Below are 68,687 nucleotides of genomic sequence, written 5' to 3' on the forward strand. Positions count from 1 at the left end.
GGCTATAGGTCTGTAATTTCTCTGTGAGAAAGTCTGAAGGGGGCTAGGTCTGGTGTCTACCCCCTCCATAGTGGAGCTGGGTTCCTACCTCCTGCCGCCATCTTGGTTCTCCACTGCCCCCAGTTGTCCACTTCTTGGCCACTGGCTGACACTGGAAAGGGAAGGGGAGGGAGGCATCGAGGGCTGCTGGCAGATCAGAGGTGGTGGCAGGAGCGGAGCTCATCTCTGGATGAGAGCCATCCTTGTTCTGCTCATGGACACCCGCAAGCCTATTTCTATTCTTCACTTGATTGACCGACTGGCGGGGAGTTAATCTGAGCCAGTGTCTCCCCAAGACTTGAGTGGGCCGTGTCAAAAGGCACCACGTTGAGGCCACGCTGCCAAATCTCAGCTTGGAACCAGGCGAGCAGGTTTCGCTTTTTAAGAAAAATTTCTTTTTGGACCCACTCCTGTGGGTGGGATCGCCGATTTTTTTTTTTTTTTAATTGGCCCAGGAGCTCCCCCTGGAGGTCAAAGAAGCAAAATGTGCCCCAGGACCAGAACTTCTCGCCTACTGCTCCTGTGTGGAGGCAGAGGAGGGGCTCTGGCTTTAAAACGGATTGCAGCCCCCTGTCTTTCTTCCTCAGGGTACCAGCGACCTGTTAGGGCCTTCTCTCTCTTCCGTTTCCCCCACCAGTTTTGCAGTCTTAAAACCATTGTACATAATATTCGTATAATATATATATATATATATATATATATATGGAGAGAGAGAGTGTATGTTAGTGACTGTATGTAATTTTTATTTATCAGAACTTGGTGGCCTTCATCGTGAGTTCTTTCCGTTGTTGTTGTTGTCGCTGAGGGAGCCTGCTAGTGGTCTGGCTGAGAGGCTTCCATCCCCAGCCGAACGGTCCCTGGGTAGGTACGTGGAGGGATTGATGGTTTCAGAGGAGAGACAGCCCCTTTCCCTCCTCCTCACTGACCCTTGTTCTAAAGGTTACAGGGTTCAAACATATCTGATTATTATGGTCCTTAGTGTTATTGTTGTTTTAGTTTCAGTTTCATTTTAACCAAAGGTTATCAGAGCCAGTTGGCCTTGGACCTCAGCTGCTGAAAAGATTTTCCGTTTCCGGGAGGACCCCTCGGGCCTCCTCTGTCAGGGGCTGGGGGGAGGCCTGGAAGGACGTGGTTTGGGAGGCAGAGTGGAAGCCAGCCCCGGGTTGTTCCTCAAGGTGGCGGGAGGGTGACAGACCTAGCTTTAGTGTTAAGACGTAAGGCAACAGTGTAAGCATTTGGGGGTAACTAAGGTGACCGGGGCAATCGGTGTCCGGTGGTGTTATTTATGCTTCCCATTTTGTGTACATAGGACGTTCGTCTCTGGGACTAGCGTGCTCTAAGTTTGTCCAGGGAGTATGGAAATGGCAGGAGCCAGAGATAGATGCTGGCCAGAAAGTTCCTTCTTGCTGATTTTCCATAGCTGCTCTCCTCTGGGGAGCAAGGATTTGGGGCAGGACGATGGGGGTGGGGGACAGCAAGCGGGTGGCCGACCCACCTCCTTGGCAGGGGGCCTGGGTCTTGGTCTGGCTACCTTTCTCCCCACCAAGTTCTGGGTTTTTTTGTTTTGTTTTTTTGAGTTCGTTGCCAGTGGGCCCTGCTTGTCTCCTCGCCACGAGCCCACAGCTTGCCAAGAAAGACCCCAACGCTCGCTGGGGCAGCACTAGGTCCGGTCGGGACGAACTGGTCCGTCCTTTGTAAAGCTGTAAATAGTCAAATTTCTATTTCTAAGCCCAGTGTCATATTGACATTGGTATTTTAGGGTTGTTCTCAGATGGGTTCTCCTGTGCTGCCCTCTCTCACTCTCCTATTTTTGGGGGTTTTATAAAAAGAGAGGATCGGGGAGGAGCAGGGAGAGTAGCTTTCCTTTGGGCTCCCTGGTTGTGGAATCCACACGCGCGCACGCACTCACGCACACACACACACACACACACACACTCCTCTGAGACTCCAAACAGGGGATAAAAAAAAAGATCATTGGCAAGTAAACACACTTTGTTTTCTTGTAGCAATATATCTTGAGGTCTCTGAAGGCCCAGTCTGTCACAGACTTGGCTCTGACCTACAGAGAAGCAAACCACTTTGGCTTGGAATGGGGGAGAGGGTGCGGGGTAAGGGGTAATAGAAGGTGTCACTTAAGCTAAATGTAATCTATTTATAAAGCAAGAGATTCTCATCTATTTTTATGAAAGGAAAGGGTTTTTAAATCTAGGGTAGGCAGTTATGGCAGCCCCGTGTTCTTCTGTGAACAAGATGCATGTTGCTGCTGCTGAATATAACCAGTGCCCCTCGCCCCATCTCCCCGGCCTCACCGCCTACTCACCTGCACCCATGAGCGGCTTCAGCAGAGCCTACGTCCCGCTTCACCCCATTTCCCTGTTCCTTAACCCCTCCCCCAGCTCCTCGGTCCTTGGAAGTGTTTGGGGGGGGCACTTGTGGGAGTGGGTGGGCAGTGGGGAATTCAGAATTGAGGTGGGTGGGGGGAGGCGGAAGGGGGCACCAGGTAGGGGCCCAGCTCTGCCTCGGAGGGTGGGCTCTGAGTAGTTACACTCCGATCTGCCAAGACCCATTTCCAAGTCAGCTGTGTTTGGGAGAGGCTGAGAACCAGCAGGCTGTGGGCAGCCATGGGACTGTTGGTTCAGGGAGCATTCGGCTTCCTTGGGGCCTGGGCCCTACTGGGTCCCAGGTCGTCAGGCAGCTGGAGCAGGGATGGAAATGCCAGGGGATGCCTCCCTCCCAGCCCCAGCTGTGCGGACTCCGGGCCGAGGCCTGGGCTGTGGTCCTTGATGTGCTCCTCCGGGGCCTGGGAGAGGACTAGGGTGCTGCGTGCTGGGTCCTGCTCAGACCTGAGTTCACCACCCGGAGACACCGAGCTCTGGTTCTAGAAGGGCACGCTCCTAGAGTGTGGAGTCTGGGGGCAGCCGGGTGGGTAGGGGGGGAGGGCAAACTCTCTCTGAAAGGCAATTTTCCACGCGTGGAGGATTTCTAGGCTCAAGGTGGGCCGTGTGTTGGTCTTGGGCAAATCCCCCACCGTTCCTGCCGCCAGGCCCTCAAAGAAATGAGGCGAAGGCACCATCCCCACCCCTAGCAAGACCCCTTCGGTGGACATTTTAGCATCTACCTGATTTTTAGCCCCATCCAGGGAGACTTTGTATCCCACAGCCCCATCCCACCCCACTGTTGCTGTCTGTCTGCCAGTTGGGTCTAGTGTCAAGGGGAAGGGGGCGGGGGGAGGTTTATACTCATTGAAAGACTACTGATCCTACCAGAAACCAACCTGTTTACTGTACTGTTGTAAATATCATGCCCTTTATATCCTGTATATTGGCTTCTTTTAAATAAAGTGAAATGTCTTAGAATTGATGGCGTTTTTTTGGGGGGGGGGGATAAAGTAGTGATGGGGGAGGGGCAAGAGGACTGAGGGCCACGTAAACACCAAACCAAGTAACTGGCCGATTTGTGACAAAATAGGGAAATTTCACATCACCTGCCATAGCTTCATCTCCCAGTAAAATCTTTGGAAGTCGATAAAGCAGGAAGGGGAAGAACGAGCCACAGGTATCACAGGCTGAGTAACCAGCATAGACTGCCTTGCAGTTGAGGTCCTTCCTGTTAATCATAAAGCCCGCCGTTTCTTGAACCAACCTTTTACTGAGCCCATGAGAGGCCACCTTCTGGGACTCTGAATTTGACATTGTCCAGTGTTCTAGTGTCTTCTTGTTAATGGCCAAATCTGGGGAGACATTGCCCCCCCCCACACACACACACACTAGAGTTTTCTGTATGGATTAAGAGAGACAGGAATGCCTGGGTGGCTCAGTCAGTTAAGCGTCTGACTCGAGCCCTGCTCAGGTCATGACCTTGTGGTTTGTGACTTCAATTCCTGCCTTGAGCTCTGTGCTGACAGCACAGAACCTGCTTAGGATTCTCTCTCTGCCCTCCCCCACTCGTGGTCTTTCTCTCAAAATAAATCAATAAACTTAAAATTTTTTTTTAATAGAGCCACCAATTCCAATCTATTTCTACCATCTTTAAGACTTGTGCTTAATGTAGCTTCCTTTTCTCGCTTCCTGCTCTTTAAATTCCTCCGAAGTGTCTTAAAGGGTGTGACCTGGAGAAAGAGGAGTAGCATGAAATAATGGGAACATTCTAGGGTGGGTATTATTGCCCCTCTAATATAGACCTGGAAACTGAGACCCAGGGAAGTGATGTATTTTGCTAACGTCCTAAGTTGGAACCACAATCACGCATCGGGACTGACTCCTAAGCAGGTTCTCGGTTCACGCTGGAGGAAATATAAACAGGCAAACTGGAAGAGTATTTAGGAATAGAACGAATCCCTAGGACCCCGCCATCGGAAAGGTTTCAGAATCCTAATTGTAAATAAAGCGTTCAAGCAAACAACTTCAAGAGGAAACCAAAAGTTTGGGGTGGGGTGAGCTGGCAGGGGTGGAATGGAGGTCAGGGACAACTGGTTCCGAGGTCAGAAGCTTTGAGGGAAAAGCGAAGCATGGACTGGCTGGGTTTTCTCTCTTATTGAGCGTAATCTGCCAGCAAGCAGGCGGATTTATCTCAGCGTCAGGCTCACGCAAGCTTTAGGGCCGGCACGACGCTGGGAGGTGGAAGTGGCTGGGCGCCCAGCAGGAGGAGGCTGGAGGCAGGGTTTGCAGGCTCATCCCGGGGCTGCAGTCTCCGCGTGGAGGCAAGGGGCTGGCCGCGGTGTGGACCCGCGGGGTCAAAGAACCTGATGCCATCTGACCAAGGGCAGCCCAAGCAGTCAGGCCGGGACGCTCGAGACACCTGACGCACCAAACCGCAGTCCTTCCGCTGCTCCGCGCACGTGTCCTGCTCCGGCTCTCTCATTGGCTCTTCAGCCCCCTGGCCAAGACGGCTGCAACAAGACCGTCCATCGGATTGGCCCATAAGCTTCGGTGTGTCATTCTGATTGGCCAATGAGGCTCACGCCCCTTCTCCCTCGGCCCCCTGGAGGGCTGTTGAGTCATACCATAAAAAGGAGGGGAAAACGTGTATATGTCAAGACTTCTTTTTTGGGCTGCCTTGTCCTGTGTCGCATACTGGTCTCTACAGTGCCCTCAAAGCAAGAGCTATTGTGTTGATAGAAGTCACATACGGAGACATTTCTGCTGACCTTGACTTCGGAGGAAGGTAGCGTGATCAGATCCCCCCGCCTGTCGAGGTGGTGCGCTCCGGGCGGGGCTCCACCTTCTGGCCGCGCCCGGGGCGCGCCGTGAGCGGACAGCCGCGCCGCGCGCTCGAGATGCTGCCGCTGTGCCCCGCGCTCCGCCGCGCCCTGCAGGCCCGCCCCTGGAGGGGGCCCGGGTGAGTGCTCACCTCCCTGCCGGACCCCCGCCACGGTCCCGCGGGTCCCCCGGCTGGGGGTCGCTTCCTCTGGCGCCCCGCCCCGCACCCAGGCCTTCCTCCCGCTGCGACCCCCACCGTCTCTTGCCTTCCGCGAGGGGGGACTCCCTCCTGGCTCCCACGCTCTGCTCGGAAAGTCGCCTCCTTCGCGCTCGTCTTTCTCCTAATGCTGGACCCACCGCCGAAGTGCGCCTCGATTTTTCGCACAGCGCTTCTCAGCTCCCCACCCTTGGTCTCACATTCAGGATCCACCTCTGGGATTCCCTGAGTCTCCTCTGTCCTTTCCACTGGGACGTCTACTCTCTTTCCCGGCCCTCCCCCTTTTCAAGTTAATTACCGGGAGTGAAAGGGACTCTTCCTTCTGATAGGTGGAATAGTAATACTTACGGAGTTCGTATAATGTATCAGACGCTGACTAAGGAAGACCATACATGCAAAGTGCCCGAACGGTGCCTGGCACTTAGTGCCCAGTTCTTATTAGTCATGATCGTCGTTTATTACTCTCATTTAAAACTGTGCGGTAGATATTCAAGATTACAGGTGAAGAAACCCACGTGTAGTTTCAAGGTGGATCAGCCCTGGAAACTTCCAGGCTGTGGAGTTGGATTCTTGGACCCGTGCCCACTCAACGAATGACAGATGTTCTTAGAGCCCCTTCCTCTTCTGGGCTAGACAGGGTGTGTGTATATTGGGGGTGGAGGGGTGGGGAGGGATAGGTAGGACACAGACCCTGTCCCAGAGGGGCCCAGTCTGATGGCCGGGTGTTTCTCCGGGCCTCCCTTTCAGAGCTGGGTAGCCCCCACCCCCAATTTGAGTTTTGTTTGCCTGACCCCTAGGACTGTGACCAGCCATGTCTCCTCTGCTGAGCTATGCCCTTTCTGAGTTAATCAGTGTCCCAAGGGATGGCACGGGGGTGCCCTGGACATGGGTCAGTTTCAACACAGCTGTGTGTCCTTTGTGGGTGGGGGCTCGATAGGTAAGGGCACAGGAAAGGCACATTCCTCTCCCAAGCCAAGATTGGGGGCCGCACTTGTCACACTTGCCCTTTTGTGGGCTTCTCCCTGCGCTCTGACACCCACTCCCCTCCCTGCAGACCTTACACAGAAGCTCCATACGTTCCTGTATTTACCGAGTACCCATCATGTGCGGCTGTTGTGCTAAACACTGGAAGAGAAGGGTACCCCTGAGATTTGCATGTGGACTTTTCAGTTTAACGGCGGGGTTGGGGGGTGGCGGGAGGAGGGCTTAGCCATAAAAAGCTCTAATATCTGGTAGAAAGCAATCTATATTCTTTTAAAAAAGCTTATAATGGCAGTAATATTTCTCAAGCGATTGAGTATGGTGATGTCGCTAATAAGCACTGTATTATCCCCGTTTTTATAGAAGAGAAACTTACTTTCCAGTTGAGGCGAATGGAAGACTAAATTTGCAGACTCCAGATTCATGCTCTTAATTACAGAGCTTCCAGAATGGAGGAAAAGCATTTTGCAATCAGATCTGAAGAGTTAGGTTAACCTCTCTCGGTAGAGCAGCTGGCCCGGTGCCCTAGACCCTAGGATTTCTCAACCTTGGCACCATTCACATTTCGAGCTGGGTAATCCTGGGTTGTGGGGGCTGTGCAGCGTTCCTGGCTTCTACTCACTGGACACCATTAGCACCCCGCGGTTGTGACAGTAGAAACGTGTCAGACATCGCTGATTGTCACCTAGGGCAGAAGTGCACCCAGCGGAGAGCCATTACTTTGGAAAAACAGGTTTGATGTTTGGCCACTTTGTCATTTATTCAGTGACTATTTAGCTAACACGTGTCCGTTGTAAAAAGTGCAGATAAAGCAGAAAAGGGTACACACGTCACTTGGAATGTCACCACACAGAGGTAACCACTGTCTTCATTTTAATACCCTTTAAAAAAATTTTATTTATTTATTTTGAGAGAGAAAACGGGGGAGGGGCAGAGAGAGAGCATCCCAAGCAGGCTCTGCACTGTCTGCATGGAGCCCGATGGCGGGGCTCGAACTCACGAACTGTGAGATCATGACCTGAGCTGAAAGCCAAGAGTCGGACCTCAATGTACTGAGCCACCCAGGCGCCCCTAATATCCTTTGAAGTTTCCGTGAATATATATTTTTTAAAAAAGAAAAAAACCCACAGTATACACGTGGGCTCACCTGCAAATCCATTTTTGCAGTTGACTTTTTTATTTCATGGACTTGTCTACCTTACCGTCCCCAGGGCCTCATAGTGTGTCTGGCACCTGGGAAGCCCCAAGCAAACATTTGGTGAAGAAATGATGTTCACAGCCCTTCTTGCCAGTAGGTAGTTATTACAACTGGTCTTGAGCCAGGGATGGCCCAGGGATAGCCACTAACGGCAATAGCTTCTGTGTGGATTATTTTACTGAGCTCATCGGGAGCCTATGATGTAGGCGTCACTATTCCCATTTCATGGATTAAACAACTGAGGCCCTTGGAAATTAAGGAAAATTTGTCTAAGGCCTTAAGCTAGTATACACCAGACCCCCCGGTTGACTGCCTCCTGTTCCTTTGGCCCTGACCTCCTGCTTTTTTTCTCTACTTCATTGACTCTATGGGGATGTCCTCAGTGATGTCTTTGCAAATTCTTGTTGGAAAGAGTCAAGATACATATTTATGTTTATATACAAATTTAATAAACAAAAGAACTATCTTGGGCGCATAGCAGGCTTACAACGAATGTTATTTTGTCCATTACTCTTGTACCAGACCTTGCTGGGTGCGAAGGGTGCAGAGATGACCCCCCTGCTCCCCAGCAGGGATGTGTGGGCTGGAATTGGCCACAGTCCTGTTCCCTGCCGGAGTCCTGGGTCACTTTGAACTCCTCTCAGCCCACCTGCCTGTTTAATTTTCAGAATTTCAAGCCTCCCCAATGTTTGTCCCGCCTGCCTGCCCCCCGGGATGGGCACAGGCCGGCACATCCCACCGTCCCCTGGACGTACTCTGCTCTCTCAGTCCCCTAAGCAGAGGCCAGGCAGCACCTCTTGCCTGGAATGTCCCCCCCCCCAGCCCCCATGGTGAACCCACACTCACCCAGCACTTCGCGCCCTTGGCAAGGCAGCTCTCCTTTGGCCCCTCAGTGCCCTGTCTGTAAAATGGGGATAATCCTATCAGCCGTGTAGCAGAAGGATTGGACGTGATGTGACAGGTAGATTGCTGGGGTCTGGTACCCCCGACGTAAGTGACTTAGTGAAGGAATAAATAGAGCCTGCAGTGATCCTAATACTTGCTTCAGAGGTTGTTAAAAGTCCCCACCCGGGCTGTCATCACAGGCATACCTTGAGCACTTGCTTCTGGTACCCAGCACCCGGCCTGGCATACGGTCGGTGCGGAGCACTTGCTCTTGGGATGGACCAGAGGACGGCATGGGGCAGATTCTGACTTCACCTCTCAGTAGCTCTGTGGTCCTGGGCGGGTTGTTCAGCCTCTCTGTGCCGCCTCGTGTCCCCAAGTGGTAAATAAAGGTAAATAATAGGAGCCACCTCATAGGATTGCCCTGGAGATGAAATGAATTCATACACGAAAACCACTCTGGAGAGTGTCTGCTCCTAGAGAACATTGCTTTAAGTATTATTTTTGATCGCCTGCCCCACCAGTGGGGTCGTCTGAGTGGTCGTCTTTGATCAGGGACATTCAGACAAGGGGGTCCCAGCACCACGAGGATGGTAGGGGGCGGAGTGAGCCTTCCCTTTATGCTCATTCATTATCCTGAGGCAAAACCCGTTCTGTTGGGACTGACCCTGCTCACCCCAGGGGAAGGGGCAGACACCTGCCCATCTTGGGGGGGTGTCTTACCCCCCCCCCCCCCCAGACCCTTCCTTTCCTGGTAGACATGTCATGGAGCGGACGGCCCTGGGCTGAGCTGTCCGCGTCCATGGACAGCAAGCCACCGCCTGCCTCTCTCCTCAGGTGGGAAGTGCTGGGCGGGAGGAGGACGCACCTGTCCCCTCGGCCCCACTGCTCAGGGGCCTCTGACAGGCTCAGGGTCAGGGAGTTGTGACCAGAGCCATGCACCGCACAGTAATCTCAGAAGGTCAGTCTGCTCCTCTGTGATGATAATGATGGGGATGATCATGGTGCCTTCTTCATGCTCTCGCAGCTTGGACTCGGGACATCATCACTGAGCATAGTGCCAGGCGAGCTGTAAGTGCTTAATAAATATTCCTTGATGTTCCCGGGCAATAAAGTGGAAACAGCTCAGCCTGGGCCTGATGCCGCTCCCTTCTGGACCTGCCCTGGGGCCCCCGCACTTTCTCTCTGCTTACCTCTCTGCTCCAGGCCCCTCATCTTGGCGATAAGGAGGATTGGCCTTATCAGGTCCCAGATACCAGCCGGGAAAGTCTGGAAGCTGAATGAAGCAACGCTAGTTTCCTTTCTGCTCCTCTCCTGGGCCTTGGTCACCCCTGGCCCTAGTCACTGGGGACCTGCAGCCAGCCCCCAGGCGTTAGCAGAAGAGCTAACTGGGATGGGAGTCCTGTCCTGGGAGTCTGGTGTTGTCCTGGGGGCCTGGTGTCCTTCTGACAACACCCGGCTGTTCATTGTTGTTGTTTTCCTCCCTCTTTTCTGCTTGATGAGTCTGACAAAAGGTTTACCAGTGTGTCCTTTGCGTCCCAGGCAGTGTGGCCGGTGGTGAGCCAAGTGGGTGCAGGCCGGCCTGGGAGAGCCGACACTGTCAGTGGTGCCCTGGGAAGAGCGTGGGGGCTTTGAGATGGCCCGACAGGGCCCCGTCCAGGCGCTGTGAGGGTAGCCTCCCAAGCAGAGGGGACTCCAGAGAAGACCTGGGTGGCCCGCGAAGTGGGCGGGCGGGGGGGGGGGGGGGGGGTGGTGATGGGAAGTGAGTCTGGAGGCCTCAGTAAGGATTCTGATTTTTTTGTTGTGGAAGAAACGAGAAGCCATGGAGTGGTTTTGGGCGGAGTGCTTGCTCTCTCTGTGTGTGATCAAGTTTTCATGTTAAAACTAACTCTGGCCTGTGTTGGAGAGTTGCTTGGGGACAGTGGAGCAGCTTGGCCATTGCACGCATGCAGTCCAGGTCCGAGGGTGCCCTGGGACCAGGGTGGAGGCCGAGGGTGACCTGGGAGCTTGGGCCCTACACTTCCGAACCTCAGTGTTCCCCTCTGTAAAGTTCTGGGGTTGCACTGGCTGGCCCAAAGCTCTGTCCAGTTCTGTTGCAGACCACGTGTTGGTGGTGTGACCTTTTTTTTTTTTTTAATTTTTTAAAAGAGTTTATTTGTTTTGAGAGAGAGAGAGAGTGCGCGCATGAGCAGGGGAGGGGCAGAGAGAGGGAGAGAGAGAGAGAATCCCAAACAGGCTCCGTGCTGTCAGCACGTGGGCCTGGAACCCAGGAATTGTGAGATCGTGACCTGAGCCAAAACCAAGAGTCAAATGCTTAACCGACCAAGCCACCCAGGTGCCCCAGTGTTGTGACCTTTTTAGCTCAGATCCTGGTACTTGCAGAGGGTGGAGAGGGGCAGCTTGAGCTCAGAGGCCCAGGTCATGAGCAGAACCGGCACCCAGGTTGTTAGGGGTCCCTGAGTCAAGTTCAGACTAAGTGGCAGGTCCGAGAGCTGCTCTGACAAAGGCAGGCTGGCTTCACCTTTGCATCCCAGAGCCAGGCACCTGGTAAGTGCTCAGAAAATGCATGATGAGTAAATAGGCAAGTTTTGTTGCCCTTATCTGAGTTGTCTCTTGGCCCTTGCTTGTGACTAAGGAATGCAGTCCTGCCTCCTACGGCCTCGAAGGGCCTCGAAGATCCTCACCAGAGGCTCCAGGCCCTGTGAGTGATTCTTCTTTGCCTTCCCTGGAGCCCAGGAAGGGTACTCCTGTTCATCCCAACTGGCCCAGGAGCCAAAATCAAAGGGGTGGGGTGGTTTTGTCAGGTGTCTTTGGGTTATTTCTGGCTCTCGTGGACTCAGGCTGATCTTTCAGTTCTGTTCCCCACATTCGGACTGATGGGCAGCTGGGCCACGGCCTGGAGACTTGCCAGGCATAGAGGAAGCCCTGGAGAAAGTGATCCTGTGGTCACAGTGGGCCTCTGCCCTGGGGAAGGTAGAGAGAGGCCTGGGAGGGAACAGGTGCCGGAGGGCTGGTAGCTACTGCATTCTGCATTTTAAGCTGGATGGAATGTGGTGTTAAATTTATTGCAGCAGTACTTACTGAGAACCCCCAGGGTTAGCCCCTGATTGTGGTGACCTTGGGGGTGTTTGACAACCAATTTGCCTTTGAACACCTGGCCTGGTGCAGTAACATATGTAGAATGTGCTACTATATATAACATAGTAAAATAATATACAGAGAGAGTATGTCACTATATATAACATAGTAAAAAAAATACATAGAATAAGTTACTATATATAACATAGCAAAAAATATACATAGACTATGTTACTATATAAAACATAGTAAAATACATATATACTTTTTAAACGGAACTTTAATTTATGATCAAGTGTCATGTGCCCTACCGACTGAGCCCGCCAGGCTCTCCTGGTGCAGTAACGTTCTAGAAGACAATTTTCTGGGGCGCCTGGGTGGCTCAGTCAGTTGAGCGTCTGACTTCGGCTCAGGTCATGATCTCCTGGTTCATGGGTTCGCGCCCCGCGTCGGGCTGTGTGCTGACGGCTCGGAGATCGGAGCCTGCTTTGGATTCCGTGTCTCCCTCTCTCCCCGCCCCTCCCCTGCTTGCTCTGTTGCTCTCTCTCAAAAATAGACATTAAAAACGGTTTTAGAAGGCGGTTTTCTTAGAGCTACAAAGCAGGAGGGTGAGGAGAGGCCAGCACTTTTCAACCTCACGCTGACCCTGCGGGGCACGTGGCCTTGACCCCATTTCTCAGGCAGGGAGTCCGAGGCCTGCCGAGTTTGGAATAACAGGCTGATGTCGCGAAGCGCGTCTGGGTTGCGGTCCCAGATTTGTCTGCTTCCAGAGCTGCGCTTTTTGGCACCCCCCGGGAGCTGGGGTCCAGGCTGGGGTTGGGGCGCGCACCTCCAGGCCCCCAGCCCACACTCCTCCTGGCGGCACCCTGGCTGCCAGAGGAGGTGGCGGGATCTGATTGGCTGATCGGTGGTGGTGGTTGCTGCTTCCGAGGCCCGGAGAGATGCTGCTGGAACCTTCCAGAGGGCCCCAGACGCACACGCTGCCCCCCGCTTTCCCGACTGGTGTTGAGGCTCGTGGCTGCCGCCATTTTCCAGCCTCTCCGTTCTCCACCCCCCACAGCAGGTGGAGGGGGTCTGTGTGGACTCTGACTTCTCATCCAGCACATCTGTAGTTACTGTCTCTCGAGCTCTCCATCGTAACCCCAGGGGGTGGTGGGAGGTTTCTGCCTCTGGTTAGGGGCGGGGTGGGGCCTGAGGAACGTGACACGCCTCCTTGGGTGTGGGGGGTGCTGCGGGGGGGGGGGGGGGGAGGGAGGAGGCCTGAGCTCACTTTGCCGTTAGGCAAAATCTTGGGCAACCGGGCCCTGCCCTCCTTCCTCCCGGACGGCACAGGCCCCTCTCAGCTCTTCCTGTCGTGCTTCCTGCTCCTGGCCTTTGTACTTGCTTCCCCTGGGCCTGGAATGTTCTTCCCAGCCCTTCTCAGAGCCCAGATGGCCCTCAGAAGGACACCTCCTCGGAGAGGCCCTCCCTGACCACCCTGGCTAGGGCCGCCCTGCCCTTCTCCTTGCTCGTTCTCACATCCCCTCTGTCATCACAGTGTCGCTCGTCCGTGGCCCTCACTGAAGGTCGGCTGCGTGTAGCCCGAGGCCTTGCTGTCTAGGCCACCGCTCTATCTCCAGTGTTTGGAGCAGTGTCAGGGACACAGCAGGTGCCCCGGAACCTTGTGGAGTGAAGGAAGGGCTGGCCCGCGTGGCCCCTGGCTTTGTGTCCTTCCTCTGGGTCTTCCAGACTGGTCCTTGAGCCAGACCCTTCCCAGGGAGAAAGGATGGATAAAACTGCCCCCAGCACTCACAGGCCGAGGGCCCCTGTGGCCTGGAGGAGTCCTCCAGCTGGTGCTCCAGCTCTGGAATGAATGACCTCAAGTCCTGGCTCTTCCCCATCTGTCCCCCACCCTTCCAGTCCCAGACACGTTAGGGGGGGTCGTCACTAGTGGTCACCCGTCTGTGGGGTCATAAGGTTCAAGGCTCAGTAGGGTCTCCAGGCCAAGGAAGTTTTGAAACTCGGCACCCTGGACTCAGACCCTGAGCCCCCCAACCAGCCCTCCCTGTGGCTGCGAGCTGAGCTCGGGGCGCTCCTCCAAGGGCACGACCCACATCTTGGATGTTCTCACCCACCCGGAGCTCAGCGCCTCGTGCCAAGAGAATCCCAGCTGGGTCGCGTTCTGATGAGACTGCGCTCTGGGCCGGGCTGCCTTCTCGGGCTGGGGAAAGCAGTAACCCGGGGCCGTTTGGGAAAGGGGCTGCATCGTGGGGAAGTCCAGGGAGAGTCAGCCCTCCCCGTGGGTGCAAAACGCTGAGAAGGGGTTTTGCGTCGATTACACCTCAGACAGCCGTGTGAGTTTGTATGGTTGTTCTCAGCAGATGTGGAGACCGGCCCGGAGGAGGCGGGTCACGTGCCCAGGGGCACACACTGGCAGGTCCGGGACTAGAGCTTGGATTTTGGACCCCAGGGCCAGTTCTCCCCCCCTCCCCTGGCTCTGTACTCACTCTGGATTTTGGGATTCTGGGCCAGCCCAGGATGCCCCTCCCCGCTGTTGGAGGTCGAGGGGCTGGGTCTGGCAGTGGCCACCACTGACCCGTCTGCCTCTGTCCCCTGCCCTTGCACCCCAGGCTGCGGTGGAGGCACACCCCCTCCCTGACGGTGGCCAATGAACCCGTCCTGGCATTCACGCAGGGCAGCCCTGAGAGAGATGCGCTGGAGAAGGTAAGGGGTGGGTGGGGACACCCAGTGGGGGTAGGGAGGGAGCGGGGACAGCCTTGGGCAGCCCCCCAGGATGCCTTTCCGTGCCTCCAGTCACCACCCCCTTCTGCACCTGCCCCCAGCCTGGGAAGGAGACCAGGTCTGGGACAGCCGTGCGACTGGAGGACCGGAGAGGCTGGGAGCAGCAGGGTGTGGCCCGGGGCCACCTGGGGGCTCAGTCCAGGTCGGGGGTTGTAAGCCCACAGGTGTTGTATGCTTAAAGACATTCTCCCACTAATTGCCAGGATTTTAAAAATGGTGAGATTTCCCATACATTTCAGATACGGTTTTCTGATCTTTTTATAACGGGAAGACCGTCAACACTGGCCTCCCCTTCCCTCAGGACAGCAGGGGACAGTGGCCAGGGGCTGAGTCCTGCTGTCCCCCGAGGGGAGCAGACGCTCTCTGCCCTCAGACCCGGGCCCCTTCTCATACCCGTTCCGGCCGGGCAGCTGTGTCTGCGGACTCTGTGCCGGGCTCGTGGGTGGGGCAGGGAGGGGAGGTGGGTGCCCATCCGCTGTGTCGTCCTCTCCCCAGGCCTTGAAGGACCTGAAGGGCCGGACGGAAGCCATCCCGTGTGTGGTGGGGGACGAAGAGGTGTGGACCTCGGACGTACGGTACCAGGTGTCGGTGAGTCTGGCGCGCGGGTGGGGCGTCTCCCCGAGTCTGGGGTCTGGCTCTCAGACAATACACCAGCTCGACACAGGGTCGCTGCCTGCAAAGGGCTGTCTGGTCCACTCCCAGATTTTGAATTCCGTGCACCGATAGCTCACTGCCCAAAGCCGCCTTGGAAGTATAGTCATAAAAGGTGCCAACTTCATGCCCACCGAGATGGAGTGAAACCCGTGACTGCCAGCCGCTTCGCCGTCTTCTTTAGAAAAGTCGACCACCTAGAGAGTAGGAAGGAAGGACAGAACGTCAGAACTGAGGTGATCCCTCCAAAGAAGGGACAGTCACCCAGGCCCTGGCCTCTGTTTTGGAACCTGCTGCTCTAGCAGAAGACGAGCTCATCTGAGGTGAGCACCCGGGGCCTGGCCACGTGTCGCCGCCTCCTAGAAGCCCTCCTGCTGGAGCCAGGCTCCCTCTAGAGGCGCATCTGAGAGGCCCTGTCGTGTCTCCACATGATAGATTCATTCACACCCTATTTCTTTCTTTCCTTTTCTGTTTTTTTTTTTTTTTTTTTTTTCTGTCTATTTGTTTTTGAGAGAGAGAGCGCACAAGCGGGGGAGGAGGAGAGATTGAGAGAGAGAGAGAGAGAGGGACAGAGGATCCGAACCGGGCTCTGTGCCGACAGCAGCGAGCCTGATGCGGGGCTTGAACTCACGAGGCTTGAGATCATGACCTGAGCCGAAGTCGGACGCTCAGCCGGCAGCCACCAAGGCACCCTCACACCCTATTTCTAGGGAAGAGTTGGAGGCAGTGTATTGACTCACATACAGTGCGGTAGGATAATCTCGCTGTGACCTCCTGGCCGCAAAGTGAGAACTGTGGCGCCCTAGGTGTGGCAGACGGCCCAGGCTTGCCTTGAGGCCTTCCAGTGACCCCAGGAAGAGAACATCACTCACGCTAGTCAGGGTGTTCTTGAAATCCACCTGCACGATGGGAGAAGCCATTCCCGATACGGGGCCGGAGAGAATTTCTCCCGAGGGTGGCGGGAGGACATGGTGATGTGAGAAGCAGGGTCCCCACGGGAGTCTCCCATCGCATGCGCGGTGTTTCACGGGGCCGCCGTCTTGCGCCCTGTCCCTTGGTGCCGGCTGAGGACATCCTCACGGCCCAGTGCCTGGGGGTGCCAAGGGGCCACCCTGCAGGCCCGTGTCTGCTGCTGGGGGAGCTTTTCCATCTGGGGCTCAGGGTGCAAACTGGCACCTGTGGCTTTTTTCCCCATCTCCTCACGATGGGGAGATTTTGGGTACAGACTCCCATGTCCGGCTTCTTTGGGGGGTGGGAAGATGTGGCCGCAGAAGGCTGGCATTCCTGCTGGGCACCACAGTGCTAGAACGCGGCAGTGGGCGGCTCTCTGGGGGCCCTGTTCCCCCCCCCCCAACCCCCCACCCCCCAGTCTCCACTCCCACGCACGATGCCAGCCCTCTCCACTCACCGCTTTTGTGTCTCTGGCCCCAGTGGGAGGCCGGCCGGCCGGCCTGCTAGTCCCTCAGGCACCTGCCTGAGTGCTTCCCTCAGCGGAGCTTTTGCGAGACGCGGGATAGCCGTAAGGCAGCCTGCTCTTCCTAAGAAGTGCCAGAGGCCTGTGGTCTGTGCTGAGGGCTGAGAAGTGTCCCCTGCGCCTGTGCCCCACCTGTCTGTCGGGTCAAAGGTAGGAGTGACCTGCTTTTGTGACCGTTGGGGGTCTTGGCCAGGATTGGGAGTTTGCAGCGCATCCCCATGAGGGAGCCTGAGGGCGAGCCCCTGGCAGAGGACCCGCCCCATCCCTTCTTATGCCTTGTGTGGCCATGACCCTTTGTAGCTCAGAAAGGCTTAAAGCAAATACCCACCTCAGCTATGGAAAAAAAAAAAAAAAAGTGTGTGTGTGCATGTGTGTGTATACACAGATACGTGTTTTGAAACTCTGCGCAAACAGGCATACGTGGGGCTTCTAGCTTCGTGCAGTCCAACCAGTTGCAACATGAGGGCCTTGGAATGCAGACGAGGCGGCTTTCTCTGTGTCCGAATTAGCCAGAAATCTGCCTCAGCCCTTCTTTCTAGCAGAGCACTTGTAAGTCGTGGTAATAAAATCCCGCCAGCCACCCACGCCTCCTCGGGCCCAGGCCCTGGGCAGATGGCTCCGCCCTCTCGGAGCCACCCTGGGGGACAGCAGGATGGCACACGGGTCAACGAGGAAAGAGACGCGAGTTCCAGCTGGTGAGGGACTGTGGGAGGCACAGGTGCCACGCCGGTGACGCGGGGGCCACGTGGGGCTGGGCGGTCGGAGGCCTCTTTGGACAGGTGGCCGCTGAGTCAAACCCCAAGGATGAGGTTGGGTAGGGGTTCACTGCCGGGCAGAGGGGTCCTCGGGCAGAGTCCCGCAGGTGGGGACAGGCCCAGTGCGCCACAGAGAGGAAGCCAGGGGGGCGGGGGACGCAGGGCCCCACTGAGAGAAGGAGAGGTCGCGTTGGCAGTGACTTTGAGGTTCTTGTCGGCTGTGGTGAAGGAACCTATTCCGGGAGTGCTGGGGAGTCCCTGGAGGGGGGTTAAGGAGGGCGAGACTTTCCAGAAGAGCCCTGTCGCTTGTCACAAGAGTATGCTTTCTAGTTTCGGGGCAGCAGAGTGAAAAAGCGAGGGCTTGGCAGAAGGTGTGAGGCTGGACGTAGGCCCACGCGTGTCCAGGGCTCACGGGCGGCTGGGGAGTTTGTGGTGGGAAGGCGAGTAGACAGCTGGGGTTGAGCCAGGATGGAGGAAGCTGTCAGAGAGCCGGGAACCAAGCCCCGGGGACGCCAGCCCCAGGTGGACCAGTGTGGTGCCTGCCTCCGTGGAGGGTCTGTGCCCAGACCCGGGAGCTCCTCGCCTGCCCCCACGGTGCTGGCTGGTGGCCACCTTTGAAACCGTGTGGCCCCACTCCTTGAGGCTGCTGAAGGGGGCACCTGACCCCAGCTGGGCCAGTCGGGTCTTGACCTCCCCGCGCCTCAGTCTTCTTGTGTGTAAAATGGGGGTTCCATGTAGGGTCATTGTCAAGTGCCCGGCACCCGCGTGCAGGAGGCCACGTCAGCTGTAACGGCGCCTCTCCCTGTCCCTTAAGCGGAACCTGTAGCTAGTTTGTCAAAAAAGAGAGAAAAAAAAAAAGGGCCCCAGGGGCAGGCTTGGGAATCCTTCACCTGATGTGCAGAGGCTTCCCCCTGACCAGCCCTGGTCCTCACGCAGGTGTAGTGTGGGCTTTGTGTCATGTCACATGTGCCCGGATGGCCACGCTGTGCCCAGCCCGCGACTGAGTCCTGGCCACAGGCAAGAAAGATCCCGAGGCGTCCACACAGCATCTTCCGTTATCCCTGGTGGATTTCTCCAGAGCGAGGCTTAGGGGCTAACTGTGGGCTAAGCCCCGTGATGACACCTGCTTGGGGTTTATAAAGCCAGGAACTGGCGTATACTTTGGACGGACCAGGAAACTCCTAGATCTGTAATTTGGGGGAGAGTAAAGGGCTGTACCCTTTCGCAGATGGGGGAGGGAGGCATGTTGTGGCTCTGTCCAGATGGAATCCTGAGCAGGCTGTGCAGGGGTGAGGGTGGAGACCCTAGGCCCCCGCTTTGAGGGTTCTGAGGATGGCTCGGGGCGGGAGTCGCCCACAGGAGGCGTCCGGAGCCCCCACTGCTGGATCAGCGGCCAGAGGGCGTGATACCTGGAGCCCTGGGAGCACAACTTGGGATCGGTCAGTTTGCCCGGCCTCTCAGGGCTGTGCCAGGTGCCAGCCGAGAGTGGCTGAGTTGAAACGTCAGCATGCACATGCGGCTGGTGGCTGCCACATTAGACAGGAAAGCCCCAAAGGGCCCATCGGGCGACAGGTGGGTGGCAGAAGTGTTGATAATTGTGGCGTAAAGAAGTGAAACGTCTCCCTGCTGCATTGCTTACGCTCGCACGCGGCCCTGCCGGGTTCCGTGTGTAAATATTTGTTGAGGGTCTTCCCTTCGAGATGAGTGTCTCTGGGTCCCGTGCAAGGGGCTGGAGAAGCGGTTGCTCTGTCCCCTGGGAACTTGGGGCACAGCAGAAATCCTGAGCGATTCTCAACTCCCGTGTCTCGTTTGGGGGCCTCCCATGGTGGCATCACCCCTTCCTGAGCCGCAGCCGCGTGCCATGCCTGCTCCGGAAGCGTTTTCGCCTGTGAGCTCATTTGGCCCCCCCTCCCCATGCCATGAGGCGGGGGGGTCCCCCTTTCCCACATGGGGAGACCTGGAAAGGGGGACTCAGCTTACATATGGCCCCCAGCTAGCGGGTGGCAGAGCTGGGATGCGATCCCGTGTCTGTCTGACCACGAAGTCCACGCTTTCCCTGAGGCTGTGCAGTCCCTGCCTTTCTCGGGACCGTGAACCTTCTGGAGTGGGAACCATCTCCCTCACCGAACAGCAGGTGCTCCGTAACCCCCAAGTGAGAGAGATCAGTGTGGGGATTGGAGGGGATTGGAGGGGATTGGAGGGGAGAGAGTGAGTGTGCTGACGGCTGTTGCCTAGAAAGCGAGCTCTGAGCCCGGCCATGTCCCCACCCGTCCTGGCACCTCCCTCCTGGGCAGGGACCTCACTCTTCTCTCATCTTTCAGCCCTTCAACCATGGACACAAGGTGGCCAAGTTCTGCTATGCAGACAAGGTGAGTCTGGGTGGGGGACTGTCCCCGTGTTGCCCTGCTGGCTGCTGACATGCTGTCCGTCGCTGCTTCCCTCTCTGGCCATGGGGGGCGGAGTCTTTCACAAGGCCAGGCCCGCTGTGGTTAACTTGAGCCAGAGGAGAGCTGTGTGGGCCAAGGCTGATGTCCCCTCACATGCCTGTGGCCGTGAGGCAGCCTGGCTTTTGAGGGAGAGTAGAGTCTTCAAGGCTGAGTCGGAGAAATTGGAGACGCCCTGGATGGAAAGCCAGACAGAGGCTCGGCATCATGGAGGGCCGGCGAGAAGGGCTGGGGTGCCCTGTGGCAGGGGGTCTAGGAGCCAGCGTTCAGGCGGCAATGGGGACAATTGCCATCAGGGATGCCGGTAGCAAGTGAATATCTCAGGCTGGGGTTCTGGCCGAGCAAGGGCAAGGCCAGGCGCCTGACCTTGAGGGCTGGAGGCTCTAGCTGGTGGGTTTGGGGGCCCCTGGAATAAGGGGAGGCCCTGATGAGACCACAAGAGAAAGTGGAACAGGTTTGACCATGGAGGGACTTGGTGCTGACCTACCTGGGAGGTCCCTCAGACCTGCAGATGGTGGCAGGACTGGCTCTGAGCCTTGGCTGGGCCAGCAGGTGATGGGACACCACGTCTGGAGCTGTTGGGGGTGGGGGGGAGTTGTGGTGGGCAGCACTGAGGGCCAAGGAAGCCACAGGTTCTTGGAGAATGAATGATCCCCAATCTCCTCTCTCGCCCATTCCCCTGGGGCCCTTCCTGTTCTAGGAGGCAGCTCCCAACCTTTTCCATTTCGTTAGGCCCTACTCAACAGAGCCATCGAGGCCGCTTTGGCTGCCAGGAAAGAGTGGGACCTGAAGCCTGTTGCAGACCGGGCCCAGATCTTCCTGAAGGCCGCAGATATGCTGAGCGGGCCTCGCAGGGCTGAGGTCCTGGCCAAGACCATGGTGGGACAGGTGAGGTGCCCATGGGCACAGCCGGGGTGGGGTGTGGGAGGCGGTCATACTCCCTCCGATGCAGCACACGTCAGCCAAGCAGCTTCTGGGTACCAGGACGTGCTGTGCCTGCTGGAGCCAGAAGATGTCCTTGAGGTCCCGTCCAGCCCTCCAGCCTCAGTCAGACCTCCGCGGCCCTTGGAGTGGTCTCTGTGACACCTCCAGGCGGTCCCTCCAGCCTTCCACACCACGAGGGTCTCTCCGTCACCAACCGTCACGTCCCAAGTCCTGCGCACGGCACTCAGGGCCCCTTGTTTCCGGCCTCTGTCCAGCTCCCTGGCCGCTCTGCCCTTCCCTGCCAGGCCATCCTGCCCAGGAGGCCGCCAGCCTGGACTTAGCGAGATCCCTGGGCCCTGCAGGCATCCCGTCTCCCTGCCTCTGCCCGGTGTCCTGCCTGGAATGTCCACTCTTCTGTGCCCTGTGGACTCTTCCTGTTGAGATCCAGCCCAGAAACCACCTCCTCCGTGGGGCTTCAAGACTCTTCTCTGTCCAGAAAGATGAGCCCCACCTCTGTGGTCCTGTAGCACGCTGTGTGTGCATCAGTACGGCTCAGATCGCACTGGGTGTAATGAGTTCCTGTGTGTTTGTCACCCCTTTACAAGCCTTTTGGAGACAGCGGTCCCGGTTAACTGTTCTCTGTCTTCCTGGGCTACACACAGCATCTCTCTGGAGTCACAGAAGCTCCTGATAGGCTTTTTTCGGTTGAGTGCACGTTGAGCCAGAGTAGCATCAGCAGCTCAAAGTTGGGAAGGGAGCCGAAGGAGAAGGGTTAATGTCACCCTCCCCAGCAGCGAGCCTTAGGCATTTGGGGCGGCCACCCCACTGCCCCCATGCCTGCCCACTGTCCTGTGGCAAGAGCACCCTCTGCTGCACGGAGGTGGTATGACCACTCCTCACCAGCGAAGTGTCTCCGGATTCTCAGCAGCCCCTGGGGGGGGGTGGCATCGTGGGCTCCCCAGCGTCCCGGATGAGCCACGCTTGGGCAGGGAGAGGCGCACACAGTCTGCCACCAGATGAAGGTGCTTTATTTGACTAACGACTCTGGCGCTTGTAGGAAGCGTGGCCGCCTCGTAGAGCCAGGGCCAGCGCACCGTGGCTTCTGTAGCTCCAGGTCCCAAGCAGGATGACAGCTGCCAGTGACCGTGTGTGCCAAGGAGGGGCTGCCCTGATCCGGAAGAGCCCCATGTTGCAGCCCATGAGGCCCTCCTCCACCCCTGGGACGTTTGCCATCAGGAGGAACGGGCAGCATAAGCAGACGTTTGCCTCCCGCTTCTTGGTCCAGATGCCCCTGACGGGGGCACATCCTCACCCCGGGGGGAAGGAGCCGCCAGCACTGTGGGCATGACGTCACCGTGGGCACACGGTCGGTCTTGGAAAGGGGCCGTCGGGAGGCACGTCTGCGGCCGCTGACCCCCCGGCCGTCCTGCACGCAGGGTAAGACGGTGATTCAGGCGGAGATCGACGCAGCGGCTGAGCTCATCGACTTCTTCCGGTTCAATGCCAAGTTTGCCGTGGAGCTGGAGGGTCAGCAGCCCCTCAGCGTGCCGCCCAGCACCAACAGCGTCGTGTACCGGGGGCTGGAGGTACCCTCGGGTGGCGGGGCGGGCGGGAGCCTGCTGGAAGCCTTGAGCCTGGCCTCACCGCACCCCCCCCCCCCCCCACCCCAGGGCTTCGTGGCAGCCATCTCTCCCTTTAACTTCACGGCGATCGGCGGCAACCTGGCGGGGGCGCCAGCCTTGATGGTGAGTGAGATGTGGGCAGCGGGCGGGCACGGGGCTGCTGGCTCTCCGTCCCATCTCAGCCAACGAAAGGGGCCCAGCCCTGGTCGTGGGAGATGCCCAGAAGGCAGAGGCAGTGTGGGCCCGTGGAAAGACTTTGGGGCCAGAGACTGGTTTGGACCCCAGCTTTGCCCTGCTCCGGGGGACCCCAGGCCAGGCCCCTGAACTTCTCTGAGGCAGTTTCCTCCTCCTCCAAGTGGAGATCTAGGAAAGCCCACGTATAATAGGGTTGTGATGAGCGAGCAAAGCCGCACGCGGGTCACGTCTGGCCTGGTGCGGGCTCCGTATGTGGAGAACGTTGATGGTGAGGACACATCGCTTTTGAGCGCCTGCTGTGTACTCTCTGATTTATCCGTCAGATCTAGGAAACGGTGACGCAGATGAGGATTCAAAGTCCCTGGCTTCCCTGCCCTTGCCAGGGTGGAGGCAGCCGTCACCCTCATGAGCTCCTGCTGAATGGGGCTGATGCCCCCCTGCCTTTGGAGGTGGCTCGAGGGAGGGCTGACACTGGCGGGGCCTGGGCCCCACGTGGGGCGGCTGGCTGATCTTGAGGATGGTCCTGCCCCAGGCTGTCCTCGTGCATCCGCACCCAGACAGACACGCACACGCCCAGGCGCCCATGTGTCTTCACCCAGGACACGTGTAGAGACAGCCCTGTGAGCGCTTGCCCGGCCACACCCAGTGAGTGCCCAGTGTCATGGAAACACCCAGAACAGACCTGCCTGAGGGGTGCTGGCAGGACCAGTCTGTACAGCCTTCCAGAGGAAGAGTGGCCTTGGCCAGAGTGCGGGGGGCGGGCAGGGCGGGGTGTGGTCTCACTGACTTAGGGCTTTTAGAGCACCGTGTCCGACACCTGGAGGAGGAGTGGGGTCCTGTAGGGGACGTGCTGGCCTGCCCGGGGGCCTGGCGGTTCCAGGTGAGGGATGGCCGTGCTTCGGGATGGGATGGGAGTCGGGGCTGGTGACCCCTGGCCTTGTGACTCGTCACCGTGTCTCCCGGGCAGGGCAACGTGGTCCTGTGGAAGCCCAGTGACACGGCCATGCTGGCCAGCTCTGCTGTCTACCGCATCCTCCGGGAGGCTGGCCTGCCCCCCAATATCATCCAGTTTGTGCCGGCTGACGGGCCCACGTTTGGGGACACTGTCACCAGCTCAGAGCACCTCTGCGGCATCAACTTCACAGGCAGCGTGCCGTAAGTCCCCGGGTCGGGGCGGGCCGGGTGGCGTGGGGACGTTTGCCAAGCGGCCGCCTCACGACCTCAGTGCGGGAGCTGGCGGTCGGGCACTGACCATACCCACTCTTGCTGTGTGGCCACCGGTGGCCCACGTCACCTCTCTGAGCCTCCATTTCTTGACCTGTTCACCAGGAACGATGGTCCCTACCTTGTAGAGTCATCGTGAGGGTCCAGTGAGTTAGCAAAGAGGAAGAGCTTCACAGGCAGGATGCAGCCTACGGATGTTTGGTGACGCTGAGTTTGATGCCACTGCTGTCACTGGGAGGGGCACAGGGAGCTTGGAATGAATCGGAGGAGGAGAGTCAGGAAGGCTTCTCGGAGGAGGTGGCACCTAAGCAGAGGAGACGGCTGAGCAGAGAGCGGGGAGGGAGAGTGTTGTAGTAGAGGGAGCAGCACATGCAGGGCCTCCAGGCCAGAGCCCCTGCGCCTTGGGAGGTGGTGGTTCCCTGTGGCTTGGAGCTTAGAGTTCCGGGGCCGAGGTGAGCGAGTGCAGACAGGAAGTGGTTTGATCGTGACTCCTCACTTACTCACCGGCAGGTGTCTGTCCAGCGAACAGGTGGATGGACAAGTCCTGCCTTTCGGGACGTTTAGTCCCGTGACTGTGAGGCCCTGAGAGCCCGCTGGGGTGTCCGCACTTCATCCCGAAGGTGACGGGAGCCACAGGAAGCTTTACACGTGGGGGTGTGCATTAAGCAGCTTGGTTTCGAGCAAAGATTGCAAATGGTAGTTCTCCAGCTGGACATGGGAAGTGGCTCTGTTCTCTTTGACTCCTTATCAAGATGGATCATCCTGGCACAGTTGGGGCAGTTTCATGCAAAAATCCAGTTGAGATTTCAAGCTTCTTTTGGGAACCTGAGCCCTCTGGGCCTCCGTGTCCCCCGTGGCACCCCCTGGCTGGAGGTGGGGTCCGGGTGCTCTGTGGTCCCTGTCACCCTCACCAGGCCCCGGCTGTCTGCATACTTGGTCGCCCGTTCCCAGCCTGGCCCTGCTGGGCCCCTGCGTTCGCAGCCTCTGTCCTAGATGATCGCTTCGACTGCCCTGTGCGCAAGTCGCTAGCGGCCAGAAGCGGGAGACCAGTGAGGAGGCTGTCCGCGTGTCCGCATCTAGGGAGGGACAGCAGACGCCTGGCCAGAGTAGAGACGGGAGGAATGGATCCCAGAGAGCAAGTGGCAGGGAGATGCGGTCACTTGTCCGAGGACTCGGATCGGTGGAGGAGGGCTGTGTGTGGGAACGTCCGGGCTCTGGCAGAGGGGGCCCAGAGGGCACCGAGGTGGGCGCCTGGAGGGCTTGGGTGAAAGTGACGAATCACATGCCGGTCGCTTGGAGTTCGAGGTGCCTGAGGGTCATCTGAGTGGAGATGTCGGGGTCGGCACTGGGGTCCTTCCAGGTGTCCCTGGGGACACCTGCGGTGGCTTCCAGTCTCCCTTCCCCGGCCTCAGGCTCCCCTACCCCCCTTCCGGCTAGGGTTTGCCGGGTGTGGTGGCGGCGTGAGAATTGCTGAGGAGGACCGTTTTCCGAAAAGACCCGCTCTGCCAGTGCGGGCCCTACGGGTCCCTGCCTATTAGCTGGCGGAGCGGGCCTGGCCCCCATTTGCCATGCTCTGACGAGCAGCGGGCTTAAAGGTAGGAAAGTCATAAATTAGTATTAGCTACTGTGTCGCAGGCTCCCTGGTGATTAGCATTTTTATTGTTTTGTGGTGCTGAGGTTGGTCACACTTGGATCTTGGGGAGGAGGTGGGGGCCTGAGCTCTCTCTCCCAGGGCGCTCCTTGGTTTGGCCTCTAGAGCCCCGGGCGCTGGGCTGGGGGCGCCTCTCCCGGACCATGGTGGCGTCTGGCCCCCCACCGGGCACCTGAAGCGCGGCTGCGCCGACCTGAGCACTTGACCCACATTAGAGCTGCCACGGAACAGCTCTGCCGGGTGGGTTGTTCGCTCCCGTGCCCGGGCGGGGTGCACGGTTTGAGGCTCAGAGAGGTCGAGTAATGAGTGTCAGGTCACGTGGCCATGAGCGTCTGAGGCAGGACCCCCGCGCAACCTTCTCTGCGTCTTCTTGCCGCCAGGCCTGCCGTTGCTGCCTCCCCGTTGGCCCCAGACGTCACCTCTCTCCAGGTGTCTCACCTGCCCCCGCCTACTCAGTTCCCTGCCCCCCTCGCTGGGACCCCTGCCCCCACCCGCTAGGCTTTTGGCTCTCTTCCTGTGGTGGTGCCTACTCCCCACCCGCCAAGGCCCTCGCTGTCTCAGTGACCTCAGCTGGCTTCCTCAGCCTTGCGCTCCCCTCTGGTTTCAGCACCTTCAAACACCTGTGGAAGCAGGTGGCCCAGAACCTGGACCGGTTCCGCACCTTCCCACGCCTGGCTGGAGGTAAGGGCCCCTCTCCTGGCACCCTCCCCTGTGGCCCCAGGGACCCTCCCCTGGCCGTCATGAAGGAGGAAGAGGAAGAGGCAGAGGTGAGGCCCCCATAGGTGGGGCAGCCCTGTGGAAGCTGAGAAGTGAGGGGCTTAGGGGCGGAGCCTCAGCTGTGCTAGATCCAGGGGGTCGCACCAAGGACTTTGGCCTCCGAATGAGCATTTTTCCATCCATCCATCCATCCATCTATCCATCCATCCCTTCATTCATTCATTTGTCATTCAGCAAATAAAATGTTAAGCATCTACGTAGGCATTTCTGGAGACCAGGGACGTGTGATGGCAAGAGACACAGACCCAGCCCTCAGGAACTCGTGTTCCGGGAATGGAGGCAGATAGTGGACGCGCAGATGGTGATGCTGGGCTGTGACGAGAGCAGCGCAGAATTCGAGGAGGGAAAGAGGGGGTGTGCGGAGGCCCCAGGGCCGTCCAAGGCAGCGCGGGGGCTGGTGGTTCAGCATTCTTGCTCCTGAGCTGGTCCGAGCTCCGATGGGGGCGGTCAGAGAAGGTGCACCCTCAGCCGGCTGTGGCATCTGCACCCCAGTGCCGCCCTTTATAAGGTGGGGAGCAGGGAGCTGTCCACGGTTTTCTCTTCTCTGCCTCCTTCCCACTGTGCCCTGAGGGAGAGACAGGCTCTGACTGGAGCTCACGACCCAGAGATCAAGAGTCTCAGGTGCTATCCGCCAAGCCAGCCAGACGCGTCTTCAGTTTTCCTGTCTTTAAAATGGGAACGATAACGGTGGGGGGAGGGGGGCTGTTGTGAGGCTTTAGTGAGACAAAGCAGAAAGTGCTTTGATCAGAGCCTGGTGGGTGCTTAGTGCCTTGTGACGGGAGCTGCTGTTAGCTGATGTGGGAGGCAGCCGGGGCCTGGAGGCCGAGGAGCCTGGGGAAGGGTGTCGCCGCCGTGGGTAGGGAAGAGGGGCCAGCCCTCGGGGCCGACGTGGAGCGGACCCCTCTCCTCTCGCTGGGCTGGGGGGTTGGCAAGGTGCAAAGCAAGCCGTGCCCACTTCTGGGAGTAGATTGGCTCCTGGGAGCCTGGGATTCCGGTTCTGTTTCTGCCTCGATGGTGGGCGGCACCCCTGCCCCAGCCTGTTTCCTCAGCCGCGGAGCGGGACGGGCCTGGCTCGCCGGCTTCCGGGATGATGTCCGGCCGCGGCCCTGCCTTCTCCCGAGCCCGTCCTCTGGGTGTTGGGGCTGGGCGCACCTGCGGACAGGTGCAGGCGCCGCGGCGGGTGCCCTGCTGCCGAGAGGCCTGCGCTCCACCCGCGCCCCCTCCCCCCTGCAGAGTGTGGCGGGAAGAACTTCCACTTCGTGCACCGCTCGGCCGACGTGGACAGCGTGGTGAGCGGGACCCTGCGCTCGGCCTTCGAGTATGGCGGCCAGAAGTGCTCCGCCTGCTCCCGCCTCTACGTGCCTCAGTCGCTGTGGCCGCAGATCAAAGGGCGGCTGCTGGAGGAGCACGGCAGGATCAAAGTGGGCGACGTGAGTGGCGCTTCATCCCCGCCGCGGCCCAGCGGGTGGCTGATGGGATTGGAGGCTCCCGCGCTGTGGCTTTGGCGGTGGCAGGCCTGGGATGCGCGGGGAGGGGGCTCCCTTTGTCTCCGGCCTGCAGTGACTCGGTGACTCTGTCTTCCGGTGCCTCCCTTGCCTCCAGCCAGCAGAGGATTTTGGGACCTTCTTCTCTGCAGTGATCGATGCCAAGGTTCGGGCACGGAGCAGGCGTTCCCGGGGGGGCTGAGCCCTGGCCTGGGTGGGAGAGGGAGGAGACGCAGGGCTCTTGACGGGGGGCGACCCGGCCTCACTGCTCCAGGCAAGGCCCACGGTCCGACAGCCCCACAGACACGCCCGCCCTGAGCTTGAAAAAGGCAGAAATGTCCGCCACCGGAGAACTTGCTTCCCACACACCCCGCAACCAGGCTCGACGAGTCGCCCCCTGGTTCGACTCGTGCATGAGCCCAAACACACGTGCATTCGTACGTGCCTGTCTGCGAGCACATTCGTGATCTTGGTGTGCAGGCGTGCGTGCACGTCACCCACATAGACATCCACGTCCACGTGCACGAAGGTGTGCACGTATCTCCAACAGAAACAGATACACCTGTGTGCACGCGTGCGTGTTCGTGCGTGTGTTCACACGTGCGCAGGTGCACGTCAATCTGCATTCGTAAATGTACACGTCACGGGCAGGTGTATTTACGCACATACCTAAACGTGAAGACGCGCGACCTCGCGTAGGTGTGTGCGTATGTTACTGTGCGCGTTGTGTTTCTGTAGGTGTAGTTGTGGCTCTACCACACACACATTCTCACAAACGCTCTCACACGCGTGTGCACGTCTGCCCTTGTCTCTGCCGTGACTCCGCCGGATCCTGGCTTTTGCCTTCTTCCCATCTCCCCCCTCCGGTTTCAGAATTCGGGCCCTTTGGGGTGTGTTGGGGACACTGCTGCTTGTCATCACCTCCGGCCGGTCTGTGACACCCCCTCCTCCCCCCCCCATCCCCAACCCCAGTCCTTCGGCCGCATCAAGAAGTGGCTGGAGCACGCCCGCTCCTCGCCCAGCCTCACCGTCCTGGCCGGGGGCAAGTGCGACGACTCCGTGGGCTACTTCGTGGAACCCTGCATCATTGAGAGCAAGGACCCACGGGAGCCCATCATGAAGGAGGTGACTGGGGCGTAGAGAACAGTCTCCCACCCGAGCACAGCGCACGTGGGGCCCTTGCACGTGGGTTTCTTCTCGCGATATTATCCCATTTCACAGACAGGAATGTGAGGTAGGTCCCGGAAAGGGAGTGTCTCAGTCCCCGGGAGAGCGGGGCCAGGCCCACTGACCCCAGATCCGGTGCTCTGTCCTTGACACCGCTGACCCTGCTGGTGTCATAGCACTTCTGCCGTTCGCGGCCACCGAGCTGCTGTCGTGACCTTAACGGCGAACACTTACAGACTCTTAACTCTGGGCACCTGTCTGAGAGGAGGGGCCGTTCCCATTCCTGTGTTACAGATGACCGATGGAGGCGGAGAAGTCAAGGCACTCGCCCAGGATGGCAGCGCAGGGGTGGTGGAGGGGACAGGGGTGGCTGGCCAGGAGGGCCAGCAAGCTCCCTCGGGTCCTTTGCCAGGTCAGGGTGGGGCGGGCAGGGCAGGGCAGAGTGTTGCCGTCTCCTGAGGGAGCCCAGCGGCAGACGCCTGGCTCTTCGTGCAGGTGCGGAGCTGTGGGCCGAGCCCCGGGGACTGGGGAGAGGCAGAGGCCAGAGCAGGGGGACAGGGAGGCCTTGGGGCTCTGGTCTGGGGCCGGCGGGGGTGGGGGGGTGTCTGACCCCGGGGCTTCCTTCCGTCTCAGGAGATCTTCGGGCCCGTGCTGACCGTGTACGTCTACCCGGACGACAAGTACAAGGAGACGCTGCGGCTGGTCGACAGCACCAGCAGCTACGGCCTCACGGGGGCAGTGTTCGCCCAGGATAAGTGAGTGGCGGCCGCCCTTCTGCTCTTGGCCTGGTGTCCTGCCCCCGCCACCCCACGAGCGCCCTCCTGGACTTGGATCCTTGAAATAACGCCGCCCCTTCCCCTCACCTCAGCCCTGACCGGCAGGCAGGCCTCCCCAGCAGGGGTACAAGACTCTTTTCTGAAATGTAGATTCTGGGGTCCCCTTATTGGGGGCGTGGCTGGGGAATCCATGCTTTTGACCGGCTCCCCTGGGTCTGATGGGGCCCCACTGAGGGTCCTTGCCTCAGGCTGCAGAGCAGAAGAATTGGGCTCAGGGGCCAGGAGCATACTGCCTTATCTCGCAGAGGCCATGTTTGAGCCCCGGGGGCCAAGGCGCCAAGCCTGAGTCTTGGCTTTTCCTTCCTCTGTGGCGCCAGCTGCCGCCCTGCCTGTCTCTAAGAGCGTGGAGTTGGGATTGGAAGCTGGGATCAGGGTGGCGGTCTGGAGGTTCCCCAAGCTCCCGGTGGGGGAGGGGGGGAGGCAGGAAAACTGGACCAGGATGGGCCGCTCGCACGAGCCTGACCTCCTGGTCAGCTCGTGCAGCAGCCCCGTGAGGGAGGCCATGCTAACCACTTTCCAGAAGCGGCTCAGAGGCTCTAAGACGCTGCCTGTGGCTGGCCCGTGTCACGGGCCCGAGCTCGGCCTAGTGCTTCAGCTGGGCAGCCGGTGTGGGCTGGGCTGCATGGTGGAGGAGGTCGGACCTGGGGCTGGCGGGAGGGGAGCCGGCTGCCCTTTTATCACTGTCCTGCCTTGTAGGGATGTTGTCCAGGAGGCCACCACAATGCTGAGGAACGCCGCCGGCAACTTCTACATCAACGACAAGTCCACTGGCTCGGTGGTGGGCCAGCAGCCCTTTGGGGGGGCCCGAGCCTCTGGTGAGTGGGTCCCCCTTTCCAGAGGGGAGGCGAGTTCCTGGCAGGAGACCTCGATCGCCTCATCTCAAGGGTGTTCAGAGTAATAGGAAGCATTGCGGGTGAGGCGCTGGGCTGTCTTCTTCCCGTTTTACAGAGGAGTAAACTGAGGCACAGGGAGGGGAAGTGACTTGTTCGAGGGCACATGGCTGGGAGGTGGTGGAGCTGGCATTTTGGTTCCAACACCCACACCTCTCACCACCATGCTCCGGTCACTTCAGCGTCCTCGTGTTGCAGTTGGGGAAACCGAGACTCAGCGTGGGCTGGCACTTGCCCCAGGTCCCAGCCGCCCTGTGGCACAGCCCAGGCCAGGCCCCGGGGCTCCTGGCTCCCAGCGCGGTGCTCTCTCCACAGTGCTCCCAGACACTCCTTGCAGGTGGGGCACACAGACCCGGGGAGCGTGGGCCTCCTGTGCTCACTGGTTCCGGCCTCCCCTGACCTCCGGCTCTGTGTGTTGCACAGATGCGCTCGGGAAACCTTGGCCCTGTGAACACGTTTCGTTTTAGTTCAGCTGCTTGTTGCCTGTGCCGGTGTCCCCGTTGTTCCGTCAACTCTTCCCCGCCCCCTTTCCCTTCCGCCCGGAGCTGCTGTGTCTTTTCAGAGAACAACGGAGCTATCTGTTCCACAGGAACCAATGACAAGCCGGGAGGACCCCACTACGTCCTGCGGTGGACGTCGCCCCAGGTCATCAAGGAGACCCACGAGCCTCTGGGGGATTGGCGCTACTCATACATGCAGTGAGCCCCGCTTCGCACCTTTGCCATCCACCTGTCCGTCCAGACGGCTGATCGGTGCACACCGGCCCCACTCCAGCCCCTTCAACTCGCTCCCCGTAGGACGGCCCCCTTCCCAGGGCCAAGGCCTGTCCCCCCACCCCCACCCCACACCGGCCCACATCCATGCCTGTCCCACCCTGCAGGGGCAGCTGCGGGCTCTAGTTTGAGACCATGCTGGGGAGGAACAGGGCCACTCCCCCGTCTCACCGGCTGTGCTAGAACTTCTGTCTGGTAGGTCTGACCTGGTGCCCTGTCAGTTCTTTGCCTCTCTTTTCCGGCCCGCTGGCTCAGGGACCTGGGGAACGGCAGTAACGGAGCTCCTGGGATCCTCTGGGGGAAAAGGAGGCAGCGCTGGGACCCTTGGCAAGCCTCAGCATCCACAGGGACTCCTGGCCTTGGCCTCGGCTCCTCCGGCTCTCCAGGATTCGGTGTGACCCAGGGTGGCCTGCAGGGCACAGAGGACACAGCTGGCCTTGCCCTCTTGGGCCTGGGCCGCCCACCGTCCTCACTAGCTGTCCTAGCCAGCGGGTACTTCTGCCTGACCATATGCCTTAGACACCCGTGTGCCTTTCTCCAGGGTCCCTGTGTTCTTTGGAGGCCATGCGATTCCTGGCAGTCTCTATGTGGTGGGCCTAGGGTTCCCCCTCAGGAGCTCAGTCTCCACTGGCCGAGTAGAACAGGCCCAGGGAGACTTTGCTGCCACCTTCTTCTGACCCGAGAGCCAGCCTTGAGTTCCCGTCCAGCCTGGGCTGGGGATTGCCTGTAGAACCTTCCCTCCTTCGCACAGAAGTGGCTCCATGTGGACTGGGCCCTAGTGGCCCCTTCTTTGATGCAGCCAGTAGGTGGACATTCGCCAAAACCTGCTAGTTGCATTGCAGGTGGCCGGGGATTAGTAAGGGGTGACTTTGGAGGACAGTTCCCAGGGGACCCTAAGAGTGCTGGCCCTCCCTCAAGGACAGCCGGCCTGGAGTCCCCCATGGGGCTGGCCCCAAGCACCATGGTTCTACACTGGCCCACGGTCAGGGTATGATGCTACCCAGGCATCCTTCCACATTGCTGTTTCCTTCCAAGCTCCGCATTGTTCCCTGGAGAGGCCAGGGCAGTCTGCTGGGGAGAGGTGCTGGAGATGTTCCCGGTTCCACCGATTCTACACTGTGAGGGGGCAGTGAGATTCGTTCTGATGCCACCCAATAAATGCTTGTTACTTAAGTTGGTCGTCTCTCTGGCGGGGGCGGGGGGGGGGACCGGCCAACTTCGCCAAAGGCTGATGGTGGTGTTCATACGTCCTTCGGGACAGGCGTGCAGGGCCCTCGTGTGACAAGAGGGCGGGCGGGCACTGATGTCTGGGGCTATGTGCTGGAGGTACGGGCGCTCCGGAGTCAGGTGGGTTCAAACCTGGGTTCAAATCCCGGCTCTCGGCCTCCCAGCTGATGATCTTCAAAAAGTTATGCAACCTGGGGATAATAACACACACACACACACACACACACACACACACACACACAGAGAATACAATGAGTTATTCCATGTAATTGTTTAGAACGACGCCAGACACAGAATTAATGGTTCAACCACGTTAACCATTTATACGTTCTAACAGCCACTGTTAACTGCTGTGGTGGTTAAGTTTATGCGTCAACTTGACTGGGCTGTGGTATTTAGTTAAACAATATTCTCGATGTTTCTGTGATTGCGGTTTTCGGGTAAGACTGACATGTAAATCAGTGGCCTCCAGGTAAAGCTGATTGTTCTCCACGATGCGGTGGGCCTCATCCAATCAGTCGAAGCCTTTCTAGAACACAGACTGACCTCCCTCAAGCAAGAAAGATTTCCTGCCAGTAGACAGCCCTTGGACTCAGCCGTGACTCTTCCCTGGGTCTTGTACTCTGCAGAGTTTGCGTTTCACCAAGCCAACAGGAATGCGCGAGCAGTGTCCTTACGCTAAGTCTCTCTGTATATGCGGTTGGTTCTGAGCCTCTGGAGGACTTTGTGTCCCAACAGCCTGAAGTACAGGCTCCATGCTCCCATTTTGCAGAGAGGAAACCGGGGAAGGGACGTGGCCATGGGTGCAGCATATCATTGGGATGTAAAGCCAAGTACGTCTGATTCCCAAACCCATTCTCTGTGCTGACTCCCAGATGCCCATACATGGCACTGACGTGCCTTGGAAAGACCTCGACTGGCCACGTGATGTGGAGGAGAGCAACCGTGGCCCAGTTAGCATGAGCCCAGAATCTGTGGGTCTCAGTCCACACGGGCCAGCGGACTTGGGGCGGGGGGAAGCCGTGTGCCGGTCTGTCTCCATTCAAAGGATGTACAAGGAACCCGCTGCTGGCCACGTGACCCCTCCCTGTCCCGGGGCCCGTTGATCGGAGGTCTTGGCGTGCGGGGTTTTGGAGCTGTGGGCAGGGGATGGAGACTCCGCCCCTTGGCGGGGCCCCCACCTGGCTCACCCCAGGGGCTTCGCTCAGGGACAGAGCGTGGGCCCCGGAGGCCCAGGCCGGAGCTCCCAGGGGGGCAAGGTGGTGGCTGCCTGTGGGATGCGTAGGCCTGTTAATGACCTTGAGCAAATGGAGCGACTTGCTCAAGGTCACACCCTGAGATGGGAGCAGAGTTGGCTTTGTCCCCCTAGTCTCACCCAGCCTGACACTGACCTTACTGGGTCGCTGTTCTCTGCCTTCTGTGGAAGGGCTGCTTAGTAGGAGCTCTGGGGTTTGAATGCAGGTGTGGGCCCCCACAGCCCATGCCCCTTGCCACCTGCTCCGTCGGGTCCCCCATTTCCAGCTGGTCCTCTTCCACTGCCCTCCCCCCCACCTGGTGCCTTCGCCACCGTTTAACTAGGGCATTGGCGGGGTCCAAAGCCGCTGCCCTCTCTGTTCCGCTGCTCTCGTGCCCCACTGTGGGGCAGGTGGCTCCCGAGGGCCCGGGGCCCACCCTCCGCACGACCGCCACAGCAAGTGCCCGTGTCCCCGGTGGCCGAAGGAGCCTCTTCATTTCCCTGCTGTGGTCACGGGCCCAGCCACAAGTCCGGGCTCAGAGTGTGAGCCATTTGCCCGAGGCCAGACGTCCCCGCCACCGCTGTCCCCGTGGGCTGCCAGTCAGGCATGCGCTCTAGGGAAATGAGGGGCCACCTGTGCCGGTTCCTGGCCTCCAGGCTGACCCGGAGCTCCTGGGGAGCTCGAGGAAGAGGCAGGGTGGAGACCCACCCTCTTCACAGAGTTGTGCCTTCCTTGTCATTAATTCACCGCCAGGCGCGTCGCCACAGTCCCTCCGCGTGCGGTCTGTCGGGGACCAGCGCGGTAATAGAGCAGGAGCCACGTTGCCGGGATGCAGCCGGTGCGCCAGGCGCCGTGCTGAGTCCTCAGGTCCTCACTGCAACCCCGAAGGCGCTTCTGTTACTCCCGCTTTACAGGTGGGGAGACTGAGGCACGGGTGGGTGCAGTAACTAGTAAACCGGCGGGAGATGGTCCCCGTCTCTGCCTGCCAGGCTTTTGCGCGTGAGCCCCGCTTCAGTGCCCCAAAGAGACACTTTCTTTTGAGAGAGGGAGGGAGAGAGAGCATGAGCAGGGGAGGGGCAGAGAGAGGGGGACAGAGGATCCGAAGCTGCCAGGCTCCGTGCAGAGAGACAGATGCAGGGCTCGAACTCACAAGCCGTGAGTGAGCTCGTGACCTGAGCCAAAGTCGGACGCCCAACCGACTGAGCCCCCCGGGCGCCCCTGAGACCTTCTTATTTTCAACCCCTCCCTCACACCTTCACCCTGGATACCTGTGCCCAGGAAGGAGGAGAAGCCGGGCCTCACTGAGCACCTGTTTCTGGCACAGCTGCTCCCAGTCGTTTTCTTGGATAGGACCGGCCTGTGAGGGAGGCGGGATCATCTCAGCCCCATTTCACAGATGAGGAAGCTGAGGCTTAGGGAAAGAAGGCCCGCTCAGTAAGGGGCAGGGACGGGATTTTTCCTGGTGGCCGTACCAGCACCCCCTCCGCCCTGCTCCCTGGCAGGAACACAGCAGCTTCTGGGCGGGAGCCACGCCGTGAGCCGGCAGGATGAGGCACGCCTGTCGCTGTGGCTCCAAACACAAGCAGCCAGTCTTGACCCTCTCAGGATGTTGGCAGCCACTCCAATGGTGGAGCAGGTGCCTCACGACCCTCAGGTGCCCGAGGTACATCACAACGCTGCCCCGGGGCTCTGCTGTGTCCTCCCTCCAGGCCCCAGGCGCCCAGGCAGTCGCCCTCAGCCCCCGGAGCGTTTGGCGCCCAGGGGCCAGGGCGGATCGAGGCAGCGGATGCTCAGACACCTGCGCCATGACATGAGTCCAGGCAGGCATCGGGAGCGGAGCGGGGCTCAGGGAGGGACGTGCCTGGGCGAGGTCACGCGGCCAGTAAGCGGCAGAGCCAGGATCGGCACCCAGGTTGGGCAGATCTGAGCCTTAGAAAGAAGAGCCGTAGAGAGTCAGGGACCCCGGCCTTTTATGGGGGTGAAGGTTGAGAGTGCCGTGCCAGGGACAAAGCCACGGACGCTGGAGTGTAGGGTGCATCCCTCCCATTTACTCGCTCCTACTGAGGGTGGTTTGGGCCACTTTATGGGTGAGGAGGCAGTGGGGACTCAGAACCCCTGCCTGGCCCCTGTCCACTGGGCTGAGCCCTTAGGGCCCAGGAACGGGACCACCTCGCCCCCCACCCTAGGCCCCTGCACTCCCGTCGAGAGCTCCCTGAGTCTTCTTCTCCAGGAGCAGCACCCCCTTTCTTCACCTCCCTGTGGGACACGGTTTCTGGTTCTTTATCCACGCCGTGGCCTCCTGCAGGGGCCACCCCGTCCGCTTCACTTCTGACGTCTAAACTTCTCTCAGCGGGGTGACTGATGAGGTTAGGGTCTCTGGAAACTGGCCCTGAGGCCTCCCCGGTGACCCTCCTTTGAGGATCTCTGAGCCAGGCTGGCTGAGGTTGCCTGTCCGTCACACCTTCCCAGGGAAGGAGGTCCTGCCCACCTGCCCCTGGCCCCACTGTAAGCCAGACCGGAGCTGGGTTTCCAGCCCCCCACTTTTGTCCCGGAGGAGGCAGCACGGGCTGGAAAGAAAGAGGGGAAATGGGGAGTGGGGTGCAGGGTAGCAGACGGAAGGACGTGCAAGTCAGAGGACAGATTGGAGGGTCGGGTGGGGGAGAGGAGCTGCTGTGCCCCCTCCATCCCTGGGGCAAGGCCTCACTTGGGGGTGCCCCCTGCACGCCATCCCCCCTCCAACCATCTTGGCAAGGGGAGGAGGGAGGTTCAGGGCGGCCCCTTCCAGCCCGAAGCAAATGGAGCTAGTTCCTCTCCGTGAACACGGGGGCGGCAGATCTAAGGCAAATTCACGGCCTTTCCTGGCCCTCGTTTTCTTGTCGCCTCCCCCCCGCATACTTTGCGTAAGCCTATCATGGCTCTCCATCACCTCGGCCGCCAGTGGCCACACAGAGGTGAACGCGGGGACGTTGGGCCCGCACTGGGCCACGCGGGTGATGGTTGTGTCAGGCCCAGGCCACCCTGGGGCGCGTGCTGTGTGTGCAACCCTGAACGAGAGTCACGGCACCACGGGGTTCCCGGGTGCTTGTCCTCGGAGCCGCCCGCACCCCAGCCTCACCCACCTGCCCCTCCCAGATGATGTCAAGGCCACGGGGGCTGCGGAGATGATCCAGTCCGGGGCACAGAAGCCCAGGGCTCACGCAGAGCCTCGTGCACCGAGCCTCGCGCACCCTGGGGTTTGAGTCACTGGGTGTGTGTGTGTCAGTGTTCAGGGCTTTCATCAGAATCTCAAAAGGATCCTCATCCTCGAAATGTTAAGAGCATTGATTCCATTTTACGCGTAGGGAGGCCGCAGCCCAGAGAATGGCAGTGACTTGCCCGAGGGTAGTGGCTGCACAGCTGGCCCGGAAACCAAGGCTCCTGGCTCCCCGTCTAGTGCTCCTTCGCAGGTTTTGGCCTTCAGAGAGATCATCCCTGTCAAGGGGGCCCCTTATTCCTTTCCCCTGGGAGCCCCTCAGTCCCCACCACTTTCTGCAGCCCACATTCGGTCTCCGATTCCTCCAGTCCACTCACTCGCTGTGTGGCTCTGGATAAGTGACTGTCCCTCTCTGAACCTCAGCGTCCTCATCTGCAAAGAGGAGACATACCAAGAGCACATCAGAAGGTCGCAAGAATAGGGGCGCCTGGGAGGCTCAGTCGGTTAAGCATCCGATTCTGGATCGCGGCTCAGGTCATGATCTCCCGGTTCGTGAGTTCAAGCCCCGCATCGGGCTGTGTGCTGACAGCACAGAGCCTGCTTGGGATTCTGTCTTCCCTTCTCTCTGCCCCTCACCTGCTTTTGCTCTCTCTCTCTCTCAAAACAAATAAATAAACTTAAAAAAAAAAAAAAAAGGAAGGTAGTGAGAAAAAAGTGGGATAACAGAGATGGAGAGGGCTCCACGCGGTACCTGGCATGCTGCGAGCCCTCAGAACACGTTAGCGACGGAAGTGACCCGTGCGCGTCGTCACCACCATCCCGGCAGGCCTCGAGGCTTCGACCCTGCCTCCCCCGCGGAGCTCACAGTCTCCGAGGCTCCGGGCCACGTCCCCCGGGTGTCCTGTCTGTGTCCCTCGAACCCCGCCCAGCCCTACCGCACCGGGAGCTAGTCAGCGCCTGCTGGGTTCGTGGCTCTCTCTGCCATCGTGCACCCTGGGGCTGGGGCCACACCCCGGGGCTCCGGTTAATTTAGATGCTTTCTTTTCTCTGCCATCTGCTTACCCCCCGAGCTTGGTTAGAGAGCCTGACTTTGCTGGGAGTCTCCAGAACGTCCCGGGACCTCCCAGCAACCGCTTTATTCTCCCTCCTTAGAAGTGACGCTTGCAGCCGCTGTGCCTCTGCAGCTCAGAGCAGGGGTGGTTCCTGTGAACTGGGGCCAGGGATGGTTTCCTGGAGGGGGCAAGGCACCGACTAGCCCTCGAAGAAGGAGCCGGGCTTGGCTGAGGTGGGACAGGGGGAGAGCATGAGGTTTTCGGCCAGCTTTCTGTGCCTGGGAACCCCCTCTCCCCACAACCCCGGATCCCAGAGGCCTTAATGGGCCCCAGCTGTAACAGACTCGTCTGTGTCAAGCATTCCACAGTAGGTGTCCCCAGGCTCCCTCCGGGCCACCAAAGGACCACAACGACATTACGCGGACAGAGTCTCAGATTCCGATGGGTGCCCTGTTTGCTGGAACCATCTCCTTTTGGAAATTTTCAGCTCTCTTTTCTGACAGTAACCCCGCCCCTTGGTGCTGGGTACGAAGGGGGCACCCAGAGCGGGGCTCACCCAGCAGCGCTGACTGCTGCGTTGTCGGGCTAACGGGTATTAACCGCCTCCCTCGCCGCTCACATTCTCTTAGCTGCTGAAACGCTGCTTTTTAGCAAAGGCCGTGACCTCATGATGTTATATACGTCGTGGAGATTGAGAACCAGGTCCTAGCATCTGACTATGTGCTTTGAGTCCCCACTTTTGCTGGTTGTGCAACCCAGGGTGAGCTTCGTAAGCTTCTCTGTGCCTCAGTTTTCTCATCTGCGGAATGGGGCCGGTCATAGTCCCCGTTAATGTGATCATCGAGCGAGATGGTGAATGGCGAGCACACAGCATGATGCCTGGTTCTTACTGGAACACCTGTCCTGGGTCAGGGGCCGTACATAAAGTACTATCTGCCAGGATCAACTTGATCCGGTTCTACTCTGTCTCCTGGGTGAGTATCTGTGCCCTTTACTCCCAGATGTTGGAAATGTCAGGGGCATGGGACCTGTCCTTAACCGAGTGGCAGAAGGTTAAGTTTGTGTCCGAGATAGCAGGACATGCTTTCTCTACCTCCGCAGGGCGTTCTCCCAGACCCCCCAGGGCCCACCATGCCCTAGGAAGGGATCATCCTAATTCTAGCCTCTTCTTCCCCCCCAGAGTTCTCAAGCTTCTCCACCTGTCCAGGTGTTTCCCCACCCCTTCGGCCATGGCAAGACCGTCACTATGTAAATGTCTGTGCAAATCCCCTGGTGTCAAGGTGCCAGCTCTCTGATGAGGCAGGGCCACCTCCGGGGACCCCTCACTTCCCAGCCATGGGACCCCGGGCCAGGGAAGTCTGCTCCCTCATCATCCTGCCGCGGCTCCTGGCTGAGCCGGCTGAGAACTCAGACTTCTACTTGGCTGGGGATTACCTCCTCGGCGGCCTCTTTACCCTCCATGCCAACGTGAAGGGCATCGTCCACCTCAACCTCCTGCAGGTGCCCCAGTGCAAGGGGTGAGTCGCCAGTGTGGGGCTGGAGGTGGCGACGGGGGCGGAGTGGGAAGCCTGGGCTGGTCCTGTGCTCCTCAGGGGACCACGCCAGGACCAAGGGCTCAAAATGCTCTTCCTCATTCATTGCCAACCTCTCATCCCGCATTATCCCCACCGGCCTGCAGGGAGACCCCGTGCGGTTCATGTTACCAAAATCTTTGGCAATTGTATTCTGAAATATGGAGAGCTGGTTGTCCCGCCGCGTGTCTTAATAAATAAAGAGTTACAGGGTATTTGAGCCTGGAGGGGTTGTCGAGACCACCCCCACCTACTTTGTCAAGTGGGGAACTCCCACTGAGCCCATGTCAAGTCCAAGTCTAGAAACCAGGGGTTATGCCTTTGGAAGGCGGAAATGTGGTTTTTCGGTCGCAGGTTCTCAGACTGGAGGGGAAGGTTTGCATTTCTCTAGGGCTGCGGTTAGGTGGGAAGGGGTGCTTCCCTTCCAGGACCAGAAGGGATTTCCTCCACTCACCTTGTCCCCTGTGAGCCCCGGGGGTGGCTGCATCACTCAAGATTGGGTGAGACACCTTCGTGCAAGCACGAAGGCTTGGATAGTGGACCCAGCGTGGGATGATGAGATAGCGACTTGGTGCAGAGAGGGTGAAGGCGTCCTGTGAGAGAGGGAGAGAAAAAAGAGTGTGTAAAAGCTGACTGCAAGAAGTGCCCCCTTTATGTGACGTCGGGGAAGATCACACGCTGGCTCGGGAATGACGAGTGTGGTGGTTACCAGTGACGGCACATTGGCGAGTGAATGTGCTGACGCCGGTGATGACAGAGGGGAGTTCAGTGATGGTGGCGATGCCGATAAGATTGAGAGCAGTAATAATGGTGATAATGCAAAGAGCGAAGACTATGGTGAGAATGGCGGTGGTGGTGATGGTGATAGGTGACAACGATGAGATAAAAATGCCGGAATCTTCTGCAGTGGCTCCTTCTCGGGCCACTCCTCGGCTTTCCTATGGCAGGCAGAGGGGACTCCCCGGCTCTCCCATCCCTTCCCCCTCTCACTCTGGACCTGCCTCTCACCCCACCCCACGTGGCTCCCCCAGGTATGAAATAAGGGTGTTGGGCTACGATCTCACGCAGGCCATGCGCTTTGCAGGGGAGGAGATCAACAGCCAGAGCAGCCTGCTGCCTGGCGTGCTGCTGGGCTACGAGGTGGTGGCTGTCGGCCGCACCTCCAACGACGTCCAGCCCGTGCTCCACTTCCCGGCAAAGGAGGACTGTTCCTTGCCCATCCAGGAGGACTACAGCCACTGGGTGCCCCGTGCGGTGGCTGTCCTCGGCCCTGGCAACTCTGAGTCCACTGTGACGGTGGCCCGCTTCCTCTCCCTCTTGCTCCTTCCACAGGGGAGGCCCCTGGGTCCTGGGGTAAGGAGCTGGGGGGCAGAGGAGTGGTTATCCAAGGGGCTCACTTCCCCCCACCGGTCCTGGGGGTAGGAGGAGGCGGGAAGCAGGGTCAGAATGTCAACCCCAATCCTAGGAAGGCAGCCCAGCCGCGTGGTTAAGAGCTCAGGCTTTGGAGGCAGACACACCTGGGTGTGCATCTTGGCTCTGCGTCTTGGCCATTGTGAGGTCTTGAGCAAACCTCTTAACTCTCTGAGCCTCATCTTCCCCACCTATAAAATGGGATGATAAGAGTTCCATCCTAGGACTGTCTGAACGTTAAAGGCTTTAAGCTATGCAGGAGTTTGCAGGACACAGAAGCTAGTCGCTTACGTAATGGTACGTAAAGCATCTTGCACAAAGATGAAAACTCAGGAAGTGCTCGACACTATCTTGTACGGTTGCCCGGCACAAGGCCTGACGCATAAGAGGTCCTCAAAAAAGTGCCATTGGTATGACTACTGTCATTCTAAGTGTTGTCATCGTCATGATTAAAGGTGCCTCGACCAGAACTGGCATAAGGTTTTTATGCATTAAAAAAAAAAAAAAAGTTTTTATGCCCTAAAAAGCAGCTAGCACGAGGCTCGGCACATAGTAGGTAGTTACACTGTTTGCTGTCATTTTTGTTATGTAAAGTGCCAGGGGTCTGACACGTAGCAGGTGCTTAGTAAACATTAATATGCTTACACGAGGCATCTCGTCCAGGACTAAACTCATTCTTTCTTATGTTTAACAAATATTTATGGAGCAGGTGCTGTTGTAGGGCTGGGGATACGGCAGGGAACAACACCTAGAGCTCATCTCCTGGCGGGAGAGCCAGGCCATGTCCGTAAACACTGTGATATAGGCTGTTGGAAAGTGAGATGTGCACCGGACAGAATGAAAAGGCCAGCAGGGCGAGGGAGGCTGGACAGGTCGGTGGGCAGGCGGGTAGGGGGAGACCTCAGTTTCAAGCGGGGTGGCCAGGAGGCTCTTTCTGACAACTGGACAACCACCTGAGGGAGGGGAAGGAGTGAGGGAGCTATGTGGGTGCCTAGGAGAAGAGCGCTCCGGAAGAGGGGGCAGCGAATGCAGAGGCCGGCAGGAGCCTGGTGCGTTGGCCGAACCGGTGAGCAGCTCCGGGACCAGGCGGGACAGTAGGAGAAGACGAAGCCAGAGAGGCGAGGGCCGGGGTCAGTGGTGGAGCCCCTTGGGGGCCACGGAAGGACTCTGGCTGTCCTCGAGTGACATTAGGAGCTGTTGGGGAGTTTTGAGCTGAGGAGTAAGGTGACGGACAAGTGGTCGCAGAGGCCACCCGGCTGCCACGAACAGCAGCAGAGACAGCCAAGGGGAAGGGTGGGGGGATGCTGTGGTGACCCCGGGGTGGGGGGGTGATGGCGGCCTGGTGAGGCCCTAGCTCACGCTGGCGGCCCTCCGCTCTCGGGCAGATCACCTACAGCGCCATCAGTGACGAGCTACGGGACAAGCAGCGCTTCCCGGCCCTTCCGCGCACAGCGCCGGGCGCCGATCACCAGACTGAGGCCATGGTGCAGCTGATGTTGTACTTCCGCCGGAACTGGATCATCGCGCTGGTGAGCAGCGGCGACTACGGCCGCGACAACAGCCAGCTGCTCAGCGATCGCCCGGCCGGCGGCGACATCTGCATCGCCTTCCGGGTGACGCTGCCCATGCCCCAGCCGAACCAGGCGGTGACGCAGTGGGAGCGCCGGCGCCTGAAGGCCATCGTGGACGAGCAGCGGCAGAGCTCTGCGCGCGTCGTGGTCCTGTTGTCGCCAGAGCTGGTCCTGCACAACTTCTTCCGCGAGGTGCTCCGCCAGAACCTCACGGGCGTCGTGCGGATCGCCTCCGAGTCCTGGGCCATCGACCCGGTCCTGCACGACAGGCCCACGCGCTGCACAGGCTCCTGGGCTGCACCCAGACCAGCCGCTCCTAGCGGGTCGTTTATCCCTGGCAGGTGAGGCCCCGCCCACGGAGAGTCGGGGCCACACAGCGCAGGCACCGCCACAGCCCTGAGTGGTTGCCACGGAGACCACTGCCCTGCTCTAGCGTCCCCCTCTCTGGCCGGGTCCTGGGCAAACTGGCAGGAGAGGCCAGGGGACGTACCCTGTCCCCAGACACATAAAACCAGAAGTGCTTCATGGTGACAAAACTCCTTTTTTTTACATGAATGTAGTCCTGGCCATCCAAGATAGCCTGTCCCGGCAGGAGATTTGGGTGAAGTTCCCTGGAAGGAGGCCTGGCAGGCAGTGGGCACCCCGGGCCCCCTGCCGTTTCTCCAGGGTGGCGGCCTTGGGGGAGGACTTCTGTGTTCAGCTCTCTGAGGCTCTGCCTTGGGTTTATGCATCTTCTGTCGTCCCAGGTCTGGACGATTCAGAGGAGTAAGGAGGCAAGGAGTCGCCTGGATTCAGACCTGGAATTTAAATCTGTATTTTTCTGATCTGCGTGCGCGCGCACACACACACACACATACACACACACACACACACACACCTAACCACGAAGTTTATGTGGGTAGAAGATTTTACTGAGGATCTGGAGGACCAGAGGGGAATTTCATCAGAGACGCACACTGTGCTTGAATGCTTCCTTGTTCGTTTGTTTGCTTTAAAGTTTGGGGCTTAGGTACTCCCCTAACGCTGTCTATATTTTGTCTTTATTCTCGCCTTCCTCCCCTCTTCTCGATCCCCCCTCCCCAAATGCTTGTCTGCTTCCTCCACAGAGCCATTGAGTTAGCTCTTTCAAAAACTCCCCCTTTCCCTTAATCTATTTATTTGTAACCTCTCTACCCCATAATCTCAGAGCCTAACCTTGCAACCCTAAGTGCTTATTTTTTTCTAAAACTACAATGATTCTTTAAAGGAATTCTAGCCTCAGCCAGCAGAATATTATATTTTACTGTGTGCCCTGCTACATTAATAATATACATAATTATTATGGGTGCTTTACTGTCTTTTGAGCATCCAGTGGGCCATGAGTGCCTGGAATACATCACCCTAAATCGTGGCCATCCTACGAGGTCGATAATCCACAGATAGGAAGGCTGAGACAGGGAGTCAAAGTGACCTGTCTGTGGTGGTTTTAGTGGTGAGCAGTGGTTCGTGGGTTTGAACCCAGGTCGGCCCTTTGAACCCGCCGATTTTCCCACCGTACTGTTCAGGTTTCCTAGACAACTGTGGCAACGGCTGTGATGAAGGACCAGTTGACTTCTTTCCTCTCCCAACAGTGGAGACCAAAGAGCACCAATCATGGCAACTCATTTCCTGAGCACCTGCGACGTGCCAGGCTCAGGCTGGGCACTGCGGGTGCCCCGGACCCTCACCCTGGGAAGGACAAGGACAGTCGGGAAGATCTGTCTCTGCTGAGTGCTGCAGGAAGTCAGAGGTGCAATGTGTATGTGTGTGTGTGTGTGTGTGTGTGCGAGAGGCGGCATCGCTGGGAGTGAGAAGGGCCAGGGAGGCACTGGACATCTCAGGAGGAGAATGGTGGTCTGGGTCGTGTGATCAGGCCACTGTGACCAAAGGATGGGGGACAAGGGGAGCTGCAGGTGACATTGGAGGGCATTAAGTGCCGGATGAAGGAGCTGGGGCTTTGCTCTAGACGCAGTAGGAGCCCACAGTGAGTTCCAAGGCAAGCACCGAAATTGCTGTTTTGAAGACAATCCAACAAGCCAGTTTGGGGTGGAGGTGGAGGGGTGACAGGGACAGGAAGTAGGGACCCCAGCCCATCATCCTATGGCAATGTCTCCCAGGGTCTCCACTGGCGTGAACAGTAGAAATGATGCCCTTTTGTGCAGACGCGTTAGACCACGATGCCCTCTGCCCGGGGGTAGATGCCACCCTACCGCGGGCACACGGCCCGGTGAGGGGACGAGCTGAGCTCCGGCTGTCCCTCTCCGTTACCCCAAAGGCCCCACTTGTGCAGGGCCCCCTCCCCCCAATGCTGGGTCATGCCACGCCAGCCTGTGGATTTTTGTCATAACTCTTACCCCAAAGTGTCTTTGTTGTGTTTATTTACTTGCCTTCTTGTTTATCGGCTCTTCCCCACCACCCTCCTCCTCCCAGACGTAGGCCGGGGAGAGCAGGGACCTTTCAATCCTACCGTCCTGTTCTGTGCTGTATCCTGAGCTGCTAGAACCGGATCTGGCTCAGAGTTGACTCTCAGTGGATATTTCTTGAATGAATGAATGAATGAATGAGCCCCTACTATGTCCCGGCACTGTGCTAACCCCTCTGTGTGAATTATCATCTATCCCCAGACGCCCTGTGACTAACCACTGTTACTCGATGGCTGCTGCCCATACAGAGGGGAGATGGAGGTTCAGAGGAGTGACGGCCACCCAGCTAGGGAGGGGCCAGGGGGTGGTGATGCTCCAGGACAGGGGCAGTGGGGATGGAGAGGAGGGCACCCCTTGGGGGCAGGGAGGAGGGGGAGGCCCAGGTGAAGGGGAGACTTGGAGATAGAGGCCAGGAGGATGCTCCGCCCGTGATGATGGGGAGGGGGCGATTAGGGGGAGGCTGGGGAAAATCCAGGCTGGCAAATGAGAGGGGGCTTCGGGAGTCCAAGGGAAGATCTTCAGCAGGTCGTGGAATCATAGAGCGTTGGAGTTGCAAGGTGTTCTCAGAGTCTTGGGGTCCCATCCTTTTACTTAATGGGGTTGGGACTGGGGCCCTTGGGGCTCTAACAGTGACCAGCCGGCCGGGACCACAGGCCACCTGCTCACCACCCTCACTGGCTCTTCACTGAGTCCTTCTCTCCGCCTCTGTCCACCCCAGCGTCTCAGCTGTGGCCCATCTGTCCGTCCGTTGGGAGGCAGAGAGCTTTGTCCTCAGGCAGACCTGGGTTTGAGTCCAGCTTGGCCCCATTAGCGGTGCAACCTGGGGCAAGTTAATTAATATCTCTGAGCCCCAGGTTTCTCCTGTGCTGGCTGGAAAGGATAATACGCACCCTGCTGAGCTTTTGTGAGGATTAGCAGTGACGTGTGCACATTACCTGCTGCCGAGTAGAAGCCGAATGTCCTTCTCTTTCTCCTCATTCATTTCCGACACCAGTGTCTGGACAATAGTCCAGACCTCCTCCACTCAGGAGGGTTTCAGGGACAATACTTTCTGACCCCCTGCCTTCGAGCCCTGGAATCCGACACCAGGACCTGGTTCCCTGTGGGCCCTTCACGGCATCCGGATCCCCATCCAGAGGCCGCCACCGGGGAGGAGTTTCCTCCTCTCAGCTCCCAAGACCACTGCCCTCAGTCCCAGCAACATGTGCAAATTCCAAAGAGGCTTCTGGAGACCTCACTCCCTGGGCAGAGCAGGAAGAAGGCTAGGGCCCGAAGCACTTGGCTGTCTGTCTGTCGGTCCCCGAGGCGAGGTGAGCTCTGGACCCCCAAGACATAGCCCAATAGACTCTCTCATTTATGGAGGGAAAGCCGAGGAGTCAGATTGATGGGGTATCTAAGTTGGAAGCTCTTTCGAGGGCGGGGGGTGGGCGGTGGTCTGCCCAGAGAGGTTCAGTGACTTGGCCAAAGTCACACAGCAAACTGAGGAAGGAGCTCAGATTGGGATTCAGGCCAAAGGATGCCCAGTCCAAAGCGTGTTCCAGTTTGTACAGCTTCCGCATTCTCAGAGTGACGGGGGATGGCACGGGGGAGAGACCCGAGGGTCGCCTGCAACTGTGGGGAAGCCGGAAGCACCCAGGGGGCAGGGGTGAGGGCAGCTGACCCTTGCAAGTGAGAGAGGCGGTGGACTCTGGAGCCCAGGTGTTGGGTCCCCGCGGGATGGCCGAGGTGACTTCCGGGGAGCAGGAACAATGTCGACACCACGGCCGGAGGGGAGCACTTCCTAGTTTGCAGGCCCTGTGCTAAGCTCCCAACATTGGGAAACTCACATGTTGCTTCAGAGCCCGGGAGACAGGGTTTTTGTTGTCCTACTTTGCGGAAGAGGAGACTGGAGCTCACGGAGGTTGGGCGACAGGCCCAAGGCTCAGAGCAGGTGGCAGAGCTGGTGCCTGAACCCAGGTGTGTCCGACTACAGAGCCGGGGCTCCCAGCCGCTGCCTCCCGGGTGGCCACATCTGCGGTCTCATTGCCCCCTTGTAGGGATGTGGACACCCAGTCTCGTGGGGTAGTCACTCTCCCCCAGATCGGGCCCGACTTCTGACGCCAGCTTCGCTTCCTTTCCCTGTGGCCTCTCCAGCTGCTTCAGGAAATCTGGAAGGTCAACTTCACCCTCCTGGGCCACCGGATCTTTTTTGACCAGCGAGGGGACCTACTCATGCGCCTGGAGATCATCCAGTGGCGGTGGGACCTGAGCCAGGACCTTTCCGGAGCATCGCCTCCTACCGCCCGGTGCTACGACGGCTGAGGGCCATCCGTGACGTCTCCTGGCACACGGCCAACAACACGGTCAGCTCTCGGAGGGCTGGTGGGGGGCTGGGACCTGGGTCTGGGCACTGGCTCGTGCAGGGGTGGCAAGGGCCCTGTGGACCTGAGATCCATTATCGAGCAATGATGGCGTCCCTATTTGTGGGTGTCCCTCCTCCCATTGACTAAGCACTGTGGAAGTCTAGAGCTTTCTGGATCCTCAGGACCCAGGGGCTCAGGGGGCTGCGCAAAGTGAACGTTAGGGGGACACGTGAGTGCTAAGGACTTCAATTCTCATGTCAACCCTGGGAAATAGAGAGTACTGTTCCTCCTGTCTTTGGGGTTGGAAAACTGGAGGCACAGAGGGGGTCGCGTGACCCATAAAAGGCCACACAGCTTTCGCACGTCTCTATACGCAGCATTCAGTCTACATCCCATCGATTAGTACTCGCGTTTTGGGGACAGTAGCTGTGCCTTCACCTGTGTCTGACATCTGTCAGTCTGAAAGCTCCTTTGTTTTACCCTCTTAGGTTACAAGCTGTCAGAATGGCCGCGATGTGGGGAAGGGTAGAGACCCAGCCTCGTGGGGAGCGGGGGAGGTGGGGGGATCTAAAAGTTCAAAGAGCCAGGGCACCTGGGTGGCTCAGTCGGTTAAGCATCCGACTCTGGATCTCAGCGCAGGTCTTGATCTCAGGGTCGTGAGTTTAGACCCCTGTGTTGGGCTCCGTGCTGGGCATGCAGCCTACTTAAAAATAATAATAAAAAAAAGCTCCGCCTGCCTTCACCAGTCCTCCCGATGGACTGCACACTTTATCCACAGTTTCTGTGGTCCCGGGTGCCTCTAGTTCCTATGCTTCGTGGGGGTTTTTATGGAGTCAGTTGGGTTGGTGTCTTTAATGGTTTGCTAGGGCTGCTGTCACAAAGGGCCACAGTCTGGGGGTTGGAAGTCCAACTCAAGCCGTCAGTAGGGTTGGTTCCTTCTGGAACCCTCTCCAGAGGGAGGATGTTCCAGGCCTCTCTCCCAACTTCTGGTGGTTAGCTGGCCATCGCTGGCTTTCCTTGGCTTGGGGTTTTCTCACCCGACCTCTGTGGTCACCTCCACGGGCACTCTCCCTGTGGGGGTGTCTGTCTCCAAATCTCCCCTTTTATAAAGACATGGTTCATATTGGAGTGGGGGCCCGCCCTACTCCAGGATGACCTCGTCTTAACTGATTACCTCTGAAATGATCCTAGTTCCAAGTAAATTCACATTTTTAGGTCCTGGGGTTTCAGACTTCAGTGAACTTCGAGGGGACGCAAGTCAACAAATAACAGTGTCTTTGCCTGGGGTTTTTCCTGGGAAGCAGAGCCTGAGGCAAGGGTTTATGTGCAGTTTATTCCAGGATATGCTCCATGGGAGCAGGAGTGGGTGATGGGGGAGAGTCCATTAGGGATAGAGAGAAAGTCAGTAGCAGGGAATGTTCTTAAGCTGGACACCGACTGTGAGCTCGATCTTACTGGAACCTTCCAAGGGACCACTTTGGAATTGTCCCCAAGGGAAGGAAGAGGATGGAATGGATCCACTGGTCTGTACCACCCCCCTCCCCGCTGTGGACCAAGGTCGCCGCATGGGGCATTAACTCCCTTGTGCTTCCAGGTCACACATGTGTGGGTGCCCAGCAGCTCCCCACGAGCATCTCACACGACAGCCCCCGGGCAGAGAGTGAAAGAGACCGAGTGCAGCTTAGGGGAGGTGCTGACAGGTAACCCCTGCGTGGATTGGTTGCTATGGCAGGGGCAGGACTAGAAGGTGGGCTGAGAAAACGTGAGAGAAGCCACAGAGATGGATGGCCACCCGTCGCTGTGCTCACGTCCTCCCCACAGCTTGGTGGGCTGGCACATTTGGGGCAGCAGCCAGCCTGGTGTCTTCACGGGGACTCGAGTGGACACCATCACAGGCCCTGCAGCTGCAGTGGGGGCCAGGTGGAGCCGCTGTTCCTCATCCCTCCCTTCCGCCATCCATTCCGGAGTCCTTCGCCCTTGGCCACTTGGCTGGTGGGATGTTCCGGACATTTGTCCCCGGGTGTCTGAGCCCGCAGTCGCCTTGTCCGTGCCGGCCCGTGGTTGTGGCAGGTGTCCAGTAATGACCCGGCCACTGCGCTGAATCTTCTGGACTCCAGACCTACTCCTTCCTACCCTCTTGTGTGGTGGGGACCTGGCCCCTCCTGCTAATCCAGGTTAACTACCTCCTCCTTTCTTGGCCTTCTCGTTCCCTGACGTGTGGCCCCTGAAAAGCCAGGAGGTAACCTAGCACCCATTTTGTCTGGGGATATGTAGACATATTCCCTCTTTGGAGGCCAGACCCTGGATTCCAGAAGAGTCCAGCCTGTGGGGACAAAAAGCACCGGTTCTACAATGAGCCCCCGAGAACAATGGTGAGCGTGGCCGAGCCTTCTTCCGCCCCGTGGTGGCTGGACCCATGTGTTCTAGCTGTTGGGGCCACAGTGCTACATACCCGCCTTTCATTCAATGCTTATACCTCACCCTGAAGGGCAGTGTCCTTACCCTCAAGGTGTTGTCTGTCCCCCAGCTGGTACCTTACCTGAACGCTTAATACACCATACCATCGTTTTATCAGACGGGATACTTCTCGATGGTGGTGTGGAATGTGTTGGTATCAGTGGATCCTGTGGTCATGTGCCCACATCACACCCCCTTTGCCGCACAATGGGTCGCTTGTCTGGGGTGACTTTGTGGGGGGACCCATGACAGTAACTCGTTCACTCTGTACGCCCTGGGATGGGGGTGCTGCGTGGCAGACAGGGAGGCACGTTCTTACATGGATGAGTCAGTGCTCCCTCCAGGGAAGAAGGCACCTGCGGTTGATAGATGGGCCAGCATCCATGTAGAATGGTACCAAATCAAGGGCTCAGTGTGGGTTCCGGGCTGGAAGGTTAGGTATTCAGCGGTGCCGACCACGGAGAGGAAGCCCACGCCGCTGAGCTCCCGCCCACAGCCCCCATCCTCGCCACCGCGGGCACTCCGTGCAAGCCCCGGGGCGGCTGACCCGTACTGGAAGCTTCGTCCTGTCCATCTGGTTCTTCATCGCTCCCTGGGTTCTCGACGGGCATGGGCCCGAGACACAAAGATCATCAGGCTTTGCCTCTCGTACATCCACGCACACACCCTTCCGCCCAGACGATGTCCTCTCCACTCTTCTGGTCTTGTTCTTTCCAGGCCCACCGAGCAGCCGGCCAAGCCATTCGTCGCTGCCCAGCTGTCCAGGAATATCCGCTCTCTGGGGCCTTTCTCTGTCCACACCAAGTGAACAAACACGTGCTGTGCTCTCAACTCTACCCCCTGGGGACACGTTCCCTCGTTACCGCCCTTCGGGGGCGTCCCCGAGAGGAGCCTAGTGTGGCAACGGTCCGTTTTGAGCTCACGTTAATATATCAAGCTGGGGATAGATTACCTGTGAATCACTGACCTAAGACACATACATGTCTGTGCCCCCTCCCCGCCGCCCCCGGGGCCTGCTTTGGCCTGATCCCAAATGTGCCATTTCCGTTGCATGGACATGTGCCACTCTTCCTGCCTGACCACGCAGCTCCGTGCCTCTGAGAGTCACTTGATGTCCTGAGGCCACGTGCTTGTTCTCCACGAAGGCCCGGCAGGACACCAGGAGCTGATTTTCAAATAGAGAGTCGTACTCTGGTGGAAGGTATGTTACAGCTACGTTTTGCAACCTCTCATACTGGGGCTGGACCCTCTTGTCCCCTGCAGGTGACGCTGGCATCAGCAAATCTGCTTGGCCACATGGCCCGAGTGGCAAGGACAGCACGTCCTACAGCCAGAGCCTGCTTCAGAGTCCTCCTCCGGGCTTGTCATCGTTTGCCTGGAAACCGGACGTCGTCCGAGCCACCTGATAAATGCGGGTTGCAGCAGTCTTTCCAAGAGCGATTTATGCGGTCGCCCTCGATCTCGAGAGGTTCGCCAAGTGCCATACGTCTCTAACGGCAGAAGGCAGAAGATGTCACAAGTTGCTCTGTCGCGTAGACAGGATGTCCTGGCCTTTCCCAGACCACAGGAGCCCTGAAAGCATCACCAGTGTGGCAGGGCCCTTATCATATACCCTCGTACCTAAGTATTTGTGTCTCGCGTGGGCATGAAGGGTGCTTCCTGCTTCCTACTCACCAGATCCCGTCGGTACGATGCCATGAATAAAGTGGACCCGCATGATGTTCTGCCGAATGTCAGAGCGATCCAGTGCCATGTGGACAGAGAACAGTACAAGAGTAAACTTAACTGCAATAAGACAGCAAATGGTAGTGATTTGAGAGCTTTCTCCTCTTTTAATCAGGCATTTAGAGCTGCACAATCCCCTCTAAGTACTGCGTTCACTGCCTTCTATAAGTTTGGGTATATATTAATGTAAAATAATTTTTTAATGTTTATTTTTGAGAGAGAGAGAGAGAGAGAGACAGAGGCAGAGCATGAGCTGGGGAGGGGCAGAGAGAGAAGAAGACACAGAATCGGAAGCAGGCTCCAGGCTCCGAGCTGTCAGCACAGAGCCTGACGCGGGGCTCGAACCCACAAGCCGTGAGATCATGACCTTGAGCCGAGGTCGGATGCTTAACCGACTGAGCCACCCAGGCTCCCTGAAACTTTATACTTCTCAAACACTAACTCCCCACTCTCCCCTCCTTCCCGCCCCGGAAGCCACCCTTCTATTTTGTGGTCCTATGAATTGGACTCAGAACCTCCTATAAACGGAACCACACAGCATTTGTCTTCCGTGACTGGCTAATTTCACTCAACATCATGTTCTTACGGTTCATCCGTTTTGTGGCGTGTGTCAGAATTTTCTTCCCTCTTTAGACTGAATAATTCATTACAGGTATATATCACATCTCGCTTCTCCGTTCATCCATCAATGGACACTTGGGTCGCTTCTACGTTTAAGCTATCGTGAATAACGCTGCATTAAACATGGGTGTACAAATGTGTCTTTGAATCTCTGCTTTCAATTCTTTTGAGTAGACACCCAGAAGTGGAAGCCGGATCGTGTGTTAATTCTGTTTTTAATTTTTTGAGGAACTGCCATACCGTTTTCCACCACCGCCATCCCCGTCTACACTCCCGGCGGTGAATGAGGAGGTCCCGGTTCCTCTGCATCCTTGCCAGCCCGGGTTATGACCCGTTTTTTTGATAGCAACCATCCCAATGGGCGTAGGCTGGTCTCTCACTGTAGCTTTGATTTGTCTTTCCCTCATGATTACTGATTGAGCAGCTTTTCAAGTACTGATTCGCCATGTGTGTATCTTCTTTGGAGAAATCTCTATTCAGGTCCTTTGTCCATTTCTGAGTTATCATGTTTTAGGAGTTCTTTGTATATGCTGGATATTAATCCCTTGGTAGATGAACAACATGCAGATATTGTCTCCCATTCTGTGGGATGCCTTTTTACGCTCTCCATACATTACTCTCTGTCGTTTGGTGGACAAACGTTTTCCATTTTCACGAAGTCCTATCCAGGAAGGTCATTGCCAGATCCAGTGTCCTGAAACTTGTGCCCGGTGTTTTCTTGTAGCGGTTTTTATGATTTTAGGTCTCCCTGTGAGTCATGGATCCATTTTGAGGTACCCGCACGTGGCATTAGGTCCAACTTTATTCTTTTGTACGTGGATATCCAGCGTTCCCAGCACCATTCATTGGAAAATGATCTTTTCCCCACTGAATGGTCTTGGAACACCCGTCAAAAATCATTTGACCGTATGTGTGAGGGTTTGTGTCTGGACTCTCTATTCTATTTTATTGGTCTGTATGTGTGTCTTTTTTAAAAAAAAAAAAACAACACAAAACTCTTTTTTTTAAATCTTTCTTTATTCTTGAGAGAGAAACAGGGTGTGAGCAAGGGAGGGACAGGGAGAGAGGGAGACACAGAATCCGAAGCAGGCTCCAGGCTCTGAGATGTCAGCACAGAGCCCGACGTGGGGCTCGAACCCACAAACAGCGAGTTCGTGACCTGAGCCAAAGTCGGACGCTCCACCGGCTGAGCCACCCAGGCGCCCTGTATGTGTGTTTTTTATGCCAGCACCACAGCGCTTGGGTTACTATAGCTTCGCAGTTCAGTGTTGAAGTCAGGAAATGTGCATCCCCAGTTTTGTTCTTTTTTTTTTTTTTTAATTTTTTTAATGTTTATTTATTTTTGAGACAGAGAGAGACAGAGCATGAACAGGGGAGGGGCAGAGAGAGAGGGAGACACAGAATCGGAAGCAGGCTCCAGGCTCTGAGCCATCAGCCCAGAGCCCGACGCAGGGCTCGAACTCGCGGACCGCGAGATCGCGACCTGAGCTGAAGTCGGATGCTCAACCGACTGAGCCACCCAGGCGCCCCAGTTTTGTTCTTTTTCAAGATTGCTTTGGGAACTCAGGGTCCCTTGAGACGCCATCTGAATTTTAGGACGGGTTTTGCCCCACTCTACAAAGTGAAGTTGTTCCCTCCCATCACCGAAAACTCCAGGAGTGGACCTTGAGACTCCAGGCACGGATAGATCCAGGGTCTCATTCCCTCCAGATCTCAGGTCCTTCCTTGGAATGTCCTCCCTCTATGGAGACACGGTGGCTGCTGGCAGCCCCAGAGCCACATCTTATCTGCCCGGCAATCTCAGAAAGTCTCCGTCTCGACAGTCGCACGCTGTTACCTGAAGAAGGTGGACCAGGTCTCAGGCAGGCCAAACGAGGGGGGGGGGGTCCCTACAAAGGTCCCGTTCTAGTGGCAATCCCTGCTCCTTCCCCATCCCGGACAGGGGCCAGGCTCCGTTTCCTGAGCATCCTGCTGGTTGGGCTCAGGGTCTCTTGCCTTCCTCCCTCCAGATCCCTGTGTCCATGTGTTCCAAGGACTGCCAGCCTGAAGAAGAAGCCTGCTGGTATGCATCCCTGCTGCTTCGAGTGTCTCGACTGCCTTCCAGGCACCTTCCTCAACCAAACTGCATGTGGGACTCGCAGACCCACACCCCTGCCCCGCCCTGGGGCTCTCAGGGCCGTTCATCTTTGGCAGGGTCTCTTGAGTCTCATCCAGGGGACACAGGTGTCCAAAGGCCACGGACCATGTCTGATTCCGCTTGTATCTCCCTAACCGCTGGTGTAAGAAAAATCTTCAATGCTGTGAGGGCGTGGGGGTGGGAGAAGGAACAGCCCTCAAGCAGGCGAGGCTGTAACTGATCCCCTCTGCACACACATGTAGCTGAGGGCCCAGGGGGGTCAGGCCAGAGAATGTCCACTGGATGAATGAATGAATGAATGAACGAACAAACAAACGCACAAATGAATGAATGTCTCTGTCCGTAGAAGAAATGTTTCTGGCAGACAGGGCTAGGATCTGATTTCTCTCCGTGGCCTCTCAAGTGCCTCGTGTAGTTCGGAGCATATAATGTTTGCTCGGTGAATGTTTATTGAGTGACATCCTTGATGAGAAGAATTGACATCTCCCCCTATAGATCATAAACTCCAGGAAGGGGGGGTGGACAATGTCATCCCTCCAGTGTTTAGCACAGTTCACCGTTGGGGCCGAATTATTTTTTTTTCATGACCTCACAGATTAGTAACTAAGCGGTCTGTACATCTACCGATCCGAGTACTTACGACGTGCCCAGCAGAGCCCAGGGCACAGAGTAGGTGCTCAACAAAAGTTTGTTTGCAATTGGTCGGTAGCCGGAAGTCAGGGGGCTCGGTTTTATCCACGTCTGTGCTCTCCCATCTCAGATGCCTATCACAGTGGATGGCACTCAAAAAGAAACTTGAATAAACAGTCGAATGTCCATCTCACCAGAGGGTACGGTCTTGGAAGGGAGGCATCACGGTCTCCAGGCTCTGAGTCAAGGGGACCTTGGACCACATCCTGCCTCTGTAACTGTCTGGTTTTGTAACTGCCTGGAGGAGCCTCAGATGCCACATCTGTGAAATGGGGTTGCAGTGAGGATCTGATGGGCGGTGGATACGAGGGACGCAGTGAGAGGTGGCTACGACCGCAGGCATCGCCCTTGGCTCGCCCCCTCCCTGCCCCTACAGCCTGGCCGGGTGCAGGTGCAGAGGATGTGGGTGCTGGGAAGGTGGGTATATCTGACGGGAACTGCTGTGGGCTCTTGCAGACGAGTTTGGCTGCCGGCCCTGCCCGAGTTGCGGGTGGTCCCGGAGGAACGACGCCTCCTGCTTCAAGCGGCGGCTGGCCTCCCTTGAATGGCGAGAGGCACCTGCCGTCGCTGTGGCCGTGCTGTCCATCCTGGGCTCCCTCCGCACCCTGGCCATCTTGGTGATCTTCTGGAGGCACCGCCACGCGCCCATGGTTCGCTCGGCCGGGGGCCCCAGGTGGTTCCCGATGCCGATGCCACTGCCGCTGGCATAGGTGACGGTCCCCCATGTGCGTCGGGCAGCCCGCGTTTTTCACGTGCCTCGGCCGCCAGACCCTCTTCGCCCTCTGCTTCACCGTCTGTATCTCCTGTGTCACCGTGCGCTCTTTCCAGATCGTCCGCGTCTTCAAGATGGCCAGGCGCCTCCCGCGTGCCTACGGCTACTGGGTCCGCTACCACGGGCCCTGTGTCTTCGTGGCAGGCAACGTGCTGGCCACGACCGCCGAGCCCGCCGCCCGCCCCGGCCCCGATGACCCCAAGATCATGGTTCTCGCCTGCAACTACCACAAAGTGCTGCTGTTCAACACCAGCCTGGACCCGCTCCTGTCCGTGGCGGGCTTCAGCTTCGCCTACGTGGGCAAGGAGCTGCCCACCACCCACAACGAGGCCAAGTTCATCACCTTCCGCATGACCTTCTACTTCACCTCTTCCATCTCCCTCCGTACCTTCATGTCTGTCTACGAGGGGGTCCTGGTCACCATCCTGTACCTCGTGGTCGCAGTGCTCAACCTTCTGGGCTCTTTGGCCCCTGGGCTACTTCGGCCCCAAGTGCTGCGTGGTCCTCTTCTAACCGGATCGCAACACGCCCGTCTACTTCAGCAGCATGATTCAGGGCTACAGCACGGGAAGGACTAGCACTGCCCCCTGGCTGCCCAGGGGGCCAGAGGGCTCCGCCCTGGGAGATGGAGACCCGGGGTGGGGGTAGGGGTGGTGGTGACTCGTTCAGCCCCTGCTGGGAGCAGGGACGCCACCCCGCCCTACTCTCTGATTTGGCCTCCCCCTCCAGGTTCTCTGCACCCTGGCCGTTTTTACCCACCCGCTGGTGGATGCCTAAAAATACTCACGCTTTCCCTGCAGCTGTTTGGCTTGCCAGGCACCGCCACCCATGCTGGGAAAAGGATCCGGGGTGACCTCCCTATTGGTCTCCAAGACAGAGGTGGATCGGAGCAGCCCACAGTCGCCATCTGGTGGTCACAGCGGGTGTCCGCAGGTTCCGGCTCGGGGCAGCCATGCTGGAAGGCTGGGCTGGGGCTGGTGTTGGGGGACATCTGCCCGGCATCATTCACTCCCTGCCCACGTGTCTGCGCCTCACCTCCCAGACTCCCCCGCCCCCCAGCTTGGAACCCAGCTTGGGACCCAGCTTCTCTGAGTCATGGCTGCGCATAGGGGCTGCTTCATAAAATGCTTATGAATAAACCTCCCTTGGGTGAAACGAAGGCGTTTCCTTCTTGTTTCCAGAGGTTCCCCCCTCCCCCCACCCCGCCCCAAGAAAGAAGACTGAGATCGGAGACCTCAGCTTCCATTTCCGCGTTGCCACTTCTGAGCCGTGTACTCTGGGCCAATTCTATTTACTGTTTCGGAGCCTACACGGCCCCTTCTCTAAAATAGGAACAATAAACCAAGGGCACCCTTGACACACTGTGTATTAGCCAATTTGACGACAAATTATATTTAAAAAGATTAAAAATAAATCAGATAAAATAGGAACAATACCTACTTCGCCGGGACGTCGGAGGATCAGAGAGAATGGGCGTGAAGTGCATACAGTAGGTAGTCAATAAATGCCAACCATTTTGCAAGTTCACATGTTCCCTTGAACCATCAGGCTTCAAAAGGAGGTTGTGTCTCCTTTTTACACCCAAATGTCCATGGTATATGTTCGAGTCCATGGTACCAGCCTCTTGTGGCAACTGGCTTTGCCCCCAGCAAATTCTGGGTGTCGTCTTGCGGTGCTTGGGCCCCCCATGTGCTCGGAGCCGCCCCGGCACCGCTGAACCTGGAAGACGCTGCCATGCTGAGTTTAGCTGTGCCCGTGCCCATCACCCTCGATGGCGGGAGGAGCCCTGAGTTCGCCGTCCAGGGGTCAGAGCCGGCCTGTCACAGCTCACCAGGGAGCCCCAACTTCCCTGCCGACGCCTCCGAGCTGCAGCCTGGAGAGGCTGAGTGATGGGCTCAGGAATCAGTGACTGGGGTGACCTCGTGACTGTGTCAGGACTCCCCTGGGAGTGATTCCTGGATTGGCCCAACACCGGCCCTGGCAGGAGCAACTTTCCGGAAGCTTCATGTGCGGCACGGAAGGCAGGACTATCTCCCTCTGGTCCTGAGTCTCTGTCCTTCATGCTTCAAGGTGGCGGGTGATGGGATCTCGCTTTGAATCACCTGAAGTTTGGGAAAACAGCCTTCGTATTTTGGGAGCTGCTTCTCCATAACAGCAATGGCAGGGACGGTCCCCGTTTCCCTTTCCTGAGCGTCTTTCCAGAGCCGGCCCACAGCAGGTGCTCCACGAATATCGACCGGACAGCTGAGTCACGGTGCTCGTCTCCCCTTCTCCTCCACTACTGTTCCCTCAGGCCACTGCATCATGAATCCCATTCATGCCCCGTGGCCTTGCGTGCTGGACCCTGAGAAGCATCTAGAAATACAAGACAGGGGTGCCTGGGTGGCTCGTCGGCTGAGAGTCCGACTCTTGATTTCAGCTCGGGTCATGATCCGAGGATCGTGGGTTGGATCCCCGCATTGGGCTGAGCGTGGGGCCTGCTGAAGATTCTCTTTCTCTCGAGGGCGCCCGGGTGGCTCAGTCAGTTGAGCATCCAACTTCAGCTCAGGTCATGATCTCACGGTCTGTGAGTTCGAGCCCCGCGTCGGGCTCTGTGCTGACAGCTCGGAGCCTGGAGCCTGCTGCGGATTCTGTGTCTCCCTCGCTCTCTGCCCCACCCCTGCTTGCACTCTGTCTCTTGAAAATGAATAAACATTAAGGAGATTAAAAAAAACAAAAAAACTTAAAAGATTCTCTTACTCTCTCTCTCTCTGCCCCTCCCCCTGCTCTGTCTCTAAAATAAACAAATAAAACAATAAACAAATAAACACATAAATAAAAGAAATGTAAGACAAACACCTGCTCTCACCATCGATGAGGAGGCAGCTAACACGAATTACCCTCCCCGAAGGCTTTACTGCATTATCCACTATCCCGTCCTTGTCTTACGGGTGGGGGGAGCTTCCCCAGCCCCTCACAGCTGGGCCCCGACGCCTCACCCAGGGAGCTGGTGCGGGGAACCCAGTCATGGAGGGAGGGGCACAGTCTCTCCACTTGGGAAGGACTCTGGGGCGGTGGGCGGGGGGAGGCTGGCGTTTGGAAAGAGCAACCAAGGGCGGAGAAGTGCTTGGGGCGGGGGCGGGAAGTCTGAGTGTGAAGACAGAAGGTGGGGGCGGCAGGAGCTAAGGTGGGTGCGAGGAGACCCGGGGGGCGGCCCGAGTGGGGTGGCCGGTGTGAGAAGCGGGCTTGGAAAGAGGGCCGGGGCTAGACGGGGCGGACCCTGACCTTGCCCACCTGGTACCCACTTCAGGCACCCGTGCGCACGCTGCCTCGCTCCCTCCGGGGTCCCCTGAGGGGCTCCTGGCCACCCCTTGCTTCTGGTCCTATTCCCACGGTCCTGAGCGCTGGCCTGGCCCCGACAGCTGGAGACTGCCCGGGAAGCCCCCAGGGGAGAACGATTGCACCCCTTCTCTGTCCCCTGCTCTTGCCTCCCAGGGGAGACCCCGCCCAGTCCCCAGCTTCCAGGGAGCAGCTCTGTGCCCCGTCTGTTCCTTGATGTGCCCATGTCCCATCCCCCTCACCCTCGGGACCAGATTGCCAAGCTCAGGGAGTTCTAAGCGCTTAATTCTCTTTCCTTCCATGCTTCTGACGCCTTGGTTTACAACTTTTTTTTTTTTTTTTAAGAGATAATGACCTCCTTTTCCTGCTTCTGCCTCGTGGACCCCCATTAGAGAGGGAATCCTGGAACCCCACTGCCCTCGGAGGCATCCGCTCCACACCTCCCCCTACAGCTGCCCTGAGCTGAGATGTTGGTCCTCTCTTGTTCCCCTCCAGTGACAGGACGCCCATGGAAGACAACGCCAGCTGTTAGAAATTTTTCTTAGATTGACTCAAACCCGACCCTTGGGGATTTCCGTTTACGGACATCCGTTTCATCTTTGGGGACGGCACATTAAACCTCATTTTTCTTGCTCACGATGGTCTTTTATACCCAATGACAAAAAGAATAGTGGCCTCTAGGGGCGCCTGAGTGGCTCAGCTGGCTGAGCGTCTGGCTTCAGCTCAGATCATGATCTCACAGTCCGTGAGTTCGAGCCCTGCGTCGGGCTCTGTGCTGACAGCTCAGAGCCTGGAGCCTGCTTTGGATTCTGGGTCTCCCTCTCTTTCTGCCCTTCCCCCACTCGTGCCATATATCTGTCTCTCAAAAATAAATAACACTAAAAAAAATTAAAAAAAAAAAGGGGGGGGGGCTCCTGGGTGGCTCAGTCGGTTGAGCGTTTGACTTCAGCTCAGGTCATGATCTCGTAGTTTGTGAGTTTGAGCCCCGCGTCAGGCTCTGTGCTGACAGCTCAGAGCCTGGAGCCTGCTTCCGATTCTGTGTCTCCTTCTCTCTCTGCCCCTCCCCTGCTCCTGCTCTGTCTCTCTATGTCTCAAAAATAAAGATAATCATTAAAAATTTTTTTTTATTAAAAAAAAAAGAATAGTGGCCTCTCGAGGAGGGTGCTACACGTGGGATCTCTAATCCCCACAATGACTGCCCCATGGGTACCAGTGACCCCCCTGGCATCCCTTTCTCTCCCACCCTACCTGGAAGCCCCCATGCTCCTAGGAGAGGTCTCTGCTGTTCTAGGGGAGCTGACTCTGTCCTGGCCCCAGGGAATGGAGGCAGGTGACCTTGGCCGAAGGTTGGTCCAGGCAGAGGGACTCCCGGGATTTTTCCTGGGACAAAGGTTCTTCCTGTAGAAACTGGCAAGGCTGAGACACAGCAGCTCGGGGCAACTCTTGTGGGACCACAGGGCAAGTGAGCCTTAGAGGAAAGCTGGACTTTGCAGAAGGCCAAGTGCAAAGATGGAAAAACTGGGTCCTTGGAGCCGTTTGAGCCCATGGATCTTACTTGGAGGCGGCCCTTCCTCCGAAACCTCCCGCGAGTCCATTAATCGCCTCCGGTAGTTTGAGTTGGGTTTTCTCTCACTTGCAGCCCAACACATCTGTGTCTTACCCAAGAGGAAACCGAAGCTCAGAGAGGCTGATTAACTTGCTCGGGGCCAACCAGCTTACAGGTTGGGGAGCTGGGACTTGGAGAATTGGGGGTGGGGTCCGGCTCTTGTGATCTCAGATCATCCCTTTTTTTGTCTAGAGGTTTGTCCGCTCTGGGGACCGGATTTTGAATGCCACCGTCGTCCTCTCCTTTGGACACACTCTCTCTGACCTCGTAGGGCATCTCTCAAGCTTCCCCCTCTTGGAACCCTGACCCCTTCCCATACCAGTCCAGCTGAGTGACGCCCCCTTGACCCAGTCTCGGTCGCAGGCCTCCGCAGCTCAGACCCCTTCTGTGGCTCCCCAAGGCCTGGCCTCCTTCGTGGAAGAGGCAGGTGCTTTGTGCTTCAGAATCTGGCTCCCGCTCGCCTCTCCAGCCTCACCCCCCAGAGGCTCCCGTGGGATCCTGGCGATTCCCCAAACAGGCCTGGCTTCGCATCTGTGCTCAAGCTGTCCCTTCTCTCTTATCCCTGCGGGACTTGCATTCATCCCTTGAGGCCCAGTTGAGACACTTCAGTCCCTGGGGAAGGCCTCCCTGCCTTGGGGCAGAGGAGGTCCTTTGCACGTCCAGAGCTGCTTGACTTTAACCCTCCTTGGTCCCGGCCTGTGACCGGCTGCTGCCTTTTCGGTCTGTGAGCCCTTGAGTCAGAGGCAGGCCAGTCTCTGTGTGGCCTTCCTCTCGCCTGTGGAGTCACCTCCAATGCATTGGCTGCTCGAGGCGCTGGGCATTTGTTGCCTGGGCAGTGAAACGCAGGGTGGGGGGCCTTTTGCAGGGGCTGGCCCCCACCTGCTGGGACCTGGTGGGACCTGGGTGTGGTCTGGGGCCCTGGGGCCAGGCCAGGCTGAATGGGCTACCTTCCGTGGTGGCTGGGCTGCAGGGGTGTGGAGAGGGTGACAGAGGGAAGGCAGAAAGCTGGACCTTGGCCTCACAGGCAAGGACAGGTTGGCAGTAGAATCAGTGACGACGTCCCCGATCTTGTCACCCCTGACTCCTCTCTCTCACCCTGCATCCGATCTGTCAGCAACACTGAATAGATCCCAAACCTGGGGTGAACCTGGGTTCCAGCGACAGCCTCCCAGGTGCTCTCCCTGCTTCTGCCCTGCCCACTGCAGTAGGTCACTTCCTATCCCTCCTCTGCTCAGTCCCGGGGCTCCCCCTCTCTCTCTGATGAAGAGCCATGGTCCTTATGCCGGTGTGAGACCCCCAGGGCTCCCCACCACCTCTCCTACCTTGCTGTGGACACCCCACCCTCTACGCTCCCTGCAGCCACACTGGGCTTCCTCTCCATCCCCAAACGTGCCACGTGTGTGCCCCAGGGCCTTTGCACTGGCTGTTCCCTCTTCTTGAAATGCTCTTCCTCAGCTTGTCACCCGGGTGGTTCCTTCGTTTCCTCGTTTATTTTTCCTGCCTGCTTAGCTTTTCGCCTTCACACGTACCACTGACACACCATACATTTTACCTCTTTGGCTTGAGTGTTGTTTTTATCCCACAATAAACCGTCAGCCCCGTGAGGGCAGGGAGCTTTGTCTGCTTTGTTCACTGATGCATCAGCCCAAGCACCTAGAAAAGTGCCTGGCACAGAGCAGGCTCTCAACAAATACCGGCTGAGTGGCTGAGTCAATGGATGAGGCAGGATTATAAACGGATCATGTGGCTAGAAGCCGGGAGAACCAGGCGCAGATCTCTAGGGGTGGAAGGTCACGGTTAGGGTGAGCCGTTCAGGTCCCTGAGCAAGGGAAGGGCGTGGGAAGTTGGCATTCATTCACTAACAATAGTAAGCCCTACGAAGGTCAGGTCCCCGCAGCACCGAGGATCGGGGATGGCCCGAGAGGACGGTCCCTGCGTCCAGGCAGCTCATGTTCTGGTGTAGGACTCAGGACCCCCAAAGGGGGAGATGAAGGGAGAGAGAGGGAGGGGGGGAGGGGGGAGGGGTATAGAGGGAGAGAGAGAAGGAGAGAGGGAGGGAGAAGGAAGGAGGACTTGAAGAGGGGAGAGAGAGGGAGGGGGAGACAAGGACAGAGGAGGGAAGGAGAGGCGTCCCGCTGCTTGACTCTGGGGATGTTCACTTACGCCCCTCCCCGCCCCAGGCTGCAGTTCTGTGTCCTCCATAGAATGGGGCGAAGGTCACAGCGCCCACCCCCCAGGGACGTACGTGTGCCGTCCCGCGCGAACACTTACAGGATGCCTAGGACAGAGCAACTGCCAAGGCTTAGCCACGATCTTTATCAGGAACTTGGCCTTTGTCCTAAGAGAGACGCTCGGAGAGCTTTCGGAAGGGAGACAGGTGCGCGGGTCTGAGGGAGGAGGCGGGAGGCCCTTGGGGTGTCAGCCAGCAGGTGAGTGCGGATGATGTCCCGGACCAGTGGTGCCGTGGAGTTGGGGCACCAACGCTCCTTGGGGACAGGCTGGCCCTGGAGTGAGGGGAGGGATCCTGGTTTGGGTGGGACTGGTCGGAGAAGCTGTCTGTGGGTGGGCTTGGGGCCACCTAGGAGTCGGAGGGGACCCCAGAGGGACCGTTTCATTCACAGCACCCCTGCCTCTGTGCAGCCTGGGCCCAGCCCAGTGGCGGGTGTCGAGCTGCTGCATAAAGGCCCCCCGGGGCCGGCCCGGGAGCCCTAGATGGAGGGAACCGGCAGCAGCTTGCAGACGCCCTGGGACTCTGGGGCCACGTGGGTGGGTTCTCACCCCGGCTCACTGCATATCCAGCTTCGGCAGTCTCCTCCAGCTCTCGCGGGAGGGGAGACGAGGCCGACTCCCCCGGGACCCCCCGGGGGGAGGCCCTCGGACCCGCTGCCCCTGCAGGGGTGTCCAGGGTGGGCCAGGGGAGACGCGCAGGGCACCGCCTTCCCCTTCTGTCGGGAAGAGGGAAGTGTGCGGTCCCTGTACGATAACGTATCGGCCCATCTGCTTCCAGTTAGCGGCTCTGGGTGAGCCTAATTGGCAGATCAAACCACTCGATGTTCCACGTTAGATAAGTAGTCAGAAGAACCCCAGCGGAGTCTGACACGTTCTGGACGGAGCCCAAGCCCTGCGTCCGACCACCGTGGGGCCTGGGTGCTAATGCGAACCAGACCCGCTCGCACGGAAGCGGGAAGACATTAACAAGTGTCAAAGAGCTTTGAGGCGCCCGGGCGGATGCGGCTCGGCCTGTGCCCCCCGCACCGAGGAGGGGCCCGGCGCTCCCCACGCGAGCTCGGACGTTGAGGAGGGAGCTCTCTGGCGGGCGGGTGGCTTCCCGACAGTGGCTGGGGCGGGGGCAGCCAGGAGTCACAGGGATGCTCAGAGTGGGAGGGACCTCGGGCTCACCTCCCACGGGACCTGCTGGGGGGGTCACGTGGCACAAAGGACTGGGTGCTTGCCATGGGGTGCCGGGTCTCCCACCTCCCCTGGCCCATGGCTTTCTGGTGGATGAAGGTGTTTTGCGAAGGGAAAGGGCGACCGGGACGGTGCCGGTGGGGGCCATTTATGAGTGTTTCCCACGAGCAGGTGCTGCGGTCAGCCTCTCCCACACATCCTCCGTCTAATCCCCACAGCCACCTGCTGGGGGGTTGTTGTTATCCCCACTTGACAGGTGAGAGAGCTGAGGCTCAGGGGAGTCCCGGGGCCCCGTTCGGTCATGGATCCAGCTAGGATTGTAAGTGAAAACGGCAGCGACCCTTCCAGTCACTAGGGCGGGGATGCCCATGGAGTAGGCTTCGTGGAGATGCTGTGGCAACAGGTGACATAATAAGGTCCCCACAACAACGGTCACCGTCAAGGGAAGGTGGGAACATAGTATGTAGGGGGCATCTGTGGTGGACGTGGTAATGCACCCCCCGGCTCCCCCTTTAGGACTGAAGGACTTCTTTCTGCAGCCGCTGGGAGGGCTGCTGGCTCATTGTTCTCAGACGCTTCCAGAATGGCTTGCCCCCCCGGGATTGGATGCTGCAGGGATACCAAGGAACATCAAGGCCGAGTTTCTCGGGCGCAATGCAGGACAGCTGCGGGGAGGGCCTCGTGGGGTCGGCCGAGACCTTTGTCGTGCCCGCATCGCAGCCCAGCCTCTCCCTGGGCCCACCCCAACTTCTTCCCCTTCTCGTGGACAGGTGTCCCCAGCAAACCTGCCCACTGCTGTGTCCATCTCAGCCTCTGCTCCCGGGGACCCCAACCTTCGTGGGCATCCATCACGTGCACGAGGGAGCGTGCCCTCAAGGGAAGAAGGGAGAAGGGGGTACGGAGGGCCGGCAGCGGCCTGCCCCAGGAGGCCGCCGCCATGGCGGGGTAACAGGGAGGCTGTCACTAGTTGTGGCGAAGCACGGTGGCGAGAGGAGCAGGAGGCCACGGCGGAGCAAGGTGGGTATCCGCTCCCCTGGGGTAGGCTCCCCTACCCGTCGAATCCCAGCCGGGGAGCTGCTCCCCCCGAGCCCTCGCCTCGCGAGCAGGCTCCCGTGGGGCTGCTCCTCTCTCTCCCCACCTAAACCGCCGTCACCTGCTTTCTAGCTGCTCAGACTCCCGGTCCCCCCTCCTCGTGGTCAGCCTGACGCCTGCCGTGGAGGGGCCCCGTCTGCCGCTTCTGCTCGCCGGTTCCAGCCCTAGGCCCCTCCAGTCCTCCCAGATGCGCGTCCCCGCCCGCTAGTCGAGCCGCGTGGCCCTCCCTGGGGGCTGACACCCAGCCCTCTCACTCTCTACAGCTACAGTCTGGGCTCAGCGTCAGCTGCGGGGGGCTCCCCGGTGCAACCCAACCTAGGTCCTCTCGACAACGATGGTGGAAAGGGCGGCGAAGGGCCTGTTAATGCCAATCCTTTTCTTTCTGGCTGAACGCCTCCACTGAGCCTCCGCTTCGGTGGCCAAGGGCCAAGATCACCTGTTTTGTCTTTTCGTACGCTAGCAGGGTGTAGACTTCACTCTTACGCAGACCTGGGTGGTTAAGAAGCAGACCAAGGATGGAGTAGTGTGGGGATGAAGTCTGCTGGACGAAGCTGTGCTCCTTCCCAGCCCCCACCGCGACCCCCTTCTTTGGAAAAGGGTGGGCAGGCCTGACCAAGCCCCTGACGTCTGTCACCACAGTCCTGCGGGGCAGATCTTGGGCTTGCAGCATGAGAGAGAGAGCGAGCGAGCACGGGACACGGAGCCGGGAGACTGTGTCCCGGGAGACTGGTTCCGACTCCCCGAATGGCAAATCCCTTTGCGGTTCTGTGCGGCAGTGTCCCCACCTGCATAATGAGGGGACCGGACAAGAGCTGGGGGTTAAGCTGCTTCTCGCAGGGGCACGAGACTGCCTCTGGGGCAGCAGTGGGGCGGGAAGTCCACACCGCGGTCCCCTGCTGGCCCTGCCTGGGCTCGTCGTCAGCTTGCCCGGCTGGGCGTCTGCCCCGCGTGCGGTTCGATGACCCGAGGACCACGCGGGAGAAAGTGAGCGGGGTGGTGTGGCTGGCCCCCAGACAGCTGAGGGCGGGTTCGCTCATGGCTTCACCTATGATCGCGCACGTGACTACCTTCAGAACAGGTCACAAATGCGACCTCTTCCAGCCCGGCCCCCCCCCCCCCCTCAGGTCACACCTAGATTTCTGGGCAGCCCCTCACCAGTCTCCCGGCTTTGGACTGTGCCCTCTCTGTAGTCTGTTAACCGCACAATGTCCAAAGTGCCCTTTGAAGCTTCCGTTAGATCTTGTCACTTTCCCTGCTCAAAATGGCTCCCATCCATCAGAGTGGAAGCCAGAGTCATGAGAGGGGCCCACAAGACTGCCTGATCCCCCTCTGACCTCCTGTTCTCCCCTCTGCTTTCTCTGCTCCAGCCACACTGGCCCCCTTGTTGTTTCTCGAGCATACTCACCACATGTGCTCCACCCCCCCACCCCCCCACCCCCACCTCAGGGCCTTTGCACATGCTATTTCCTCAACCTGCAAGGCTCATCTGGTCCTGGAGGACCTGGCGGGACCTCCTTCAGGTCCCTGCTCAAACGTTCCCTCCTCAACTGCACCTTCCTCAGCCTCCTCCTGTTTACGGTCACAACCTGCACCCCTTACACACCCCCTATCCCGCCTCCATGCTCTGCTTTTCTCCACCGCCCCCATCACAACACAGCAGGGCATGTTTTTTGCCCTTTCAGCTTGTCTGTCTGTCTCCCAGTTGAAGGGAGCCTTGTCCGTTTAATTCTCTGCTGTATCCTCCGCACTTAGGACTGTGCTGGGCACACAGCAGGTGCTTAATAAACACTTGCCAATGAACTTCTGTGTTTGTGTACCCCTGCGGCAGTGGGGCACCAACGCTGCTGAATGGATTCAAAGATGCCAACCGTGCCCTGGCCTGTGTCTGGCAGAGGGGGCTGGGGAGAGGGGCTTGGGCTTAGGGCCAGGGTCCCAAAGGCGAGTCCTGGTACAGCCACTTGGCTCGCGGTCCTCGTCCGCAAGTGGGATGAGAAGAATCCGCCTGCGGATAGATGGCCCCACACTCCCTAATAACCAGTAGCTACTGTGATCTGACCACTGCTGTTGGGAATCCCTTAACCCCTAGTAGGTATTTATCCACCGGATACAGGTGTGCTGTTTCGAAGGGACACAGGCACCCCCATGTTTATAGCCGCACTATCGACAATAGCCTAAGTCTCGAAAGAGCCCGAATGTCCATCGATGGATGAATGGATAAAGAAGATGTGGGATATATGTGTGTGTGTGTGTGTATACACACACATACACAATGGAGTATTACTCGGCAATCAAAAAGAATGAAATCTTGCCATTTGCAGCTACATGGATGGAACTGGAGGGTATTATGCTAAGCGAAATTAGTCAGTAAGAGAACGACAAAAATCATATGGCTTCACTCATATGAGGACTTTAAGAGACAAAACAGATGAACATAAGGGAAGGGAAACAAAAAGAATATACAAACAGGGAGGGGGATAAAGCATAAGAGACTCATAAATATGCAGAACAAACAGAGGGTTCCTGGAGGGGGTGTGGGAGGGGGGATGGGCTGAATGGGGAAGGGGCACTAAGGAGTCTACTCCCGAAATCATTGCTGCACTATATGCTAACTCATTTCGACGTAAATTTTAAAAAAATAAAATTTAAAAAATCATTAAAAAAAAGAATCCCTTAACCCCTGAGAGTCTATGATATTTTTGACTTCATAGGACGTTGCCAGGGACAGGGATATGGGTTGGCCTGGGGCTGGGCTTGGGAACCTGTTTGAAGCCACCTTGTCCCCGGGTTTCCTGTACCATCAGATTCGTCAGAGCCCTCCGGTCCAGGAGGGAGGCCCGCCAGGATGTGAAAAGAGACCCCCACCCCCCCGGAAAGGGTAATTCTGAACCTGAGGGAAGGAGGGGGCCGGCCATGTGGAAGGCAAGAGCTCGGGGCTGGGAGTCAGAGGACCTGCACCGATTTCTAGCCAGCCATCGGCTTCTGTGACCTCGGGGACCACTCCTTGCCCTGGGTCTCAGGCTCCCCACCTGGAGAAGGGAGGACCATGTTCCCGCCTGCATTGGGCCGGAGTCCTGCGACATGGGACTTTGGCCTGGCCTTCCTTGCATCCCTCGTCCCTTTGCGGTTCCCCGCCTGGGCCCCCCACCTTTCACAGGGTAAGTGCGTGTGCACCCGTGTGGGTGAGGCCGCCATGGGCCTCCTGTCGCTTCCCACCACCCCCCCCCCACCCCCCGCCCGTCAATGCCACCACACGGCTCGCCCAGAGGACTCTTTGGAGCCCAGTCGTCAGATGTGAAACAAAAAGAGAAATTTGAGAAAACACTCCATGTGTGAAATTTCGCTTCTTCCTGGGACAACCAGTCCTCTTGTCACCCCCTGACTTGGGGCCTCAGTTTCCCCATTCGTAAAAGGAGAGTGGGGCCCAACTTGGGTACGAGCCTTCCTGAGAGGTTCCGGTGATGAGCCTTGTTCTAGACCTTGGTGCTGGGGCGCCCCCTCAAACCCAGCTTGTTTTTAGGATCCTGACCACCCCCCCGCCCCCGGGCCCAGGTCCTCCGGGAGAACCAGTGGAGGGC

General features: G+C 58.3%; 2 protein-coding genes and 1 long non-coding RNA gene across 3 annotated transcripts; 2 read left to right on the forward strand and 1 right to left on the reverse strand.

Moving 5' to 3' along the window:
* Nucleotides 1-765: 765 nt before the first annotated feature.
* On the reverse strand, nucleotides 766-4,072 carry LOC125913042 (uncharacterized). The gene is made up of 2 exons (XR_007454912.1): nucleotides 3,524-4,072; nucleotides 766-1,157 (listed from the first exon to the last, which is right to left on the reverse strand). It is a non-coding gene; the product is annotated as an uncharacterized LOC125913042 (long non-coding RNA).
* Nucleotides 4,073-5,262: 1,190 nt separating this feature from the next.
* ALDH4A1 (aldehyde dehydrogenase 4 family member A1) lies at nucleotides 5,263-32,441 on the forward strand. The gene is made up of 15 exons (XM_049617963.1): nucleotides 5,263-5,376; nucleotides 14,206-14,299; nucleotides 14,873-14,965; nucleotides 19,579-19,626; nucleotides 20,434-20,589; nucleotides 22,062-22,211; nucleotides 22,296-22,370; nucleotides 23,410-23,597; nucleotides 25,925-25,998; nucleotides 27,328-27,524; nucleotides 27,697-27,744; nucleotides 28,551-28,703; nucleotides 29,379-29,500; nucleotides 30,278-30,396; nucleotides 31,061-32,441. The coding sequence occupies exons 1-15, from the start codon at nucleotides 5,315-5,317 to the stop codon at nucleotides 31,171-31,173; spliced, it is 1,692 nt and encodes a 563-aa protein (XP_049473920.1). The 5' UTR covers nucleotides 5,263-5,314; the 3' UTR covers nucleotides 31,174-32,441.
* Nucleotides 32,442-39,254: 6,813 nt separating this feature from the next.
* Nucleotides 39,255-57,578, forward strand: TAS1R2 (taste 1 receptor member 2). The gene is given in 12 exon segments (XM_049618913.1): nucleotides 39,255-39,468; nucleotides 40,554-40,875; nucleotides 42,318-42,844; nucleotides 46,981-47,005; nucleotides 47,048-47,195; nucleotides 47,198-47,286; nucleotides 54,099-54,133; nucleotides 54,135-54,217; nucleotides 55,373-55,635; nucleotides 55,637-56,152; nucleotides 56,154-56,326; nucleotides 57,338-57,578. Coding segments are annotated over 12 exon segments (2,604 nt in total). The 5' UTR covers nucleotides 39,255-39,286.
* Nucleotides 57,579-68,687: the final 11,109 nt, after the last annotated feature.

This window comes from Panthera uncia, assembly GCF_023721935.1.
Source record: "Panthera uncia isolate 11264 chromosome C1 unlocalized genomic scaffold, Puncia_PCG_1.0 HiC_scaffold_4, whole genome shotgun sequence".
NCBI lineage: Eukaryota > Metazoa > Chordata > Mammalia > Carnivora > Felidae > Panthera > Panthera uncia.

What these genes read in the sequence shown, in the direction of transcription:
- ALDH4A1 (XM_049617963.1), top strand. Translation starts at nt 5,315, where the DNA reads ATGCTGCCGCTGTGCCCCGCGCTCCGCCGCGCCCTGCAGGCCCGCCCC. An exon ending in AGAGAGATGCGCTGGAGAAG is followed by an intron (nt 14,300 to 14,872) that starts GTAAGGGGTGGG and finishes TCCTCTCCCCAG; the next exon opens with GCCTTGAAGGACCTGAAGGG. An exon ending in CTGCAGTGATCGATGCCAAG is followed by an intron (nt 27,745 to 28,550) that starts GTTCGGGCACGG and finishes CCCCAACCCCAG; the next exon opens with TCCTTCGGCCGCATCAAGAA.